General features: G+C 36.0%; 7 protein-coding genes across 10 annotated transcripts; all 7 read right to left on the minus strand.

Moving 5' to 3' along the window:
• Positions 1-520: 520 nt before the first annotated feature.
• Positions 521-1,228, minus strand: LOC123306323. The gene has a single exon (XM_044888286.1). The coding sequence runs from the start codon at positions 1,226-1,228 to the stop codon at positions 521-523; it is 708 nt and encodes a 235-aa protein (XP_044744221.1).
• Positions 1,229-3,494: 2,266 nt separating this feature from the next.
• On the minus strand, positions 3,495-4,744 carry LOC123308113. Its single transcript, XM_044890661.1, has 2 exons — positions 4,427-4,744; positions 3,495-4,297 (listed from the first exon to the last, which is right to left on the minus strand). Exons 1-2 carry the CDS (start codon positions 4,497-4,499, stop codon positions 4,029-4,031), a joined length of 342 nt encoding a protein of 113 aa, XP_044746596.1. The 5' UTR covers positions 4,500-4,744; the 3' UTR covers positions 3,495-4,028.
• An 11,116-nt stretch (positions 4,745-15,860) lies between these two features.
• LOC123306325 lies at positions 15,861-17,199 on the minus strand. The gene is made up of 3 exons (XM_044888288.1): positions 17,111-17,199; positions 16,828-16,926; positions 15,861-16,650 (listed from the first exon to the last, which is right to left on the minus strand). Exons 1-3 carry the CDS (start codon positions 17,197-17,199, stop codon positions 15,987-15,989), a joined length of 852 nt encoding a protein of 283 aa, XP_044744223.1. The 3' UTR covers positions 15,861-15,986.
• Positions 17,200-25,800: 8,601 nt separating this feature from the next.
• On the minus strand, positions 25,801-27,630 carry LOC123306327. The gene is made up of 4 exons (XM_044888289.1): positions 26,804-27,630; positions 26,297-26,769; positions 25,907-26,257; positions 25,801-25,853 (listed from the first exon to the last, which is right to left on the minus strand). Exons 2-4 carry the CDS (start codon positions 26,757-26,759, stop codon positions 25,801-25,803), a joined length of 867 nt encoding a protein of 288 aa, XP_044744224.1. The 5' UTR covers positions 26,760-26,769; positions 26,804-27,630.
• Positions 27,631-31,095: 3,465 nt separating this feature from the next.
• On the minus strand, positions 31,096-32,860 carry LOC123308110. Its single transcript, XM_044890658.1, has 2 exons — positions 31,565-32,860; positions 31,096-31,491 (listed from the first exon to the last, which is right to left on the minus strand). Exon 1 carries the CDS (start codon positions 32,179-32,181, stop codon positions 31,588-31,590), a length of 594 nt encoding a protein of 197 aa, XP_044746593.1. The 5' UTR covers positions 32,182-32,860; the 3' UTR covers positions 31,096-31,491; positions 31,565-31,587.
• A 9,302-nt stretch (positions 32,861-42,162) lies between these two features.
• On the minus strand, positions 42,163-46,547 carry LOC123308104. 4 transcript variants are annotated; one of them, XM_044890649.1, is made up of 4 exons: positions 46,402-46,547; positions 45,514-46,367; positions 45,392-45,460; positions 42,163-42,355 (listed from the first exon to the last, which is right to left on the minus strand). In XM_044890649.1, exons 2-3 carry the CDS (start codon positions 46,355-46,357, stop codon positions 45,408-45,410), a joined length of 897 nt encoding a protein of 298 aa, XP_044746584.1. In that variant the 5' UTR covers positions 46,358-46,367; positions 46,402-46,547; the 3' UTR covers positions 42,163-42,355; positions 45,392-45,407. The 4 variants fall into 4 exon arrangements, with proteins under 4 accessions (XP_044746584.1, XP_044746585.1, XP_044746583.1 ...); XM_044890648.1 differs by lacking the exon at positions 42,163-42,355 and adding an exon at positions 44,846-45,297; XM_044890650.1 differs by lacking the exon at positions 46,402-46,547 and having other exon boundaries at positions 42,168-42,355; positions 45,514-45,769.
• A 2,088-nt stretch (positions 46,548-48,635) lies between these two features.
• LOC123306337 lies at positions 48,636-50,198 on the minus strand. The gene is made up of 2 exons (XM_044888305.1): positions 50,045-50,198; positions 48,636-49,951 (listed from the first exon to the last, which is right to left on the minus strand). The coding sequence occupies exons 1-2, from the start codon at positions 50,175-50,177 to the stop codon at positions 48,636-48,638; spliced, it is 1,449 nt and encodes a 482-aa protein (XP_044744240.1). The 5' UTR covers positions 50,178-50,198.
• Positions 50,199-72,089: the final 21,891 nt, after the last annotated feature.

Genomic DNA, 72,089 nt, shown 5'->3' on the forward strand with positions numbered 1-72,089 from the left:
CATATTGAGTTGGATTAATTTCGAGATGGCTGATTGGAATAGAGAGTATTCCTCGAAGAAGACTGAGGATGAGAAATATTCGTGGTCGAGACAAGACTCAGGCCACGCTGACTCAAAATACGAGTGAGTCTTTGAGAAGTTCTTGTGAAGGTCTTGCAGTTGTTCTTGAGTGTGAGACAGGTCTTGCACAGTCCATGTTGAGACGTTGGACAGCTTAGAGAAGATGTCCTTCATGAGTTGCAGTCTACTCATTTGAGTAGCGACTTTTAATTTGATGTTGGTGGGAAGACCAGCGGAGTAGGTGGGACCTGGAGTTGAGTGTCATCCTCTTTTGGAGTTGGAGAAGATCTCCCCGACTTTTGAGACATGATCCTTTTGAGATGTTAATCGATTGATTATTATAATATAAAATAATAAAGGTTGGCCCATTTAAAAATTGGAATTTAATTTTGCTATAAAAAAAAACTGCTCAATATTTTTCCATGGTTGAACATTTATTTAAAAGGTTGGTTCATGACATTTATTTATGAAAAATAATTTCGGCCAAATGACCACCACGGCTGACTTGGCAGTAGCCTATTCGTTCCACCCAATTTTTTAATACATTTTCGATTGTTTGGGGCTCTATTTCACCAATAGCAGCTTGAATTTCGGTCTTGAGGTCTTGAATTGTTTCTGGATTGTTGGCGTAACACTTATCTTTCACCGCTCCCCAAAGATAATAATCCAATGGCGTCAGATCGCAGCTTCTTGGTGGCCAATTCACATCAGCATTTCTGCTGATTATTCGATTTCCGAAAATGCGGCGTAAAACATCGATTGTGGCGTGTGCTGTATGGCTCGTTGCACCGTCCTGTTGAAACCAAACATCGTCCAAGTCGTCAGCTTCAATTTCTTGAAAGAACCAATCGTTCAACATTGCTGCTTCATTTTCAAAGAAAAATGGACCGATGATGCCGCCAGACCAAAGTCCGCACCAAACAGTCACTCGTTGTGGGTGCATTGGCTTCTCTATGACGACGTGCGGGTTTTCTGTGCCCCAGATGCGACAATTTTGCTTATTAACATAACCACCGAGGTGGAAATGAGCTTCGTCCGAAAAGATGATTTTTCGATAAAATTCGTTATCCTCCGCCAAACAATTTTCCGCCCAATTTGCGAACCGTAGACGACTCGGATGGTCAATTGGCTTTAGCTGTTGCACCAATTGAACTTTATACGGCTTCATGGCAAGATCTTTACGCAAAATTCGCATCAAAGAAGTGCGTGAAATGTCCAATTGTTGAGAACGATGGCGAACTGATGTTGATGGTTGTTCACGCACACTTTCAGCCACAGCAGCAATATTTTCGGTTGAACGGACCGAACGTGTACGTACACGTGTTGGTTTATCCACCAACATTCCGGTTTCACGAACACGCTTCACAAATTGATCCACAAATTGGGTTTTTGGAACATTTTTTTTGTCGATTTTTTTTCTTAAATTTCTCACAGTTTGAGTAGAAGACTCACCACTTTGGAAATAAGTTTTTAATATTTCCCAACTTTCTTCAATAGCGTCCCATTTCAACTTCAAATTTTCAACTAAATATTAGTCACGTCAAAAAGAATAGTTGACGTTTATAAAGTCAAATAATCGGTAGTTCAAATTCCAAACACTAGATGGACCACCCTTTATCATCAGATTTGAGCTGACTGAGAAAGTTGAGAGTGCACTAAAAAATCACGTTAAGAATTCAGACCAAGTTCCAATTCACTTGAGCGAACGAAGAATCTAGAAGAGAATTAATTGAATTGAGCAGATTCAACAGGTTCCACCGGTTTTTTTGAAAAGCTGATTGACAGCGAACATTAACTCTCCTCAAGCTAGTGCATATTATGATATTATACTGATCTCTTGTATTTTCCATGCAAATAACTGGATTTGGTATGCCTTCAATTTGTATAAACTTCAATTATGTTCGTCACATATTTTCCAAAGAGATTCGACATTGTGATAAAAACGTAATAACAGAAACTTTTACGTAGAACGGACAACATAGCGTTGATTTAAAACCAAATTGTTGTTGACTAATGAATACCTGTGACCATGGGGTTTTCTTCGGTGTAGTCTTAATTGGGAGATCATAGAATCAGCCATGTTCGTGTTGAAATTTTGTCTGCAGAATCAAATGAAGTCGTTCTACGCCAGTTACGTCTAATCTCGGTGAAATTGGCCCTTAGATTCCATGCTCCGTTCAGCGCTACACTATACTGACGAGGGACAATGAGCCCGGAAACCATCTACAATTGTGTTTAGTTGTTTCGAATTCTCTGGGATTTCCCTACGCCCGTTCATGACTAGCTCGCATTATTGGAACGTCAATTTTTCCGAATTGTGGTTTCCAGTTTAAGTTCATCAATGCGTTGAAATTTTTGAACTTATGACGTTCAATGAATGAGCTCAGAAACCGGGTATAAGTTCACTTCGACGGTATTTAACTGAGTGAAATCTGTTGTTCAGCTGTGATCATTTTTCATCCCCTCATCATGTCATCTCAGCGGCTTATCTGCATCAGTAGTTCAAATTGTATGACGAGAAGTGTTTACCGGTGGGGATTTGAAGGAAGCTCGGGAGCGATTCAGGAAACAATAATCAACAAATGAAATCTTGTTATAAAGTCCGCCTGGATAGTTTTGCCCGAATTATCAATAATGATAATAGTCAAGAATGAGTTCGGATAGTTCTGCCAATAATATTCGAATAGTTTTCAATAGTCTCTAATGTATCGATAGTTGTTTATATTCCATTTTGACGTTTAGAAACGACTTTATTAAACTCATAGCAACAAAGGTAAGTTTACTTTTGTCATCTCAATGAATTGAAAAATACTTTATTCACAAGTGAAATAAAATAGCATGAATATGAGCGGATCTTATTGTTGTTGTTATGAATTGAATGCCCTAGCGATATTCAATCGCCCTCTATGACATTTTACAAATTACAATTTTGAAAAATGTTATAATTTGAATACTAATCGAAATGGAATAAAATTTTGTATACAACACGTGAGTTATAATTATTTATTCAACACTTGAATACTGCCTTTAATTTAAATTTAAAGGCTGCAGCTAGCAGGCTGATATTTCAGATATCATATTATGTGTTATAACTTCTGATGAACATAAGTTTCATTGGAAAATATATGTATGAGCAAATGAGCCAAATATATCAATGAAATGAAAAACAAAAACATGTGCAATAAAATGAGAAATTCATTTTTTGATTTTTTCAACAGATGTATACTTGATTTTACCATCGGCCAACTTAAGGAACAATTATGATGTAGTGGTAATCATGGTGGTCATGTAGTTCAGGTTTCAGGTTTGTGAAACCTTGAAAAAATGGTTTCTTCTATGCAGCATTCAGACCAACGTAGGGTGTATATGAAATGCTTCGAATGCGACTGTGAACTTAAAAAGTTGATCACTTTCCTATTGATCTTTTGCAGTCGTCCTTGGATGATATCTCTAGCCAGTTTCATGTGATACACTACGATGAAATAAATATAAACCTTTCACATATGAAAGAGAGAAACAGTCTTCGAGATAAACATAAAAATCGACTGACTGAAAATTTTGATCACAGTACTTCGTCCCATAAGATCTGGAAAGTGCCGAAAAAGACCTTCGTATGTCATGAATTTGAAGCCTTCATTCATCTCAACGTTGTAATGCAAGCTAAAACCGTTTTTTTTTTAAATCAAACCACCTGACAAGACCTGCGCTAGAACAATTTTGAATCTGAAATATCGGTACTCATCAGAATTTATAGTCATTTCGAGCATATAATTTTTATATATTGGAGACTATTGAATCAGACCGTTATTGGCAGACACTCTATGAAAAGGACCAATGTCTCATCATAAACTTACCTTATTTTCTGTTTCAACTTCGAGGCTGAGGTATACAGGTTGACTGTCTCATTTTCAAATTCTCATAAACCTTCAAATTCAAACTGAATATTCACAATTCAAAATCTATTGCACTTAAGCTTTAAAAATTCGAAAATCATACTGTTCCATAATTTGAACGAAATCAGCTCCAGTAGATTCGATCAACTTGAATTCGTCGATAGCTCGTCCACTCGTCCAAAAATCTTGGTGGGGTGATCCTCTGGACACACCTCCTTTCAATGGCTTGCTTGCCGGGGCCATCCTGCAGCTGGAATTCAAACTGTCAAACATCTTGTCCATAAAAAGGATCAGCTCTGCAGTGTCCACACTTTTTGGGGTTAATCTGTTCTCATCTTCAATGTCTGTAAAATATTAAAGTCATGAACACATATATTTCTACAGTTACCACAATGTAATCAAATTGCTATTCTTACAGTTGGTGACCTTAGGAAGTCAATGGTGAAATAATAAAAAAAAATAAGATATCTCACTCCATAACGCAATCCGCTTCATTAGAGACCCAACTTGATAACTGAAAACCTGTGTGCAGCAGGATACCTTCATTTTTCTTATTCTACCTCTGATGCAATGTTGGTCAGTTAATTTAGGGCAGATACGATATATCTCTGATGAGTCGAGAAAATAAAATTGCTCTACATGAGCCAACTTGGCCACTCTATTTTTTCCTTCATGGAAAAAAATGGAGATCTTTAGTTAATAAATTGTTCCTAATTCCTTCGATTAGATGTGGAACATCAAACAAAGGAATTATTTCAATATTATTAACTAAAAATCCAAAGTTTTCATCAGTTTTATTTTCTCTTAGGCAGAGCTGCTTCCTCTCCTTCAATAGTGCATTAATAGCTGCTACATTAGCACTCCCTTGATCGCAAACCGTACGAAATACTTCCAAACCAATGTCCTGGGAAGCCTGGATAATATCCTTTATCAATTTCTTCAAAACTACAGACTTCTCAGGACCACTGTAACAGATGGGCTGTTTCCAGTTCTTCTGTAATCCTTTCAGTAGGAAAACCAAAACATGATCTGCAATATCTGGCCTCCTCTCATAACCAGTGTTTGGAACCCCTTTGATGAGGTCTACTCCAGAATTATATTGTAATCCTGGAGTTATGGACATCTCATCAAACATCAGGACGCAGGTTCTGTCCTCTTCTACATCGATCAGGTTTTTGTTACCTCCACCTTTTTGGTATCCCATTATATTCCAGTAACCAGGCTCACCGTAACGGTCAGTGAAACCATCTTTGAAGGATGGTAGGTTCCATTTTTTATAATACTTAACAGTTCGTGTAGGGTCTAGTGTAAAAACGTCCATCTCGACATTCTTGCCTATTAATACGACGTAATCAACGCGGGAATCTATCTTACATATTTTCTCCAATCTATTGACCATCTCTTGGCCCGTAGCAAATAACGATTCAAGATCGGCTCCATACGCACCTAGGTCATTAATGCCATCTACATTACGACCATGTAGCATGACTATATACAGCATCCTAACCACGCGCTTATACGCTTGATAAGGACGCACGGTCACGGTTATTCCATGTCGCGTCATTTCGGTGGAGGCTCATAAGTGCATATTGGATATACAACGTCAGTGATAGGAGTGGAAACCATTCCAAAGAACTGGTCCCAGCCCTTTCCGCTATGAACGTCTCGTTTGATCACGTCTTCATCCGATAATCGGAACATGCAACGGAAGGATCGACCATCCTCGCTATAGTCAGCAGCGTTACGATGATGCTTATGATCCCAGTTTCCTTCTATGCTTCTTAGGGAGGTGGAGAACCCCCGATAAACGGGTAGCGTCCCTACGGAAGCAAGTCCGTTATCTACAAATGGAAAATCAACAATCAATTCGCAATTTCCTATGCACGTCGTAAGGTCAAAATGACCCTCGTGATTTTCATCAGCTGCCGCTTCATTCTGGATAAAGATGTCGCAGTTCGACGGCCGTACTAAGCCAGAACCGTTGCCACAACTAGTGCTACGGATAACAATATGACTTTAGCCTTGCGGCTTTCACACTCCTCTCCAGAGGAAAATTCACTTATCCCAGATATCTCAGAAATCAAAAGGATTAGGCTCTGTTGGAGCCCTTTCCAGGTTTTAGGGCTCGTGGTGGTGGTCGGGTCCGGGTCGCTCCTCGGCTCCCTGCTGTAGGTTGGATTCCTGCTCCATCCGCACTTCCTGTCGGAGCAGACGGTGTTCCTCTGCATTCCCCATGTACTTGCGTACAGTTCTCGCCGTTCCGAGCAGTACCGCCTTCTGCATGACTTTATAAATATTTTCGTCCAACTGAAGTTTTCTCAAGTTCTCTAGTAGTTTCTTCGGTATCAGGCCTGTAGATGAAATGACAATAGGGATGGTCTTTATATCTTTCAGCTTCCACTGTCTTCTGGTTTGTTCCTCGAGATCTCTGTATTTTGAAATTTCTTCAGTGTGTCTACCTAGAAGATTGTTATTATTTATATCTAATGTATATCTAATGCAGGGTCCGAAGTAGCGAATGCGGTATTCCGTTGCGCACAATGAAACTTAGCTTCGAGCTGGAGATTAGCTGCTAACTGCACTGTTTCGATGTCTTGTAATATATTAGTGGTGGGTACTTTACAGGCGTTAACGAGCGTCTCATCAGTCTTGGCGGCAACTTCAGGAAGTTTATGTGTTGAAATTTCGACTTCCTGAACGGGCTTGACAACTTGCAATGACGATTATTATTATTATTATTGGCATGTGCAGAATTAGAACTACTACAAAAAATAAATCCGTTTAAGATCATAGGAAATATGTGAATCTGTGCAACAAATATAATACATTTGAAGCATGTTGATAAAAAAAAAATTGATTGGAGCCTTAAAAATGTTACCTTCTTCAACACAACTGCTCTCCAAGGCAAATAGGCATTTATTACTGGGTTTATTACCCAGAAGAGCATCAATCTCATAAAAAAATTTGAACCCTCTTGGGGGCTCTTCTGGACCTATTTTTCTGGTCTTTTGCCATTTTGTAACTTCTAAACAGGGATTTCCATTTATTTTGTATCATGTTTGAATCTACTGAAAATCCCTGCCTTAGCAAGTCATTACTGATGTTCTCAAATACAGATTTCTTTTTTTTTTGGATGGCTCAGGTTCTTATAATGAGCCTCCATCGATTTTATCAAAGATATTACCATGGTTTACTGCCATGGTACATGCGATTCCTGAAAAATGGAACATTAAATCGTATTTCGTCTAAAATTTTCTATTTGCTTTGTTCTCAGGCTCTGGCAATGTTGGCTCATATACTTCAGTTGACCCTTCACCTTGCAAGAAGTTTTGGACCAATTCCATTAGGAATTGGTGATCTTATATATAAGAGTAAAATCGTGAATATCTATAATAAAAATCACTTGGGAATGATTTACTTACCAGTCTCAGCACTTCTGATTGATTCCTCATCCAAATGCAGCTCATATTCTACATGACTTACGAATATATTGCTGGCCATATTTCAGCAAAAAAATTAAATAATAATAAAATTATAAAATATAATAAATATTGAACAAAAAATTTGTTATAATAAATAACCTATTAGATTCTCAACCTCAAGTGATACGCAACCAACCTGATTTTCCTTGTATCTCAGCTTATATGCGGGGCTGCAATATTCCCCAAACACACAACAGGCAGCACTAAGTATAGCCTTGATAGAATTTCCAAACCATAATTGTCTTAGTGACCATTTCAACTGTTGTGACGCTCTTCTGCATCACATTCATTAATTTTATTTTATTGGTGCTTCAGCAAGATCTCTAGTATAATATAATGTATTCAGGGCAGTAGAAGCTTTTTCAATAGGATACCTGGGTCATCATGTATCTTCTTTTCCTGTTTGGGCCTCGGAGATTCAAGTGCTAGTTCAGATTCCTATTGGAAATACAGTTTCATCTACGAAACACTCTTTCACTTCATTGAGAAATCTGCGAGGGCAGGTTCGTTCTCCAGAAACTGACACGACTCAAAACAATTCCTCACATCAACAGGATCCAGAATGAATTTCATATTATTGGAATACCATAACCAACCATATTATTTGTATTAGGTTTTTATGTTAGTAGGTCCTGTAAGCAATGACAGATATATCAGAGTTGAAATATTCTGTGTTCTATAAATCAATTAGGTCTATGATATACATAGAGACAAGACGTTGATAAAGAATACAAATAACTCTCGTAGTAAAATTAAGATTTTTATAAATCTGGAGGTTTCCTTTCCTTTTCGTATAAATATCTATAAAGGGGGTACATAGAGTGATTGGATAAGTATTTCCAAAAAAACAAATATTTAAGAGGGGGAGGATTATAAACTAAAACATTTTTGTACATTTGAGAATCAATTGATTCAACACAATGAGAGTTACATTTACTATAGTAAGAACAAATCAATATGGATTTTTTTCAACAGCAATGCTCTTCTGCCAACATGAATTGAAAAATAATCATTCAGTTTACTGAACGTGTTCAAATAAAGACAATGCGACATATTTTTCGTTTTATCTGTGTATGTCCATTAATTGTACATACCTATATATGAAACAGATTTGACTAAACTCCATTTATCTTCATTATTGACCTCGTTTGTCTTTATCCACAATATGAATTTGCCACGGAACCAATCCATCATTAGATGATGATGAGGACCCAGTATCCATACTTCGATTCTGTCGAAGGTGCAATATGAATTGCCCCACAAGCATCCAATCCTTGATTGGAAACTGTTCAAATTCTTCATATTTGTGGATTCTTTTTGATGAATTTCTCAGACAAATTCGGGTTGTAGTATGAGAAAGTTCTCTCGATGGCCGACACAGCATAGTTCATCCTTAACCTTTTCCCCCTCTCACTTTCTGGAATCTAGGATGATGATATTCGATAATGACCCCTAGGTAAAGTACAATGTGAATTAGGTAGGATGTATCTTTTATCGTCTCTCACAATGCAATTTTCTCCTGTTCAATTGAAAAAACATCATGACATTTAGAGATAATATTTCTTTGTCTTATCAATTGTGTTGGAATCAATCAAGCATTTCAAGTAGTCATCGAAAGACAGGCTTTTAATTACATTCCGCTTTATGCCCTTCACTTTTTTTATTTCCTCTTTATCAACACAAAATTATTACATTTTGGATCGTGAACCTACGAAATCGGTCATTATCTTACCATTATTTTCATCCTTCATCAAGCCCAATACATTTTTATTGACTTGAGGAATTTCATATGGATTTCTTTTAGGATAGTCAGTATCCAAGCGTCCGTAACAATCACTTTTTATGTACTCATAGGGATTTTAATTTGATACTTCATAAGTTTAACTATCAGTATCTACATAATTCAATATACTTTCTTTGAAAGTAGGTTGGAAATAATCGTAATGAAACTCATACAAGCAAACCTTTGAAATGTCTAATACAGACATTCCTACATATATTGGTTTATCGATTGTGATCAAACGCTTTTGCAATTCAATTGCGACTAGATTTTCTCCGAAGATGATTTGAGCGGCTGCTACAGTTCGAAAATGCATTTGAAATGGCGGTTCAAATACAGTACTACCGCATGAGTTGGGTCGAAAAATTGGTGGTTCATATTGTGGACCACCATCGCCATTAAGAGTTAAACAAACTCTCCTCTGCGCCATACTCTGAAAATATTCGAATCAGTAACAGACCTAAACATTATTTAATATTAAATTATATAATTATAGAATATATACATTGTACTCGACAACCCTCTTTGTTATTCCTTATTTCTCTCTTCTGACGAAGACCTCATCCTTTTACAAGGAGTACTGTGAATTGCCTCATCATTAAAAGTATCTCCCATCAACACCATTAATTCTTCAATTTCTGCTTGTTGTTCGATGGAGGGTACGTTTGAAGGAGTTTTGTCTTATTGAACAATAGTAATTCACTATCCCTTACTATACAATAAAGACTTTAAATTGAGGATAACAATCGCATAGCATCTTACCTGCCAAAAAAGGGATTACCAAACCATTCACAAAAACAGAGACGACCAATGGAATTTAAAGATTGATACTATATATAGATAGATAAATTGTCATTAGTCATTTATTCATGACTACAATTATTTTGTTTGCATTCATCAATGTATATATAAGTATTGGATATATTTATTTAAACATATTACATTCATATAATTTCTTTATCAAAAGAATAAACGCAGAAATTCTAAGAAATCTAAATTATCCGCAACTTAGGTAAGATGAGAAACCAAATAATTCAATACGATCATTTTTCAAAAAAACTTATATATGTACTTTCAATTAATGAACACTGCAAGCAAAACAGTTCCAGGCAGATGCAGTAACCTTCTCAGGTATACGATCCTCATGACTCACATTACTAACGAGCCTAAACAATTAATGATTAGTAAAATTTGTTGTATTAATTTTATTAGTATTACCTAATGTCCGTCTATTCATCGGACACTTCCGAAAAACTTTCCGTAGAAGCGGTACTGATATTAGGAGAACTAGGCACATCTTGCACGGCACATTGAAACACATTTCCACAAATATCAATATTTTCCTGAACATTTTCCATAATAAAAAAGGAACGCACTGTCGAGCGAGTTGAGCGGTCGAGGTGTTTGGTGATCACGTAGACCAGCAGAAAGTCGCATGAATCCAGTGATTGGCCGAGGGCGGTCAAACCTTGTAGAGCTTCTACAAGGTTGGTGAGGAGTGTCTTGTAGTAAAGACGAGGATTTTTTTGAGGAGAACATTGAGGCGTTGAGAAGATCTTGTCGCAAAGAGCTGCCAAGAGAAGACGTTTGTTCTCATATTGAGAGAGGAGGCTGTCCCAAGCTATGGGAAACGAGGCGCCAGTGAGGGCTAAGCCAGAGATGAGCTTAAGAGGCGTGGACTGAAGAGATGAACGTAGATAGTGGAGGCGTTCGACATCAGATATTGAGGAGTTCTGGATTACGAGGGACTGGAAGAGGTCCCTGAATCCTGGCCAACTGGAGTAGTCGCCTGAGTAGGTACTTACTTTTTTGTCGCGTTTTTATATCTGCGATATATTGTCCATAATGATAGTATATTTATTTTTTCCTACATACATGTTTATCGCTCAATCAGAGTTCTTGGCATATTTTTCGAGAATCACTAGATTCACATCTATATGATTGCAACGTTTCATAACAAATGTTGTTTTCAACAATTGATTCAATGAAGTGTACTCTTTAGTTCAATTCCTTACTTTAAAAAAAATCATGTATAATTAGATTTTACACTATGATTGAAGGGCGGGGGTGATTAGTAGGGTTTACAGGGAGTACTGTCGAGTTCAGAGATAGCTCTCTTCTCACTGTTTGTTGGATCCTCTCTTCTCTTTTGATATCCTTTTTTAGCTTCCTACCTCCGTGGACGTAAGGAATCCTTCCTATTATATCTTGAATAGCAGGATATACGATTTTTGGATATAGCCACATTGACCAGACCCCTAACAGAAATGACATAACTAATATTCCTGTAATCACTCCTGACAAATATACAAAGGGATTCTTCCCATTGCATGTACTTATTTGTGAGTCATGGTAGCATGCTAGGCACCCATGACATCCAGAAAATGGACTGGGGATGGACCCAGTGCAGTCTTCACATTTGTATCGGATCAGTCCGTACCAGTAGCCAGGGACTACTCCGTATGTTCCATTTATCGAGGCAGATGTTCCTGCAAGAGATATAAAACACTCTGTAGGTGGAGTGATTATTATCTTTCCTTCTCCTATTCCTAGAGTTGGACATTCGTGAAACATTTTCTGAGAAGAAATACATCTGTGAGATTCAAATCAATCAACTCGTCAAAGGAACAATTAGGTTTTTTAAATAAAAATAAGAGGACATAAATTAAAGCACACGACACAAAAACGATTTCATCTTAAATTGACTCGTCACCTTTCACACTCAATAGAGTCATCGGAATTACACTGTCTAATATTGTGTATTTTTGCCTTAGTAAACCTATGACTCGTTCTACATGAATTCGAACGTTAGCTATAGCTCTGGTACGTTCCAAATCTATTGGATGGAATTGAGATCTGCCTCTCTTGAATGCTGGCAACTTTACAGTATCCCCAAACAACTCAACGAATTCTTTTATTAAAAAACAGTCAGCCATTACAGTATCACCTGGCAATAAATTTTCCAGAAACTGAGATTGTTCCGTGATGATTTTGTCAGATGCTTATCCTCTCCATCCTTCACTGCTGAAGCAAATACTGCCCTGTGGTGTAATTCCTATCAAGTACTTGACTGCTTGATTATGCTTGTAAAGTGACCATGTTTGAGCAGCTGCCAAAATATCATTTGGTCTCTCTGTTTTGATTTCAAAACAGCCAATAATGACTGTTGTGTTTTCCTGAAACGCCTTTATAAAGTAGGAAGGCATTGTTCTCATTAACGTTTCCCTCTCATGCCAACATACAAAATTCTTCAATGTTGAACATAGAATCGCCAAAACTGTTTTAAAATAATTAGCCGCTGTTGTAGGACTAATACCAAATCTATATGCTATATCCTTGAAAAACAAGTTCAAATCTCAGTTTCATAAGGCGCGGTTCTCACTGGAGCGATACGATAAGCGATGCAACATGAGCAATCTTTTATCGCCCGATGCAACTTTTATCTTCGCAACACACCAGTGCACACTGAAGCGATACGATATCCAAATTAAGCGCTTAATTGTCAATCAATTACGAAATTCTATGCTACTTTTTCCGATTTGATTCTCAATCACCTTTCTGTCGCTGAAGCGACACGGCAGCTGTGTCGCCCAAACCGACGCGATTTCGATATTTATCGATGTAGTATCGCGATCGCTTCAGTGTGCACTGAATTAGTTGCTTCCATTACGTTTGCACGGTTATAAGAGAGCCGTGTCGAATCAGGGTCGGGTTGCTTATAGAATCACCTGTCGCATCGTTTATCGTATCGCTCCAGTGAGAACCGCGCCTAAGTGTCAATAACACTTGATTTGTGGGCGATAGCACTGTGTTCAAATTAGTTTTCACGAAAAATACAACTAAATTTAAAACTTTGTCTAACTCCATATTTGGAAGGTCAGTATAATAAAGTGTTTGATATCATTGCCATGTAATACTTCCGCACATCTTTTTCAATTATTGCTGCCTCAAATCATTCAGTTCTACCTTAATTGAGGTAAACTCTCGATTTGTTATGTCAGTTTGGACTGCTTGTGAGATTTGGATTTTTTCTGGAACCGATACATACTCAATACTGTCCTCCGAAGGCAATTCAAGAGGTGCATCAGATGGTCCTGCTTCTCCCACGTCTTGCCTGATCTGTAAGGAAGTGAAAAATGATATATTAAATGTGAACATTTGTTCTAGTAAAGCATGTAGAATAGAGAAAGACATAACCCTTTCTTTTTGACACCATCTTCTTCTGTTATTCTTTCATATCCGTAACCAAGATGTAGGGATGGAATACAATCTGGATTCAGAGTATCCTTCAAAGCTACTGGTTCGCCTGTGAGATATTTATATATTACTCAAAACAAATATCCATTTTAAATATATTCACTAAATACCTGTTATGAAATACTTATTTTTATCTTCAGTAAGATCTTCTCTCTTAATTGCTGCTAGCCACTTGTCTTCTCAAAGTGGCCAATTCTCTCAATTGCTGTTGATTCTTATAACTAGACAAAATTGAAGGAATGCGAAAAAAACGAACATTGTCGCGTTCTCCACGGCTCCCACAATTTATCATGCAGCAAAAAGAGGACATCTTGAGCTTCACAGACAATTGAAACAACGAAAAGATGATAGATAAACACTCGAACTTTAACAAAGATAACAGAGAATAGGTTGAATCTAAGAGGAACACGATATAACCGTGGTTTCACAATTTCTCCTTTCACAACTGTTTAAAGCCCGTTTGCAACAGCCGAGAATTCTCTAGAAAATTTACTCGAGATTTCATGCGCCGTGAATTATGTACCGTTACATACGCACTTTCGGTAGAATTCTCTGTTCAGTTGCGTACTAAATAGGCTCCGCCCTTTTCTTGCGAGAATTTTGTAGAGAATTCTCCAGAGAATTCTCGGCTGTTGCAAACGGGCTTAAGAGATTAAACTTCTTTTCCAATCTTTGGCAGTATGAACTATATGTTCTCCATCCTCCATTTTTAAAGGGATTTGACAGACATTCTAACTGAACTTTGAACTTTCAATCTCCCATTTCAGCATCCTATATAATTTTATTTTAATTAAATGGTGTAAAATAAACATTTTGTGATCTCTGCATTGATCAAACCAGCTGAAACTATTTTCCATATAACTTATTTTAAGATTTCATGCATTCATTCTAATCATAATGATTCAAAACTACTGTTAAATCTATTAATCATACAAGTGATTAAATCACTGAACTGATCATTTGTTCTTGTCAGATAGTTTATTCTGTCATTTGAAATGCCATAATTTTTGTAAAAAAGCAACAGTTTTTTTCTCTGAGACCTTATCATCTCTTTTGAGAAACTCGTCCCGACACAGAATCTCTATGGTTTCAAAGTGTTTTCTGTGAGTCAGTTACTTGACAGTTAAAGTAGACAGTTTATTTGTGTTCTGTGCTGTGCAGTGATATCAATCTTTGGGTACATTTTGTTCATCTTTTTGAGTTCTGAGAATTCATATAACAAACATAACCGGTATGTCTTTATCAGCACAGCAGAAATCTTTCCTCGAAGAATGTGAAATTAAGTTTTCAGGAGGATACTTTTGGCACTTGCTGTTCCAGTCAGATCCCTTGTAAGTGAATAACGCATAGCCTCTTGAAATTGTAATTCTGAATCTTCTCTGCTTCATCCAATAGACCATACTGTTTTGGTCAACGAATCTTTCTCCTTTACGTTCTTAAAACCACAAGTAAAGCAATAGAAAAAATGATATTTGGAAACCCCGATAGTGACTCTATATTCTGTTAGATAAACATTTTTATTAACGTAATAAGAGAAATAAATGTTGAAAAATACAGGAGGACTTTGTCAAGAGAAGGATAAGGATACATTTCGTTCATTAAGTCTTTAATTTAGGAGTAATGATAAGTCCACTGGGCGATCATAACATCCAAGGTGTCCAAAATCAAGTTTTTTGGTTAAATTGATCCACAGTTAGTGGATGTAAGGCAATTGATTCTAATTCTCTAATTCAGTTATTCCACGTCCAATCAAAATAGTAAAATCCTCACTTGGATATGTCAACTTTGATTTATCATCTGAGCACGATATAAATGTGTTATGGTAATCCAAAGTAGAAACTAACTTAGAATCACATAGAACACCTTTAATTTTTCTCGGAATTGCCTTGATGAAGTAGCCTTTACAATGGCTGAAACTGGCTGTACCGGTGACGTTGATTGAGACAATAATATCCGAGTCGATGACAATGGATGAGACGATGAAGAAGGCTGAGACGGATTTTGCGTTGAAGACATCAAGTTTAAAAATGCTGAAAAATATTATTCAATATAATTTATGTAATATATCCAGGGATCTTCTGAGAAGGGAGGACCAGGTCTGTTTTCCACAATGTTTCCGACAAATCTTGCTCGGTTTTCGAGAGAAAAATGCTCCACTAATGGATCAACCTTTATGGCCGCAAGTTCATTTGGGGAAAAACATACAGAACTGTTGCATCCCCTACTTTCTGGCACCAATTTGAGCAGTAGAGGAAAATGACTTATCACAAAATGCCTATATTTTTGGAGCATCTCATATTCTCATAAGCCAAGAGTTGATCTTTTATTTAATTTCAACTCAACATAGTGAGTATGAATAGTGACTACTATTTTCAATAAAATATTTACCATTCTGTCGTGTGTGCCTATTACCCTGGTATTCATTCGCTCTTCTTTCGAAGCGTCTGCTCCTTGCATATATTGGCACTGCAGGCAGCAGACCCTTCGAGTTTGAAGGCTTGCTCCCTTTTGTCGTTACCTGCTTTGTGGGTTTCTTAGGAATTTGAAGGTCTCTGAAACCTTTTCTAGGGCCTTGGTTTCTTTAATCTTCTCACCAAGATTATTTCCATACAGATACCCATCCACTGCAGTTGAATTGAGTTCATCCTTTAATTTATCATTGATTCCTGGGTTAATCAGCCCTCTGCGTAACGATGACTCCTCAAAATTAACCGCCGTTAATATTCTGCCTGCATCGCTTAGGCGTTCAATGAGCCTGATATTCGGGGATTCTTCTTCAACGGCTTCATTTAGAGCCTGAGCGATTGCCGTTATGGCAGCTCCAATCTGATTTTGAGACTTCTGCACCCTTTGGTCCCTTTTCCTTGCCAGCTCATTGATTACCACATTCACCTCAGGATTCAGTTTTGGAACTTCAATCCAAGGGCAATTTTCAACCGGCGGGTATTTTTTGACCATCTCCATTACCTTGTTCTGCGGTAAACCAGATCGGAGGATATCTCCCCAATGGTCCACAATTGTTGGGTGGATCTTAGGAGAGGTTTTCTTCTGTGGTATTTGTTCATACCCAAGAATTCCCAAAATACTGGCATTCGATGTATTAGGATTTTTCTCGCCATCCTCTTCAGGTATCGCTATGCATTCAAATTCATTCTCCGTTTCTCGTAGAGGCCAGCATCTGCAATGCAAAGAGTAAAGGACTAATGTCAAACCTTTTCAGGTTGGACAATTTGAAAGAGAAATTTTTAGTAGGTAAATTAGGGCAGAGAGATAGGTATCATTGAGGAAAATCGAATGCCGGAATATTTTTTATTCATTCCATAGTTAGCTGCTGCGCTGGTGGAGTAGTTGAAACAGGTGGGGGAGGTAGTCCTCGACCTCCCCTTCTTCCTCTTCCTCTTTCCCCCCCCCTTCTACCTCTTCCTCCCCTCCAACGTCTTCTATTATGAGTCTGCTGAAACAAAAAAAATCAGATAGAGAGAGATATAGGTATTATTAAGGAAAATCGAATTCCGGAATATTTTTTATTGTTCCGTTTTATTCATTTGTCTTCTGGGCCTGCGTCTGCTGGGCCGGCGTCTCAGGCGTCTGCTGGGCCTGTGGAGTAGTTGGGGGAGGTGGGGAAGGTACTCCTCTACTTCCCCTTCTTCCTCGTCCCCTCCCCCTTCTTCCCAGGATTGGTATATGATGTCCTATTCAAGAATTTATCTATGGATCTACCTGTCATTTTAACAGTATCTACAAACCTTCACCCTTGAACTTCTTAAGTTTAAGCCTCAATAGTCCGGGCAATGAAATCTGCCCGGACTACTGAAGTACTACTTACTGTATAATATAAAATCGTCTTCGCTGCCAAAAAATAAAGTGCCTCGTGCCTCTGAAGAAATGCTTTTGAATAAGGCAGAGAATAATTTTGGGTATGATATAAAAAGCACCAGATGAAATTTACTGAATTATCGAAATAATTATTCGCCATCTTCAAAAAAAAAAAAGATGGAATATGCCTGAACAAAGAGTACAGGACTAATGTCTAACCATTTCAGGTTAGACAAATTGAAATTTAAATTTTTAGTAGGTAAATTAGGGCAGAGAGAAAGGTATTATTAAGGAAAATCGAATACCGTTAATTGCTTTTATTGCTTAACTCTTAGACAGTCTAAGGCTTAACTCATTTCTTCTGTATGCGGTGGCGCCTCCGTCTGCTGTTCAGGCGCCTCCGACTGCTGTTCAGGCCGGCGCTGGCGTCTGCTGTGGAGTAGTTGGGGGAGATGTGGGAGGTACTCCTCTACTTCCTCTTCCCCTCCCTCTTCCTCTCCCCCTTCTACCCCTGCCTCCCCTCCAACGCCTTCTGTTACTCTGCTGAAACAAAAAATTCATATATTATGTTCAATTTTCTTACTATCTAGTTTAAAGTATGAATTTATTCGATAATACAAACATTTCCAGATTTTTTTGGTTTTAAAATTATAGTAAAAATAATATATAGAATATTCTCATTTTATATTGTTGTACGTTCGAGTAGATATTTAGAAATAATTCAACTCTTTTCTGAACTTCTTTATACCCTACTTGTACTTTCATACATCAACTGCATCACCCGCTGAAATTTTAGCACCTGCAATAAAAATTGGAGTACATAATTTGGAGAAATTGTGTGAAGTAGATTCAATCAATTAACTTGAAAATGTTCACAATGCTTAAATCATAAACAGAGATTTTATTTTCGAATTATATACCGTATACCGTTTGGTAATATCGCTAATGATATTATCTGGGAAGATCTTGGTGAAGTGGAATTCGTTGAATTCGGAGTTTTCCTGCACCCCCAGTGGCCATACAATTTCTTTTTTGTGTTGGCACCAGCTTCTCTACTGCCTTTTTTTATTTTGCGCCGGTGGCTGCTGCGCCGGCGGCTGCTGCGCTGGTGGAGTAGTTGAAACAGGTGGGGGAGGTAGTCCTCGACCTCCCCTTCTTCCACTTCCCCTACCCTCCCTTTCTACCTCTTCCTCCCCTCCAACGCCTTCTGTTACTCTGCTGAAACAAAAAATTTATATATTTTGTTCAATTTTCTTACTGTCTAGTTAAAAGTATGAATTTATTCGATAATACAAATTAGAAACATTTCCAGATTTTTTTAGTTTTAAAATTATAGTCGTAGTAAAAATAATACATATATAGAATATTCTCATTTTATATTGTTGTACGTTCGAGTAGATATTTAGAAATAAATCAACTCTTTTCTGAACTTCTTTATACCCTACTTGTACTTACAAACATCAGCTGCTGCATCACCCGAAGGAATTCAATCACCTGCAATAAAAATTGGAGTACATAATTTGGAGAAATTGTGTGAAGTAGATTCAATCAATTAACTTGAAAATGTTCACAATGCTTAAATCATGAACAAATATTTTATTTTCAAATTATATACCGTATACCGTTTGGTAATATCGCCAATGATATTATCTGGGAAGATCTTGATGAAGTGGAATTCGTTGAATTCGGAATTTTCCTGCACCCCCAGTGGCCATACAACTTCTTTTTTGTGTTGGCACCAGCTTCTCTACTGCCTTTTTTTTATTTTCATAACACTTTTTCACAGGTTCTCTGCAATGAAATATCTTCATTGCAGACATGCTATTGAACTGCCGAGTAATTTTTCCCAAGCACCATCTTTTTCTTTCCAGGATTGCGCATCTGTCTTTTTATTTTCTATTATATGTTTTTCGCCACTCACTAGTTGTAACAGCAACTGTTTCTCTGCGAGCGGATAGTTTACACCTCGAAACCGTTTATTTTCAGACTCCATTTCTAATATATTCTCAAGAGGTTTTATATATTTGTAAGCTGCGAGAACCGTAGATGACTAATAACATACGTATCGTTTGAATTTGCCGGTATGAGCAGACTGACAGCAGAGAATTTAATATAAAAACCCATTTTTCTTGTTCTTATATGGAAAATTTGACCTATTCTATGGTGAATTGCAACGTCGCACTTCAAATCTTATACCGTGCTATGGTTTAGTCACGCGCCAGTTAATTTTCGACGGTGCAAGTTCTCCTTAATATAAGTGGAGCTTGGCTAAGCTCCACTTAGAAATGTTTACGGTGCAGTTGGCTCCCTAAATTGTTTATTTGATAACTAACCTCTCGAAAACTCATATTACTGAAGTACCTATCTAATCAGAATAGAAAGTGGGTTGTCTCCAAACTCCAGTTTGATTGGCTCAACAGTTTATTCACACAACGACCTTGCTGCTTCATTTATTGCAAGTATTGTTAGAACTGTAAATTTCGGGTCAAAAATTGAGGAGGGAGTTGTCACTTCTTGGATCATTCTCTTTATTATAAAAATCCTCCCCAGTAATCGCCTTATCTGCCCTATCATATCATAATGCCTTGGATTCCTATATTTTTCAGTCATTTTGTTAGCATAAATGATCATGACTTCATCATACCGTATGAGTCTTGTGATGTAATCTTCCTTCCTTACTTATTATTCAATCTCGTTGGATAATTAATTGATCACATGCAATGGATGATGCTTACTGAAATTCTCAATTTGAATGAAGCAAATGATATACGATTTATTGATGATACTTCTGTTACAACCACAACTATGAATGGATTCAAAATGATCAGGGAATAAGGAAAATCATTTATATCTTATTAGCGACGATGTTGCTGAGATTCTAGAATTTAATAAAAGTTTTCTCAGAAATAGATTGGAAATGCTTATGAAACTTGATTTCAAATCTTATTATAAGAATTTTCGTATAACTATAACCAATATTAAAAATGGAAGTTCGAAATCCATTGAAGAACTAATAGGAATTTTTTGTCAGATCAATCCTTCTATTGAAAATTTGATATTATGTGAATGTATGATTTTAAATGAAAACAATATTCTTTGTGACATGGAGAAATATTTGTGGAGGATAATAAAAAATACTTTTTGTACATTTCTTAGTATTTATTTCATATGCATATATCTCCACATATTTACAATGTTGAATGGTTCATTGATATTTCATAAATAAAATATTTCAGAGTCCGAATCTGAAGATTTGTATAAATCTGGAGGTTCCCTTTCTAACTTTTCGTATAAATATCTATAAAAGGGGCAGATAGAGTGATCGGATAAGTGATTCAAAAAAGACATATATTTAAAAGGGGGAGGATTATAAACTAAAACATTTTTGTACATTTCAGAATCAATTGATTCAACACAATGAGAGTTACATTAACTATAGTAAGAACAAATCAATATGGATTTTTTTTCAACAGCAATGCTCTTCTGCCAACATGAATTGAAAAATAATCATTCAGTTTACTGAACGTGTCCAAATAAAGACAATGCGACATATTTTTCCTTGTCCTATCTGTGTATTCCATAACGTAAACTTTGATAGAAAGTCCATTATAATTGTACATGTATACGAATCAGATCTGAATAAATTCTATTTATAATGAAAATCTGCGTGATTTTCATCATCATTGCCCTCATTTTTCTTTGTCCACAATATTTTCTACATTTTTTTTTTGAGTTCATTACATTTTGTGATTTTTTAATATGATACATTTCTAGAAACGATCTTTTGTATAAGCTCTTTTCAAGCTCCAAGATAACTGCCGATTCATAGTCCATTTCATGATGTGTACATTGCGTAGAACAGACCAGATTTGTATAAATCCGGAGGTTTCCTTTCCAACTTTTCGTATAAATATCTATAAAGTGTTGTTTATTATATTTAATGATACACTTGCAGAGTTTATAACCGTTTATTCGAAAGGAAAAAAGAAAAAGTAAACTGTGAACACAACGACGCGTTAAACTTAAACTGAACTGACAGCTGACAGAATGAGAAGCACAGATACATAAATCTGAAGTATAATAGCATGCTGCGCATGTCACACATAGAATAGATGAGCTTTCGGTGTACATTTACAACATAAAGGGGGTACATAGAGTGATCGGATAAGTATTTCAAAAAAGACGAATATTTAAGAGGGGAAGGATTTTAAACTAAAACATTTTTGTACATTACAGAATCAATTGACCCAACACAATGAGAGGGGGTACATAGAAGGGGGTACATAGAGTGATCGGATAAGTATTTCGAAAAAGAAAAATATTTAAGAGGGGGGAGGATTATAAACTAAAACATTTTTGTACATTTCAGAATCAATTGACTCAACACAATGAGAGTGACATCTACTATAGTAAGAACAAATCAATATGAATTTTTTTCAAGACCAATGCTCTTCTGCCAACATGAATTAATGAATAATCGTTCAGTTTACTGAACGTGTCCAAATAAAGACAATGCGACATATTTTTCGTTTTATCTGTGTATGTCCATTAATTGTACATATATATGAAACAGATTTGATTAAATTCCATTTATCATCATTATTGACCTCGTTTGTCTTTATCTACAATATGGATTTGCCACGGAACCAATCCATCATTAGATGATGATTTCAAAAAAGACAAGGAGAGGAGGATTATAAACTGAAACATTTTTGTACATTTCAGAATCAATTGATTCAACACAATGAGAGTTACATTAACTATAGTAAGAACAAATCAATATGGATTTTTTTTCAACAGCAATGCTCTTCTGCCAACATGAATTGAAAAATAATCATTCAGTTTACTGAACGTGTCCAAATAAAGACAATGCGACATATTTTTCCTTGTCTTATCTGTGTATTCCATAACGTAAACTTTGATAGAAAGTCCATTCATTGTGCATATATTATATGAATCAAATTTGATTAAATTCCATTTATAATGAAAATCTGCTTGATTTTCATCATCATCATTGCCCTCGTTTGTCTTTATCCACAATATGGATTTGCTACTGAACCAATCCATCACTAGATGATGATGAGGATGCAGTATCCATACTTCGATTATATCAAAGGTGCAATGAATTGTCCCACGAGCATCCAATCCTTTATTGGAAACTGTTCAAATTCTTCATATTTGTGGATTCTTTTTGATGAATTTCTCAGACAAATTCGTATGAGAAAGTTCTCTCGATGGCCGACACAGCATAATTCATCCTTAACCTTTTGCCCCTCTCACTCTCTGGAATCTAGGATGGTGATATTCGATAATGACCCCAAGGTAAAGTACAATGTGAATTAGGTAGGGTCTATCTTTTATCCACCTACAAAATGCAATTTTCTCCTGTTCAATTGAAAAAACATCATGACATTTAGAGATAATATTTCTTTGTCTTATCAATTTTGTGTTGGAATCAATCAAGCATTTCAAGTAGTCATCGAAAGAAAGGCTTTTTTAATTCCGCTTTATGCCCTTCTTCACTTTTTTTATTTCCTCTTTATCAACACGAAATTAGTACATTTTGGATCTTGTACCTATGAAATCGGTCATAATCTTATCATTATTTTCATCCTTCATCAAGCCCAATACTTTTTTATTGACTTGAGGAATTTCATATGGATTTCCTTTAGGATAGTCAGATGTATCAAAGCGTCCGTAACAATCACTTTTTATGTACTCATAGGGATTTTGATTTGATACTTCACAAGTTTAACTATCAGTATCTACATAATTCAATATACTTTCTTTGAAAGTAGGTTGGAAATAATCGTAATGAAACTCATACAAGCAAATCTTTGAAATTTCTAATACAGACATTCCTACATATATTGGTTTATCGATTGTGATCAAACGCTTTTGCAATTCAATTGCGACTAGATTTTATCCGAAGATCATTCTATCCTTGTAGAAAGGGCTAGATATCAAATTAATGGCGCCATATCTGCCATACCATTTGTTAACCAACTTAACTTCTCTACGCTTCCGGACGTTTTCAACCGTTTTCACAAACAGCATTATTCATTAATTTGAACAGATTTTTTTCAAAATCTTTCTTTGATGCCTGCCTCAAATGTGTATTTTTGTCAATATCCATTTTAAGCCAGGCAGATTGTTTGCATTGAAGAACTCTATGGACTTTTTCAAAACAAGTCCATGAGTCAAGGCTTGTTTCAACGTTCTATGATGCACGATATAATTGTGTTTATGATAAAGAGTAGTTAGTTACTTCGGCAACTCTGATCCAGGTGGGATACGTGATTCCGCACAGAATGGCGTCTTTATGTGTGTCGTGTATTTCGGCGGGGTAATAGTTGTGTTTGTCCACTTGGCAAAAACTGACTCATAGCCCACATCAAAGTAGAGTAAATACTTTTCAGGTTCATTGACATTGAATTTTGACCCCTTATATTTGTTATTAGCCGTAGAGTATCTGTTTGAACACTGACTTATTCCACCCCTTATACCTTTTTCTATGAATAGTAATATGTCAATATCTTTAATGATTTCTAAATTGATATTTGTTATTTTAAGCATGCATTGAAAGGTATAACCCGGAAGGGTGTAAAAATGAATAGGATCTAATTCATACTCTTTTATCAGCTATCGCGGAATTGTTCGATCACATCAGCTAAAAGCTTGATATCAGTTTTGAGATATAACATCATATAATCTTTTAATGATTGACAATTGAATGTGGACCATATTAGTTGAGCGTGTAAATATTGTTCATTACTTATCTCTTCATAATTCAATTTGCTGTAGAATTTCACAATGGATGATAGGTGTATCATGCAATTTATCAACACTACTGATGTAGTCATAGGGGAACACATCTTTTTTGGTCAAATGTTTGAATGCATCATCATTTAAATCAAAAAATTGTTTCTTCAATTCGATAAACTGATTCAATGAAAGATAATAAGCTAGATTCTCTAGTGAACTGTTGAGAAAACGTAAACTATCAATGAACCCGAATTGTAATTGACTATTTTTATCATATTTCGTAAAACTTATATATTTTTCCTTATTCAATGGTGAAAGAAAAACGTGACCCAGTTTTGCGATCTTCCTTATAAGAAAATGTGCGTCATATCCACCCAGATTATGGAAAATTACTGGTATGATAAAAGACTTTTTAAAATTGAGATTACAACTATTGTGAGCTCACTCGCGGCACACTCCAGTAATGTGATCATGGTCAATGACTATTTTATCATCCGCTTTATAAGTCGACTATATGAACCAGTTGAGTTTATGGTTAATTGTTTCACGTAACCTATCTGCAATCTCACACAATTTATTCGAGAACCATTCCATGAATCCACCCCAGTATAGTTCTCAAAATATGACGGTAAAATGTCTTTCTCATAAGAACTTTTCAAATAAAAACCTGCGCTGATAGGTTTGTGTTCTTGATACTTTAAACAACTCAAATTTATATAATTGATTGGTTTCAATAATGACTCAAAGTCACAATGCATCACAAAAGGACTTCTCTGTTTGTATCTGTAATTTGTGAAAAAAACTTGAGACTTCTCTGGAAACTGTATGTGACATGGTTCATGGTTCGAGCACAATTCGATATGTTTGCCTAGTTTTTCTTCAGTAGTGAAATAATTAAGACATTGATCGCATATGAACTTATTTTTTTTAGACTTACTGAGTTGTTTCGACACTAACCTCGACAAGTTCTTGATATACACATAATGATATTCTATTTTGTCATCAATAGGAGCATTTTTCCCATCATCAATATGGTTATATATATTCTGAATTAGAAGTAAATTGGCATGTCTTCGTGGAATTTTGGATTTGCAGATACGAGATAGAACTACAATGAAATCATCATTTTTAACGATTTGTAGTGCGAAAACTTTCACTGAAACATTATTTAACATTTCAAACCTCTGTATATCTACAAGTTTGATTGGAAAAATCTATACCATCACAATTAAAAATAGTGCTTGGGTGGGGATATGACGACACTATCCGAGTGGGAATGCTGGATGTAAGCATGCAGTAATAATACTCCACAAAAAACAGCATTCATCGTTATTGTTTTTGATATTAATGCATGCCTTTTTGAGAGAAACTTTTTTAGGTAGCTTGATGTATGAACTTCCTCCATTACCCATTTCCACCTTATTTATATTGACTTCTAATGAAACAATTGATTGAAGAGCAAAACTATTTTCTTTCTCTTGAAATTCTTCAAGTTTTTGTTTAATTCTGTTTAAAGCATTTCTTTCAATTCAATCGTTTAAATCTGTTCCCCCATCAAAGAAAATATCAGCATCCCATATGATCGCCTCTGTAGACTGCTCGTCCCTCCACCAATTCCTAGCGACTTGATCCACATACTGTAAAAAAAGATAGACTATTAGATAATTTCTTAAAAAACTAACAATATGTAAAAAATAGGAAATATATAAAGATTTAATTTTTTCAACTTATATATTCTGCAATTCCCTCATTGTAACCTGGAATGCCACTTCTTGCGACTAACATCAGTAGGTGGGACAACTAAAATTTATTCAGTTAGTTACAGCATATAGATATAATTAATTTTAAATTACCTCTAGATCGCAATACTCTGCCAGATGACATTGACTGAGAGTACAGCACTTGCTGCGAATAGGAGATTGGCCGAGATGATGATACAGGCGGTAAGGATGTGGCAGACCGAGCAGACAGCGACTGAGGAGATGATACAGGAGCCTGCAACGATAATGTTGACCCATAGTGTAGAACAGAGTGAGAATGTCCAGTTGAAGTTGAGGCTGGCAAGGTCAATGAGGGATGAGAAGAAGTCAACGGCTGAGTGGAGGAGACTGGCTGTACCGGTGACGTAGATTGAGAAAATAATATCTGAGACGATGTACACGGCTGGGAAGGATTTTGTGTGGAGGACATCAAGTTCATAAATGCTGAAATAAGTAAAAAAACATGAAAAATACTATACTCACAGGGATCATCTGAGAAGGGAGGGCCAGGTCTGTCTTCCATAATGCATCCGACAAATCTTTCTCGGTCTTGAATAGAAAAATAATCCACCAATATATCAGCCTTAATGGCTGCAACTTCACTTGGACTGAAGCGTACAGAGCTGTTGAAAGCCCTACTTTCATCCCCCAATTTGAATAGAAGAGGAAAATGGCTCATAAGAAAATGTCTATATTTCTGGAGCATCTTCCTGCTTATATTTTCAGACGGCGACAGGAAGGATTTGAATATGGTCTTGATGCTCAAGACACAATTGAAAATCTCCTCAATAGCTGCCTCCGTACGCTGCTCCTGTATCATCTCAGATATCACCGTAAGACTGATATTAGTGAAAGACTTAATACGGTGTGACGATCGAAATAGCTTCACCATGTGGATGGTTAGTGTGTAATAATTTACACATTTGGGACATATCCACCTATTCATGTTTGATTTCCTGAAAAGAGATAGATAGTTAATAGAAGTCTTACCATTAATTTTTCATAGCAGATATCACCGTAGGACTGATATTAGTGAAAGACTTAATACGGTGTGACGATCGAAATAGCTTCACCATGTGGATGGTTAGTGTGTAATAATTTACACATTTGGGACATATCCACCTATTCATGTTTGATTTCCTGAAAAGAGATAGATAGTTAATAGAAGTCTTACCATTAATTTTTCATAGCAGATATCACCGTAAGACTGATATTAGTGAAAGACTTAATACGGTGTGACGATCGAAATAGCTTCACCATGTGGATGGTTAGTGTGTAATAATTTACACATTTGGGACATATCCACCTATTCATGTTTGATTTCCTGAAAAGAGATAGATAGTTAATAGAAGTCTTACCATTAATTTTTCATAGCAGATATCACCGTAAGACTGATATTAGTGAAAGACTTAATACAGTGTCACGATCGAAATAGCTTCACCATGTGGATGGTTAGTGTGTAATAATTTACACATTTGGGACATATCCACCTATTCATGTTTGATTTCCTGAAAAGAGATAGATAGTTAATAGAAGTCTTACCATTAATTTTTCATAGCAGATATCACCGTAAGACTGATATTAGTGAAAGACTTAATACGGTGTGACGATCGAAATAGCTTCACCATGTGGATGGTTAGTGTGTAATAATTTACACATTTGGGACATATTCACCTATTCTTGTTTGATTTCCTGAAAAGAGATAGATAGTTAATAGAAGTCTTACCATTAATTTTTCATAGCAGATATCACCGTAAGACTGATATTAGTGAAAGACTTAATACGGTGTGACGATCGAAATAGCTTCACCATGTGGATGGTTAGTGTCTAATAATTTACACATTTGGGACATATTCACCTATTCATGTTTGATTTCCTGAAAAGAGATAGATAGTTAATAGAAGTCTTACCATTAATTTTTCATAGCAGATATCACCGTAAGACTGATATTAGTGAAAGACTTAATACGGTGTGACGATCGAAATAGCTTCACCATGTGGATGGTTAGTGTGTAATAATTTACACATTTGGGACATATCCACCTATTCATGTTTGATTTCCTGAAAAGAGATAGATAGTTAATAGAAGTCTTACCATTAATTTTTCATAGCAGATATCACCGTAAGACTGATATTAGTGAAAGACTTAATACGGTGTGACGATCGAAATAGCTTCACCATGTGGATGGTTAGTGTGTAATAATTTACACATTTGGGACATATCCACCTATTCATGTTTGATTTCCTGAAAAGAGATAGATAGTTAATAGAAGTCTTACCATTAATTTTTCATAGCAGATATCACCGTAAGACTGATATTAGTGAAAGACTTAATACGGTGTGACGATCGAAATAGCTTCACCATGTGGATGGTTAGTGTGTAATAATTTACACATTTGGGACATATCCACCTATTCATGTTTGATTTCCTGAAAAGAGATAGATAGTTAATAGAAGTCTTACCATTAATTTTTCATAGCAGATATCACCGTAGGACTGATATTAGTGAAAGACTTAATACAGTGTCACGATCGAAATAGCTTCACCATGTGGATGGTTAGTGTGTAATAATATACACATTTGGGACATATCCACCTATTCATGTTTGATTTCCTGAAAAGAGATAGATAGTTAATAGAAGTCTTACCATTAATTTTTCATAGCAGATATCACCGTAAGACTGATATGAGTGAAAGACTTAATACGGTGTGACGATCGAAATAGCTTCACCATGTGGATGGTTAGTGTGTAATAATTTACACATTTGGGACATATTCACCTATTCTTGTTTGATTTCCTGAAAAGAGATAGATAGTTAATAGAAGTCTTACCATTAATTTTTCATAGCAGATATCACCGTAAGACTGATATTAGTGAAAGACTTAATACGGTGTGACGATCGAAATAGCTTCACCATGTGGATGGTTAGTGTGTAATAATTTACACATTTGGGACATATCCACCTATTCATGTTTGATTTCCTGAAAAGAGATAGATAGTTAATAGAAGTCTTACCATTAATTTTTCATAGCAGATATCACCGTAAGACTGATATTAGTGAAAGACTTAATACGGTGTGACGATCGAAATAGCTTCACCATGTGGATGGTTAGTGTGTAATAATTTACACATTTGGGACATATTCACCTATTCATGTTTGATTTCCTGAAAAGAGATAGATAGTTAATAGAAGTCTTACCATTAATTTTTCATAGCAGATATCACCGTAAGACTGATATTAGTGAAAGACTTAATACGGTGTGACGATCGAAATAGCTTCACCATGTGGATGGTTAGTGTGTAATAATTTACACATTTGGGACATATCCACCTATTCATGTTTGATTTCCTGAAAAGAGATAGATAGTTAATAGAAGTCTTACCATTAATTTTTCATAGCAGATATCACCGTAAGACTGATATTAGTGAAAGACTTAATACGGTGTGACGATCGAAATAGCTTCACCATGTGGATGGTTAGTGTGTAATAATTTACACATTTGGGACATATCCACCTATTCATGTTTGATTTCCTGAAAAGAGATAGATAGTTAATAGAAGTCTTACCATTAATTTTTCATAGCAGATATCACCGTAAGACTGATATTAGTGAAAGACTTAATACGGTGTGACGATCGAAATAGCTTCACCATGTGGATGGTTAGTGTGTAATAATTTACACATTTGGGACATATCCACCTATTCATGTTTGATTTCCTGAAAAGAGATAGATAGTTAATAGAAGTCTTACCATTAATTTTTCATAGCAGATATCACCGTAGGACTGATATTAGTGAAAGACTTAATACAGTGTCACGATCGAAATAGCTTCACCATGTGGATGGTTAGTGTGTAATAATATACACATTTGGGACATATCCACCTATTCATGTTTGATTTCCTGAAAAGAGATAGATAGTTAATAGAAGTCTTACCATTAATTTTTCATAGCAGATATCACCGTAAGACTGATATTAGTGAAAGACTTAATACGGTGTGACGATCGAAATAGCTTCACCATGTGGATGGTTAGTGTGTAATAATTTACACATTTGGGACATATTCACCTATTCATGTTTGATTTCCTGAAAAGAGATAGATAGTTAATAGAAGTCTTACCATTAATTTTTCATAGCAAAGGGGTAATTTTTTAAATTCTAATTCAATTCTATATAGATATTCTAAATAATGAAATGTAAAAATTTATTGGACTTACAGTGAATAAGCAAAAGGGCTCCTTGGGTCGGCACGTGGTCAATATTCAGCAAGCTGAAAAAGAACGAATATATAAATCGGATATAAAAAGCGGAAATTATAGATTAATTATATTAATTACAGAAAAATATAAAAGGATTGAATCGATGAATTCTGATAAAAAAGTTTTAAAAGCAATTGCAACTTACAAGCTAGAAAAATTCAAAAGATGTGATTACGCTGGCTGAACGAATTGAAATGGAAGAGGTACGAAAAATTTAGCGGTTTCAAGATGTCATCGAATTTTTTATACACCATTTAAAAGACCTATGAAAAAATGGATTACCAACCTACTGATCACAGTAGATAAAATGTTACAGTATCATTTTTTTAATTTGAAATCAATTTAAATGAATTAATATAGGATCAATTGTTACGAAGACGAAATATTTTCAAAAATTAACGACTATTATTCATTAAATCAATTCAATTAATATTGGAAAAGTGTTAGATATGGAAGATCCCTCCATAAAAGGTTAACAATTACGCAATTTACGTACAGATGGAGCACATGAAAAAAGCGGATTTTTTAAATTGAATTTACGGAATGGTACGGACTCGGATAATTTAAAAATTATTTACCTGATATGCATAGCCTATCAAAGAGTTAAATCACAGGAATGAAGGGCTTTTTCCTGGACTTCCGAAAAAATTCGGTCTTCTCAACGGCTAGAAATGAAATAACATTTAATATGATGAAAATATGAATTAAATGAGATATATGTACTTACAACGATTACGAAGAATTCTGTACTGAGAAGATTGTTCGAGTAGGGTGGAGGTAAACGGAGGGTCGAAATTGGTATAATTCAGAGTATCAGATTGTTGAGCTGAAAAAAAAATAATAATATACATTTTAAGTTATAATAAAAAAAACTTACTTTCAGACGAGGAGGACTGCTCATCGGACTTATTTTTTCGTTTTAGATATTTGCAAAACATGGTAGGCGAATATGACCGCTCACTTCTAAATTTACCTTTCAGGAGAGTTCGTATATCGCCCTCGAAAGAATAAATGCGGAAATGTTGAAATAATTTTTCGAACTCGACAGAGCCAATTTCCATGTCGTTCATATTGACTAGATACGAATCAAAGGATTCGTACTGACTGGCCATTTCAAAGAGGAAATCTATATGTGTGAGAACGAAATATTTATATTTCTGAATTTTAGAACTTTTGAAACTCTCCTGAAAGGATCCTAAGGAAGTGAGTACACATTTCACATTCGACTGGCAATTAAAAATTTTATAAACATCCTCTCTATCAGTAAGTCCGGAAATGATCAGCTGGTTAATTAACAATAAGACAATTCTTATAAAAGTCTTCCCCCTATGACGGGTATTAAAATATTTATACATGTGGAATCCTATATCCTCGTCCGTACAACAATTGAAACAAACTCTCCTACGCGCCGCCATCCTCAGCTGGAAATATTAGAATAAGTAAAACACCCAAAAATTATTTAATATTAAATTATAAATTATGAAAAGTATATACCATGCCCTAGACAACCCTCTCTGTTAATTCCCGCCGCTATCTTCTGACGACGAAGACCTCCTCCTCTTACTAGGGGTACTAGGAATTGCCTCCTCATAAATGGAGTCCCCCATCAGAATCATAAATTCTTCGATCTCCGCCTGTTGCTCCTGGGAAGATGATTTTAAGGAAGATTCCTCCTTTAACTCCGGAATTTTTTCCGTTGGAGGCTTTGGTGTGGGGGTCTTGGGAGCGGATACGGGAGGTTTTTCTCGAACGGTGAAATGACCATTCATTGGGGGCACGAATTGCCCCCTTTGTTTGAGAAGATTGAGATATTGGCCAGAATATAAGTCGTATGCCGTATGATGGGCATAAGTGGCCTTCGAACCCTTAATGGAATAATAAATAGACAACAAAGATTTTCTCCTCACTTGGGTGCAATTGGTATTCACCCCCCGTATCGCACCCCACACATCCAATGGTTGGAGGTGATTCTGCAAGCAGAACACGGATAGTGCCACCCTATCCTTATACACCATCTTCCCACTGGAGAACAACTTAATGATTTCGCGGGGTAACCGCCCATCACTGTTTATATCGTGCAGGAATTCGTCGAACGCTCTTACACTACCCATATTCCTGAATGAAATTATAATAATGAAAAACTGATGGTTAAAATAATTTCTAATATTAAATCGACATAATGTTAGATATATAATTTTATTTTACAAGTTTTAAAATTATACTTACGAAAATTATTTGCACACAAAGTTACGAACACTTGGAACTGAGTAAAACGAGAAATATTTCGAAATGAAGAACTTTAAGAATTTCATTTTTTTATATACGGACGACCCCGGAAAGGAAAGAATAATTTCGGAGGGGATGGGTACAAAAATTCTAAAGCTTACGACGCCGGGTACAATTACATGCAATAGCCGCAATCGCTCCATTTCCGAAATATTCTATTTTAAAAATAAACGGTATTCCCAAACGGTAGCAAAGGCTTAAAAAAATATAAATTTTATGAACCAAAATTCGGGATTACTCAATATGCGGACATATTCCTTACGGCAATACCATGCCGCCACCATAATTGAACAATGGTCATTCACTATCCCTTACAGTACGACAAAATATTTATATTAAGGGTAACAATCGCATAGCACCTTACCCGCCATAAAAGGCATTACCGAACCATCCGCAAAACAGGGACGGACTAAGAAAATTTTAAGATTGATACACGAGATAGATGGAGAGAAACGTTTAATAATATTATTATAATTTAAACATATCATGATAATATGACAATTTTATATTCGCACAATGAATATATCTTCAATTAAATAAAAATCATAATAAAATTATGAAAATAATAAAACATTTTATTGAATGGACAGTTTTTATATTATTTAATACATTTCACTTCAACCTTTCCTTTTCAACTATTCTCCTGACGCCTAATGTTAGGTCTCAGCCTAGTAGATTGTACGTTAACATTGGTGGAAAATGAAGTATCCTGAGAGTTTCGTACTGCCGAAGTAAATTCATCAGGAACTAGATTTGCGCCATTATTTACATTATTCACTATAGACGAATCGGGGACAGGAGGTGACTGTCGAGGCTCTTCGGAAATATTCACGGAATAACACCGACTATAATTTATGAAGTACGGCTCTGTCGCATGAACGACCTTCAGGCGATTGAGAAGAGCCTGATCTACGGAATAATGCTGGGGCGGATAGTTCGAGACGAAAATTATGGGTTTTTCCCAAGCAAAATCTTCCTGATTCCCATATTTTACTTCGGCAGAAAACGAAGATCCTTCTAATTGCCTTTTCAAGTTTCCGTGGCTAATATTCGAAAAATCAGCTTCCTCGAATAAAATAAGTTCGTGAAATGACACGTCCAACGTGGAAAAAGCCCATTTCGATCTCTCAGGATAATATATTCTTTGACTTTTTTCACTTCCCACCAATATTTTTTCAACAAAATACGATTTGCCAACGTTACTGTCACCCCACAGATATAGCTGAGGATCCTTATGACGAAAGGTCCTCAGCTTTTCGTTGAACCAATTAGTAACCTCTATTGTCCAAGGACAATTATATGTTAAAGTTAAAGGCTGGAGAGAGGGCACAACGGCAGACTCCATTTTTCGCGAGAATGCGGCTAAATATGACTGTAAAAAATTAGCGCTCCTTTGATTTTTTACGACAAAGGGATCGAGCGGATTATAAGGATTTTTATAACTATTATACGCCCACATGTATATTTGGCATTGAAAAGAAAAGGTTGAAGTGGACATATTACTATAGGGTTTCGTATCCAGCTTAGTAATATATTTTATGACTTTGCTCTTATTTTTTACAGATTGAATGTCCAAACCAGCAGCCCAATTTCCATCATCCATACTTAAAACGACCTGCCTCATGATTTCGAAATCAACTTTAACATTGAATTGCGTATAAGAATGGATGTGAAATTTGGCGAGTCGATTATCCAAAGAAGAATTGGACGACTGATTTAAAAATAACAGCTCACCATTAGCGCTGTAATTGGAGATGTATTCTTCGTCCGAATCACCTCCATCTAAATCGGTAGTTTCGTAAGGCTCCATACCAACACAAAACGTGACAATTTCCAGCTGCTGATCTTGTTGTTCGCCCTGTATTGTGATCCTCAATTGCTCCTCCAATTTCCTCCTGAAAGTTTTAAGGGGGTTCTCTGTCGTGGGAAAATTCTCCGGCAATGAGGCGGTGATGAAATACTGCATACCTATAAAAAATGAAAAAAAAAAAAAATTCGAAAATATATATTAAATATGTAGAATAATATTAATTAAAATTTTATTCGAGTAGGTTAACTTACATTTCTGAGTTGTACGCCTCCCACTTGAGCCAGATGATGATACTTGATCCTCCTGATTGGCCGCTACGCGTCGCGATCCTCTTGTAGCTGGTCTCGACATTCTTATAGCTTTTTTAAAAATTAAATTACACATGTTAAATAGGTATTCAAATAAGTTAATTTTCAGAATTACTAAGTTTCAATTTATATACGATATTATTAAAAATTGAATGATTTAATTTCTGGAATATTTTATCGATTTTACAGAATTTATTAATGCTTTTGAAATTATGGACGTTCTTCTTCGGCATGCCTTACATGTTTATTAAGATCAAGAACTCTGCCCCTTTTCATATGGCAAGCATAATAATAACAAAACTTGTTAGTATTGGACTTTATATAAGCGTAACTCTGTACAAATTCAGCACGTCGATTTTCAGTACAATTTCTATTAACCTTACTAATCATATTCCAGAAACTAACAGGTTCATAGCTATTTTGTATACAAAATGAAGCCATAAAACATCTATCGCGATTATTCAAAGGTGAAGAACATATTTTTTCCTTAATTAATTGTGGCAATAATTTTTCAACATCATACTTATTCAACCATTGCTGAAAATTTTTCGGAATCTCTTCTAAAACATTATTTAAATTAGCGTCCTCGATCATTGGCAAAACTAATGGCGTTTCACCTTCATTAAGAACATAGGGTTCGGTATGCCGTTCATGCTTATTCAAATCAAGGACAGTTCCAGAATAGGTATCATAGGCATAGTAATTGCACCATCTGGAGACGTTTCTGATTATATAACTATGAGTTTTTAAAAATTCCGAGCATTTTACAGCGTTACAGTTAGGATTTATAACAGCTATCCTTTCCGAAAATTCGTGAGGATCGCACATATTTTGTATACAAAATGAAGCCATAAAAATTCTATCCCTGTTATCCAATAAAGAATTTCGAAATTTTTCATCATTCAATTTTGGCATAATATTTGAAGGATCAATGTCACTTAACCAATCTGAATAATCCATAATAAAGAAAATTAACTTACTTCAATATTCACTATTTTAAAACAATTGTAAAATTACAAAATTGTCCTTAGATTCCATGCTCCGTTCAGCGCTACACTATACTGACGAGGGACAATGAGCCCGGAAACGATCTACAATTGTGTTTAGAATTCTCTGGGATTTCCTACGCCCGTTCATGACTAGCTCGCATTATTGGAGCGTCAATTCTTCCGAATTGTTGTTTCCAGTTTGAGTTCATCAATGCGTTGAAGTTTTCCAACTTATGATGTTCAATGATGAGCTCAGAAACCGGGTATGAGTTCCCTTCCACGGTATTTAACAGTGTGAAATCTGTTGTTCAGCTGTGATAATTTTTCATCCCCTCATTATGTCATCTCAGCGGCTTATCTGCATCAGTAGTTCAAATTGTATGACGAGAAGTGTTTAGCGGTGGGAATTTGAAGGGAGCTCGGGAGCGATTCAGGAAACAATAATCAACAAATGAAATCTTGTTATAAAGTCCGCCTGGATAGTTTTGCCCGAATTATTAATAATGATAATAGTCAAGAATGAGTTCGGATAGTTCTGCCAATAATATTCGAATAGTTTTCAATAGTCTCTAATGTATCGATAGTTGTTTATATTCCATTTTGATGTTTAGAAACGACTTTATTAAACTCATAGCAACAAAGATAAGTTGACTTTTATCATCTCGAAGAATTGAAAAATATTTTATTCACAAGTGAAATAAAATGACATGAATATGGGCGGATCTTATTGTTGTTGCTATGAATTGAATGCCCTAGCGATATTCAATTGCTCTTTATGACATTTTACAAATTACATTCCTGAAAAGTGTTATAATTTGAATACTAATCGAAGTGGAATAAAATTCTTTATACAACACGTGAGTTATAAATATTTATTCAACATTCATTTAACTCGCTTGTTGTATAAATAACTCCTCTATATCTTCGAAATGATTTCTTGAATACTGCTTACTTAATTTAAATTAAAAGGCTGCAGCTAGCAGGCTGATATTTCAGATATCATAATAATAAAAACAAGCTATAAATACATAACTTCTGATGAACATAAGTTTCATTGGAAAATATATGTATGAGCAAATGAGCCAAATATATCAATGCAATGAAAAACAAAAACGAAAAAATTTCACATATGCAATATAATGATAAATTCATTTTTTGATTTTTTCAACAGATTTATAAAAGACAGAAAATAACAGATTAAGGAACAATTATGATAGAGAAACACATGTAGTGGTTATAATGGTGGTTATGTAAATCAGTTGGATAATTTCATAATTTATGTTTCAGGTTTGTGAAACCTTGAAAAAATGGTTTCTTCTATGCAGCATTCAGACCAACGTAGGGTGTATATGAAATGCTTCGAATGCTACCGTGAACTGAAAAGTTGATCACTTTCCTATCGATCTTTTGCAGTCGTGCTTGGATGATTCTCTAGGCAGTTTCATGTGATACACTACGATGAAATAAATATAAACCTTTTACCTATGAAAGGGAGAAACAGTCTTCGAGAAGAACATAAAAATAGACTGATCACAGTACTTCATCCCATAAGATCTGGAAAGTGCCGAAAAAGACCTTCGTATGTCATGAATTTGAAGCCTTCATTCATCTCAACGTTGTAATGCAAGCTAAAACCGTTTTTTTTTTAAATCAAACCACCTGACAAAACCTGCGCTAGAACAATTTTGAATTTGAAATATCGGTACTCATCAGAATTTATAGTCATTTCGAGCATATAATTTTTATATATTGGAGACTATTGAATCAGATCGTTATTGGCAGACACTCTATGAAAAGGACCAATGTCTCATCACAAATTAACCTTATTTTCTTCTTCAACTTCGAGGCTGAGGTATACAGGTTGACTGTCTCATTTTCAAATTCTCATAAACCTTCAAGTTCGAACTGAATATTCACAGCTCAAAATCTATTGCAGCTAAGCTTTAAAAATTCGAAAATCATACTGTTCCATAATTTGCACGAAATCAGCTCCAGTAGATTCGATCAACTTGAATTTGTCAATAGCTGATGTAGATCCATTTGTAAATGATATAACAATATTTCGTCACCTGACGTGATATTTTTGCTGTAGTTTTGAATTTTGCTCAGTAATATGATAACTGAAACCAATCCTGTAGTCAAAGTATAACTAAATAAATCCCCATACCATTTAGGTCGAGCGCCAATGACCTTGAAATGAATTTCAATAGATTCTATCCTGAGTTGCCCTTGCAATGATTATTAGACAGATTTTGCGTTGAAGACATCAAGTTTAAAAATGCTGAAAAATATTATTCAATATAATTTACGTAATATATCCAGGGATCTTCTGAGAAGGGAGGACCAGGTCTGTTTTCCACAATGTTTCCGACAAATCTTGCTCGGTTTTCGAGAGAAAAATGCTCCACTAATGGATCAACCTTTATGGCCGCAACTTCATTTTGGGAAAAACATACAGAACTGTTGCATCCCCTACTTTCAGGCACCAATTTGAGCAGTAGAGGAAAATGACTTATTACAAAATGCCTATATTTTTGGAGCATCTCATATTCTCATAAGCCAAGAGTTGATCTTTTATTTAATTTTAACTCAACATACTTCGAAGTGGACGGCTGTGCATTTTGTGCATTATAATAGGTTTGTTCGTAGAGTGGTTCACAATGGTTTTGAACTGTACAGAGCAAGCGCAATTTCATTTTAGGGGGACGAAAATCCATTTGCGCTTGCTCTGTACAGTTCACAACCGTTTTGAACCCCTCTACGAACAAGCCTAATATGCAATTGCGGCATCCTGATCTTTAAAAAAATCAAACATCAAGTATGAATAGTGAAATATTTTCAATAAAATATTTACCATTCTGTCGTGTGTGCCTATTACCCTGGTATTCATTCGCTCTTCTTTCGAAGCGTCTGCTCCTTGCATATATTGGCACTGCAGGCAGCAGACCCTTCGAGCTTAAAGGCTTGCTCCCTTTTGTCGTTACCTGCTTTGTGGGTTTCTTAAGAATTTGAAGGTCTTTGAAACCTTTTCTAGGGCCTTGGTTTCTTTAATCTTCTCACCAAGATTATTTCCATAGAGATACCCATCCACTGCAGTAGAACTGAGTTCCTTCTTTAATTTATCATTGATTCCTGGGTGAATCAGCCCTCTGCGTAACGATGACTCCTCAAAAATGAAGCGCCGTTAATATTCTGCCTGCATCGCTTAGGCGTTCAGTGAGCCTGGTATTCGGGGACTCTTCTTCAACGGCTTCATTTAGAGCCTGAGCGATTGCCGTTATGACAGCTCCAATCTGATTTTGAGACTTCTGCACCCTCTGGTCCCGTTTCCTTACCAGCTCATTGATTGCCACATTCACCTCAGGATTCAGTTTTGGAGCTTCAATCCAAGGGCAATTTTCAACCGGCGGGTATTTTTTGACCATCTCCATTACCTTGTTCTCCGGTAAACCAGATCGGGGGATATCTCTTTCCTCTTTCCCTACCCCCCCTTCAACCTCTTCCTCCCCTCCAACGTCTTCTATTATGAGTCTGTTGAAACAAAAAAAATCAGATAGAGAGAGATATAAGGAAAATCGAATGCCGGGATATTTTTTATTGTTCCGTTTTATTCATTCGTCTTCTGGGCCTGCGTCTGCTAGGCCGGCGTCTCAGGCGTCCTCTGGGCCTGTGGAGTAGTTGGGAGAGGTGGGGAAGGTACTCCTCTACTTCCCCTTCTTCCTCGTCCCCTCCCCCTTCTTCCCAGGATTGGTATATGATGTCCTATTCAAGAATTTATCTACGGACCTACCTGTCATTTTAACAGTATCTTCAAACCTTCACCCTTGAACTTCTTAAGTTTAAGCCTCAATAGTCCGGGCAATGAAATCTGCCCGGACTACTGAAGTACTACTTACTGTATAATATAAAATCGTCTTCGCTGCCAAAAAATAAAGGAGGCGTGCCTCGTGCCTCTGAAGAAGTGCTTTTGAATAAGGCAGAGAATAATTTTGGGTATGATATAAAAAGCACCAGACGAAATTTACCGAATTATCGAAATAATTATTCGCCATCTTCAAAAAAAAAAGATGGAATATGCCTGAACAAAGAGTACAGGACTAATGTCTAACCATTTCAGGTTAGACAAATTGAAATTTAAATTTTTAGTAGGTAAATTAGGGCAGAGAGAAAGGTATTATTAAGGAAAATCGAATACCGTTAATTGCTTTTATTGCTTAACTCTTAGACAGTCTAAGGCTTAACTCATTTCTTCTGTATGCGGTGGCGCCTCCGTCTGCTGTTCAGGCGCCTCCGACTGATGCTGTTCCTGTTCAGGAGCTGCAGGCGCCGGCGCTGGCGTCTGTTGTAGAGTAGTTGGGGGAGATGTGGGAGGTACTCCTCTACTTCCTCTTCCCCTCCCTCTTCCCCTTCCTCTCCCCCTTCTACCCCTGCCTCCCCTCCAACGCCTTCTGTTACTCTGCTGAAACAAAAAATTCATATATTATGTTCAATTTTCTTACTATCTAGTTTAAAGTATGAATTTATTCGATAATACAAATTAGAAACATTTCCAGATTTTTTTAGTTTTAAAATTATAGTCGTAGTAAAAATAATACATATATAGAATATTCTCATTTTATATTGTTGTACGTTCGAGTAGATATTTAGAAATAAATCAACTCTTTTCTGAACTTCTTTATACCCTACTTGTACTTACATACATTAACTTCATAACTCGCAAAAATTCTAGCACCTGCAATAAAAATTGGAGTACATAATTTGGAGAAATTGTGTGTAGTAGATTCAATCAATTAACTTGAAAATGTTCACAATGCTTAAATCATGAACAAAGATTTTATTTTCAAATTATATACCGTATACCGTTTGGTAATATCGCCAATGATATTATCTGGGAAGATCTTGATGAACTTAAAATTGTTGAATTTGGAATTCTCCTGCACCCCCCTGTAGCCATACAACTTCTTTTTTTGTGTTGGCACCAGCTTCTCTACTGCCTTTTTTTTATTTTCATAACACTTTTTCACAGATTCTTCGCAATGAAATATCTTCATTGCCGACATGCTATTGAACTTCCGAGTAATTTTTCCCAAGCATCATCTTTTTCTCTTCAGGATTGCGCATCTGTCTTTTTATTTTCTATTTTATGTTTTTCGCCACTCATTAGTTGTAACAGCAACTGTTTCTCCGCGAGCGAATAGTTTACTCCTCGAAATCGTTTATTTTCAGACTCCATTTCGAATATATTCTCAAGAGGTTTTATATATTTGTAAGCTGCGAGCTGCGGTGCAGTTGGTCCCCTAAATGGTTTATTTGATAACTAACCTCTCGAAAACTCATATTACTGATGTACCTTTCTAATCAGAATAGAAAGGGGGTTGTCTCCAATTTTCAGTTTGATTGGCTCAACAGTTTATTCACACAAATTGCAAGTATTCTTAGATCTGTGAATTTCGGGTCAAAAATTGAGGAGGGAGTTGTCACTTCTTGGCTCATTTTCTTTATTACAAAAATCCTCCCCAGTAATCGCCTTATCTGCTCTATCATATCATAATGCCTTGGATTCCTATATTTTTCAGTCATTTTGTTAGCATAAATGATCATGACTTCATCATACCGTATGAGTCTTGTGATGTAATCTTCCTTCCTTACTCATTATTCAATCTCGTTGGATAATTAATTGATCACATGCAATGGATGATGCTTACTGAAATTCTCAATTTGAATGAAGCAAATGATATACGATTTATTGATGATACTTCTGTTACAACCACAACTGTGAATGGATTCAAAATGATCAGGGAATAAGGAAAATCAATTATATCGTATTAGCGACGATGTTGCTGAGATTCTAGAATTTAATAAAAGTTTTCTCAGAAATAGATTGGAAATGCTTATGAAACTTGATTTCAAATCTTATTGTAAGAATTTTCGTATAACTATAACCAATATTAAAAATGGAAGTTCGAAATCCATTGAAGAACTAATAGGAATTTTTTGTCAGATCAATCCTTCTATTGAAAATTTGATATTATGTGAATGTATGATTTTAAATGAAAACAATATTCTTTGTGACATGGAGAAATATTTGTGGAGGATAATAAAAAATACTTTTTGTACATTTCTTAGTATTTATTTCATATGCATATATTTCCACATATTTACAATGTTGAATGGTTCATTGATATTTCATAAATAAAATATTTCAGAGTCCGAATCTGAAGATTTGTATAAATCTGGAGGTTCCCTTTCTAACTTTTCGTATAAATATCTATAAAAGGGGCAGATAGGGTGATCGGATAAGTGATTCAAAAAAGACATATATTTAAAAGGGGGAGGATTATAAACTAAAACATTTTTGTACATTTCAGAATCAATTGATTCAACACAATGAGAGTTACATTAACTATAGTAAGAACAAATCAATATGTTTTCATCATCAGTTTACTGAACGTGTCCAAATAAAGACAATGCGACATATTTTTCCTTGTCTTATCTGTGTATTCCATAACGTAAACTTTGATAGAAAGTCCATTCATTGTGCATATATTATATGAATCAAATTTGATTAAATTCCATTTATAATGAAAATCTGCTTGATTTTCATCATCATCATTGCCCTCGTTTGTCTTTATCCACAATATGGATTTGCTACTGACCAATCCATCACTAGATGATGATGAGGATGCAGTATCCATACTTCGATTATATCAAAGGTGCAATGAATTGTCCCACGAGCATCCAATCCTTTATTGGAAACTGTTCAAATTCTTCATATTTGTGGATTCTTTTTGATGAATTTCTCAGACAAATTCGGGTTGTATGAGAAAGTTCTCTCGATGGCCGACACAGCATAATTCATCCTTAACCTTTTGCCCCTCTCACTCTCTGGAATCTAGGATGATGATATTCGATAATGACCCCGAGGTAAAGTACAATGTGAATTAGGTAGGGTCTATCTTTTATCCACCTACAAAATGCAATTTTCTCCTGTTCAATTGAAAAAACATCATGACATTTAGAGATAATATTTCTTTGTCTTATCAATTTTGTGTTGGAATCAATCAAGTATTTCAAGTAGTCATCGAAAGAAAGGCTTTTAATCACAATCCGCTTTATGCCTTTCACTTTTTTTATTTCCTCTTTATCAACACGAAATGAGTACATTTTGGATCTTAATCCTACGAAATCGGTCATAATCTTACCATTATTCTCATCCTTCTTTGAAATTAGGTTGGAAATAATCGTAATGAAATTCGTACAAGCAAACCTTTGAAATGTCTAATACAGACATTCCTACATATATTGGTTTATCGATTGTGATTAAACGCTTTTGCAATTCAATAGCGACTAGATTTCATCCGAAGATCATTCTATCCTTGTAGAAAGGGCTAGATATCAAATTAATGGCGCCATATCTGCCATACCATTTGTTAACCAACTTAACTTCTCTACGCTTCCGGACGTTTTCAACCGTTTTCACAAACAGCATTTTTCATTAATTTGAACAGATTTTTTTCAAAATCTTTCTTTGATGCCTGCCTCAAATGTGTATTTTTGTCAATATCCATTTTAAGCCAGGCAGTTTGTTTGCATTGAAGAACTCTATGGACTTTTTCAAAACAAGTCCATGAGTCAAGGCTTGTTTCAACGTTCTATGATGCACGATATAATTGTGTTTATGATAAAGAGTAGTTAGTTACTTCGGCAACTCTGATCCAGGTGGGATACGTGATTCCGCACAGAATGGCGTCTTTATGTGTGTCGTGTATTTCGGCGGGGTAATAGTTGTGTTTGTCCACTTGGCAAAAACTGACTCATAGCCCACATCAAAGTAGAGTAAATACTTTTCAGGTTCATTGACATTGAATTTTGACCCCTTATATTTGTTATTAGCCGTAGAGTATCTGTTTGAACACTGACTTATTCCACCCCTTATACCTTTTTCTATGAATAGTAATATGTCAATATCTTTAATGATTTCTAAATTGATATTTGTTATTTTAAGCATGCATTGAAAGGTATAACCCGGAAGGGTGTAAAAATGAATAGGATCTAATTCATACTCTTTTATCAGCTATCGCGGAATTGTTCGATCACATCAGCTAAAAGCTTGATATCAGTTTTGAGATATAACATCATATAATCTTTTAATGATTGACAATTGAATGTGGACCATATTAGTTGAGCGTGTAAATATTGTTCATTACTTATCTCTTCATAATTCAATTTGCTGTAGAATTTCACAATGGATGATAGGTGTATCATGCAATTTATCAACACTACTGATGTAGTCATAGGGGAACACATCTTTTTTGGTCAAATGTTTGAATGCATCATCATTTAAATCAAAAAATTGTTTCTTCAATTCGATAAACTGATTCAATGAAAGATAATAAGCTAAATTCTCTAGTGAACTGTTGAGAAAACGTAAACTATCAATGAACCCGAATTGTAATTGACTATTTTCATCATATTTCGTAAAACTTATATATTTTTCCTTATTCAATGGTGAAAGAAAAACGTGACCCAGTTTTGCGATCTCCCTTATAAGAAAATGTGCGTCATATCCACCCAGATTATGGAAAATTACTGGTATGATAAAAGACTTTTTAAAATTGATATTACAACTATTGTGAGCTCACTCGCGGCACACTCCAGTAAAGTGATCATGGTCAATGACTATTTTATCATCCGCTATATAAGTCGACTATATGAACCAGTTGAGTTTATGGTTAATTGTTTCACGTAACCTATCTGCAATCTCACACAATTTATTCGAGAACCATTCCATGAATCCACCCCAGTATAGTTCTCAAAATATGACGGTAAAATGTCTTTCTCATAAGAACTTTTCAAATAAAAACCTGCGCTGATAGGTTTGTGTTCTTGATACTTTGAACAACTCAAATTTATATAATTGATTGGTTTCAATAATGACTCAAAGTCACAATGCATCACAAAAGGACTTCTCTGTTTGTATCTGCAATTTGTGAAAAAAACTTGAGACTTCTCTGGAAACTGTATGTGACATGGTTCATGGTTCGAGCACAATTCGATATGTTTCCCTAGTTTTTCTTCAGTAGTGAAATAATTAAGACATTGATCGCATATGAACTTATTTTTTTTAGACTTACTGAGTTGTTTCGACACTAACCTCGACAAGTTCTTGATATACACATAATGATATTCTATTTTGTCATCAATAGGAGCATTTTTCCCATCATCAATATGGTTATATATATTCTGAATTAGAAGTAAATTGACATGTCTTCGTGGAATTTTGGATTTGCAGATACGAGATAGAACTACAAGGAAATCATCATTTTTAAACATTTGTAGTGCGAAAACTTTCACTGAAACATTATTTAACATTTCAAACCTCTGTATATCTGCAAGTTTGATTGGAAAAATCTATACCATCACAATTAAAAATAGTGCTTGGGTGGGGATATGACGACACTATCCGAGTGGAAATGCTGGATGTAAGCATGCAGTAATAATACTCCACAAAAAACAGCATTCATCGTTATTGTTTTTGATATTAATGCATGCCTTTTTGAGAGAAACTTTTTTAGGTAGCTTGATGTATGAACTTCCTCCATTACCCATTTCCACCTTATTTATATTGACTTCTAATGAAACAATTGATTGAAGAGCAAAACCATTTTCTTTCTCTTGAAATTCTTCAAGTTTTTGTTTAATTCTGTTTAAAGCATTTCTTTCAATTCAATCGTTTAAATCTGTTCCCCCATCAAAGAAAATATCAGTATCCCATATGATCGCTTCTGTAGACTGCTCGTCCCTCCACCAATTCCTAGCGACTTGATCCACATACTGTAAAAAAAGATAGACTATTAGATAATTTCTTAAAAAACTAACAATATGTAAAAAATAGGAAATATATAAAGATTTAATTTTTTCAACTTACATATTCTGCAATTCCCTCATTGTAACCTGGAATGCCACTTCTTGCGACTAACATCAGTAGGTGGGACAACTAAAATTTATTCAGTTAGTTACAGCATATAGATATAATTAATTTTAAATTACCTCTAGATCGCAATACTCTGCCAGATGACATTGACTGAGAGTACAGCACTTGCTGCGAATAGGAGATTGGCCGAGATGATGATACAGGCGGTAAGGATGTGGCAGACCGAGGAGACAGCGACTGAGGAGATGATACAGGAGCCTGCAACGATAATGTTGACCCATAGTGTAGAACAGAGTGAGAATGTCCAGTTGAAGTTGAGGCTGGCAAGGTCAATGAGGGATGAGAAGAAGTCAGCGGCTGAGTGGAGGAGACTGGCTGTACCGGTGACGTAGATTGAGAAAATAATATCTGAGACGATGTACACGGCTGGGAAGGATTTTGTGTGGAGGACATAAATGCTGAAATAAGTAAAATAACATGAAAAATACTATACTCACAGAGATCATCTGAGAAGGAAGGTCCAGGTCTGTCTTCCATAATGCATCCGACAAATCTTTCTCGGTCTTGAATAGAAAAATAATCCACCAATATATCAGCCTTAATGGCTGCAACTTCACTTGGACTGAAGCGTACAGAGCTGTTGAAAGCCCTACTTTCATCCCCCAATTTGAATAGAAGAGGAAAATGGCTCATAAGAAAATGTCTATATTTCTGGAGCATCTTCCTGCTTATATTTTCAGACGGCGACAGGAAGGATTTGAATATGGTCTTGATGCTCAAGACACAATTGAAAATCTCCTCAATAGCTGCCTCCGTACGCTGCTCCTGTATCATCTCAGATATCACCGTAAGACTGATATTAGTGAAAGACTTAATACGGTGTGACGATCGAAATAGCTTCACCATGTGGATGGTTAGTGTGTAATAATTTACACATTTGGGACATATCCACCTATTCATGTTTGATTTCCTGAAAAGAGATAGATAGTAAATAGAAGTCTTACCATTAATTTTTCATAGCAGATATCACCGTAAGACTGATATTAGTGAAAGACTTAATACGGTGTGACGATCGAAATAGCTTCACCATGTGGATGGTAAGTGTGTAATAATTTACACATTTGGGACATATCCACCTATTCATGTTTGATTTCCTGAAAAGAGATACATTAGATACAATATACATTTTAAGTTATAATAAAAAAAACTTACTTTCAGACGAGGAGGACTGCTCATCGGACTTATTTTTTCGTTTTAGATATTTGCAAAACATGGTAGGCGAATATGACCGCTCACTTCTAAATTTACCTTTCAGGAGAGTTCGTATATCGCCCTCGAAAGAAAATGCGGAAATGTTGAAATAATTTTTCGAACTCGACAGATCCAATTTCCATGTCGTTCATATTGACTAGATACGAATCAAAGGATTCGTACTGACTGGCCATTTCAAAGAGGAAATCTATATGTGTGAGAACGAAATATTTATATTTCTGAATTTTAGAACTTTTGAAACTCTCCTGAAAGGATCCTAAGGAAGTGAGTACACATTTCACATTCGACTGGCAATTAAAAATTTTATAAACATCTTCTCTATCAGTAAGTCCGGAAATGATCAGCTGGTTAATTAACAATAAGACAATTCTTATAAAAGTCTTCCCCCTATGACGGGTATTAAAATATTTATACATGTGGAATCCTATATCCTCGTCCGTACAACAATTGAAACAAACTCTCCTACGCGCCGCCATCCTCAGCTGGAAATATTAGAATAAGTAAAACACCCAAAAATTATTTAATATTAAATTATAAATTATGAAAAGTATATACCATGCCCTAGACAACCCTCTCTGTTAATTCCCGCCGCTATCTTCTGACGACGAAGACCTCCTCCTCTTACTAGGGGTACTAGGAATTGCCTCCTCATAAATGGAGTCCCCCATCAGAATCATAAATTCTTCGATCTCCGCCTGTTGCTCCTGGGAAGATGATTTTAAGGAAGATTCCTCCTTTACCTCCGGAATTTTTTCCGTTGGAGGCTTTGGTGTGGGGGTCTTGGGAGCGGATACGGGAGGTTTTTCTCGAACGGTGAAATGACCATTCATTGGGGGCACGAATTGCCCCCTTTGTTTGAAAAGATTGAGATATTGGCCAGAATATAAGTCGTATGCCGTATAATGGGCATAAGTGGCCTTCGAACCCTTAATGGAATAATAAATAGACAACAAAGATTTTCTCCTCACTTCGGTGCAATTGGTATTCACCCCCCGTATCGCACCCCACACATCCAATGGTTGGAGGTGATTCTGCAAGCAGAACACGGATAGTGCCACCCTATCCTTATACACCATCTTCCCATTGTAGAACAACTTAATGATTTCGCGGGGTAACCGCCCATCACTGTTTATATCGTGCAGGAATTCGTCGAACGCTCTTACACTACCCATATTCCTGAATGAAATTATAATAATGAAAAACTGATGGTTAAAATAATTTCTAATATTAAATCGACATAATGTTAGATATATAATTTCATTTTACAAGTTTTAAAATTATACTTACGAAAATTATTTGCACACAAAGTTACGAACACTTAGAACTGAGTAAAACGAGAAATATTTCGAAATGAAGAACTTTAAGAATTTCATTTTTTTATATACGGACGACCCCGGAAAGGAAAGAATAATTTCGGAGGGGATGGGTACAAAAATTCTAAAGCTTACGACGCCGGGTACAATTACATGTAACAGCCGCAATCGCTCCATTTCCGAAATATTCTATTTTAAAAATAAACGGTATTCCCAAACGGTAGCAAAGGCTTAAAAAAATATAAATTTTATGAACCAAAATTCGGGATTATTCAATATGCGGACATATTCCTTACGGCAATACCATGCCGCCACCATAATTGAACAATGGTCATTCACTATCCCTTACAGTACGACAAAATATTTATATTAAGGGTAACAATCGCATAGCACCTTACCCGCCATAAAAGGCATTACCGAACCATCCGCAAGAACAGGGACGGACTAAGAAAATTTTAAGATTGATACACGAGATAGATGGACAGAAACGTTTAATAATATTATTATAATTTTAACATATCATGATAATATGACAATTTTATATTCGCACAATGAATATATCTTCAATTAAATAAAAAATCATAATAAAATTATGAAAATAATAAAACATTTTATTGAATGGACAGTTTTTATATTATTTAATATATTTCACTTCAACCTTTCCTCAGCCTAGTAAATTGTACGTTAACATTGGTGGAAAATGAAGTATCCTGAGAGTTTCGTACTGCCGAAGTAAATTCATCAGGAACTAGATTTGCGCCATTATTTACATTATTCACTATAGACGAATCGGGGACAGGAGGTGACTGTCGAGGCTCCTCGGAAATATTCACGGAATAACACCGACTATAATTTATGAAGTACGGCTCTGTCGCATGAACGACCTTCAGGCGATTGAGAAGAGCCTGATCTACGGAATAATGCTGGGGCGGATAGTTCGAGACGAAAATTATGGGTTTTTCCCAAGCAAAATCTTTCTGATTTCCATATTTTACTTCGGCAGAAAACGAAGATCCTTCTAATAGCCTTTTCAAGTTTCCGTGGCTAATATTCGAAAAATCAGCTTCCTCGAATAAAATAAGTTCGTGAAATGACACGTCCAACGTGGAAAAAGCCCATTTCGATCTCTCAGGATAATATATTCTTCGACTTTTTTCACTTCCCACCAATATTTTTTCAACAAAATACGATTTGCCAACGTTACTGTCACCCCACAGATATAGCTGAGGATCCTTATGACGAAAGGTCCTCAGCTTTTCGTTGAACCAATTAGTAACCTCTATTGTCCAAGGACAATTATATGTTAAAGTTGAAGGCTGGAGAGAGGGCTCAACGGCAGACTCCATTTTTCGCGAGAATGCTGCTAAATATGACTGTAAAAAATTAGCGCTCCTTTGATTTTTTACGACAAAGGGATCGAGCGGATTATAAGGATTTTTATAATTATTATACGCCCACATGTATATTTGGTATTGAAAAGAAAAGGTTGAAGTGGACATATTACTATAGGGTTTCGTATCCAGCTTAGTAATATATTTTATGACTTTGCTCTTATTTTTTACAGATTGAATGTCCAAACCAGCAGCCCAATTTCCATCATCCATACTTAAAACGACCTGCCTCATGATTTCGAAATCAACTTTAACATTGAATTGCGTATAAGAATGGATGTGAAATTTGGCGAGTCGATTCTCCAAAGAAGAATTGGACGACTGATTTAAAAAAAACAGCTCACCATTAGCGCTGTAATTGGAGATGTATTCTTCGTCCGAATCACCTCCATCTAAATCGGTAGTTTCGTAAGGCTCCATACCAACACAAAACGTGACAATTTCCAGCTGCTGATCTTGTTGTTCGCCCTGTATTGAGATACTCAATTGCTCCTCCAATTTCCTCCTGAAAGTTTTACGGGGGTTCTCTGTCGCGGGAAAATTCTCCGGCAATGAGGCGGTGATGAAATACTGCATACCTATAAAAAATGAAAAAAAAAAAAAATTTGAAAATATATATTAAATATGTAGAATAATATTAATTAAAATTTTATTCGAGTAGGTTAACTTACATTTCTGAGTTGTACGCCTCCCACTTGAGCCAGATGATGATACTTGATCCTCCTGATTGGCCGCTACGCGTCGCGATCCTCTTGTAGCTGGTCTCGACATTCTTATAGCTTTTTTAAAAATTAAATTACACATGTTAAATAGGTATTCAAATAAGTTAATTTTTAGAATTACTAAGTTTCAATTTATATACGATATTATTAAAAATTGAATGATTTAATTTCTGGAATATTTTATCGATTTTACAGAATTTGTTAATGCTTTTGAAATTATGGACGTTCTTCTTCGGCATGCCTTACATGTTTATTAAGATCAAGAACTCCGCCCCTTTTCATATGGAAAGCATAATAATAACAAAACTTGTTAGTATTGGACTTTATATAAGCGTAACTCTGTAAAAATTCAGCACGTCGATTTTCAGTACAATTTCTATTAACCGTACTAATCATATTCCAGAAACTAACAGGTTCATAGCTATTTTGTATACAAAATGAAGCCATAAAACATCTATCGCGATTATTCAAAGGTGAAGAACATATTTTTTCCTTAATTAATTGTGGCAATAATTTTTCAACATCATACTTATTCAACCATTGCTGAAAATTTTTCGGAATCTCTTCTAAAACATTATTTAAATTAGCGTCCTCGATCATTGGCAAAACTAATGGCGTTTCACCTTCATTAAGAACATAGGGTTCGGTATGCCGTTCATGCTTATTCAAATCAAGGACAGTTCCAGAATAGGTATCATAGGCATAGTAATTGCACCATCTGGAGACGTTTCTGATTATATAACTATGAGTTTTTAAAAATTCCGAGCGTTTTACAGCGTTACAGTTAGGATTTATAACAGCTATCCTTTCCCAAAATTCGTGAGGATCGCACATATTTTGTATACAAAATGAAGCCATAAAAATTTTATCCCTGTTATCCAATAAAGAATATCGAAATTTTTCATCATTCAATTTTGGCATAATATTTGAAGGATCAATGTCACTTAACCAATCTGAATAATCCATAATAAAGAAAATTAACTTACTTCAATATTCACTATTTTAAAACAATTGTAAAATTACAAAATTGTCCTTAGATTCCATGCTCCGTTCAGCGCTACACTATACTGACGAGGGACAATGAGCCCGGAAACGATCTACAATTGTGTTTAGTTGTTTCGAATTCTCTGGGATTTCCCTACGCCCGTTCATGACTAGCTCGCATTATTGGAGCGTCAATTCTTCCGAATTGTTGTTTCCAGTTTGAGTTCATCAATGCGTTGAAGTTTTCCAACTTATGATGTTCAATGATGAGCTCAGAAACCGGGTATGAGTTCCCTTCGACGGTATTTAACAGTGTGAAATCTGTTGTTCAGATGTGATAATTTTTCATCCCCTCATCATGTCATCTCAGCGGCTCATCTGCATCAGTAGTTCAAATTGTATGACGAGAAGTGTTTACCGGTGGGGATTTGAAGGAAGCTCGGGAGCGATTCAGGAAACAATAATCAACAAATGAAATCTTGTTATAAAGTCCGCCTGGATAGTTTTGCCCGAATTATCAATAATGATAATAGTCAAGAATGAGTTCGGATAGTTCTGCCAATAATATTCGAATAGTTTTCAATAGTCTCTAATGTATCGATAGTTGTTTATATTCCATTTTGGCGTTTAGAAACGACTTAATCAAACTCATAGCAACAAATATAAGTTGACTTTTATCATCTCGATGAATTGAAAAATATTTTATTCACAAGTGAAATAAAATAACCTGAATATGAGCGGATCTTATTGTTGTTGCTATGAATTGAATGCCCTAGCGATATTCAATCGCCCTTTATGACATTTCACAAATTACATTTCTGAAAAGCGTTATAATTTGAATACTAATCGAAATGGAATAAAATTTTGTATACAACACGTGAGTTATGAATATTTATTCAACATTCATTTAACTCGCTTGTTGTATAAATAACTCCTATATATCTCCGAAATGATTTCTTGAATACGGCCTTTAATTTAAATTAAAGGGCTGCAGCTAGCAGGCTGATATTTCAGATATCATAATATGTATTTTGGTGATGAAAGCTTCCATATTGCGTTAAGAGTATAAACAGGGATAATAAAATGAAGAAATAAAAAAAATAAGAAATTTTTTTTTTATTTTATTATCCCTGTTCATCATAATATGTATTTATAACTTCTGATGAACATAAGTTTCATTGGAAAATATATGTATGAGCAAATGAGCCAAATATATCAATGCAATGAAAATTTCACATATGGAATAAAATGACGAATTCATTTTTTGATTTTTTCAACAGATGTATACTTGATTTCACCATCGGCCAACTTAAGGAACAATTATGATAGAGAAACACATGTAGTGGTAATCATGATGGTCATGTAATTCAGTTCGACAATTTTATAATTGGTTTGTGAAACCTTGAAAAAATGGTTTCTTCTATGCAGCATTCAGACCAACGTAGGGTGTATATGAAATGCTTCGAATGCGACCGTGAACTGAAAAGTTGATCACTTTCCTATTGATCTTTTGCAGTCGTGCTTGGATGATATCTCTAGCCAGTTTCATGTGATACACTACGATGAAATAAATATAAACCTTTCACATATGAAAGAGAAAAACAGTCTTCGAGATAAACATAAAGATCGACTGACTGAAAATTTTGATCACAGTACTTCATCCCATAAGATCTGGAAAGTGCCGAAGAAGACCTTCGTATGTCATGAATTTGAAGCCTTCATTCATCTCAACGTTGTAATGCAAGCTAAAACCGTTTTTTTTTTTAAATCAAACCACCTGACAAGACCCGCGCTAGAACAATTTTGAATCTGAAATATCGGTACTCATCAGAAATTATAGTCATTTTAAGCAAATAATTTTTATATATTGGAGACTATTGAATCAGATCGTTATTGGCAGACACTCTATTGAAAGGACCAATGTCTCATCACAAATTAACCTTATTTTCTGTTTCAACTTCGAGGCTGAGGTATACAGGTTGACTGTCTCATTTTCAAATTCTCATAAACCTTCAAATTCAAACTGAATATTCACAGCTCAAAATCTATTGCAGCTAAGCTTTAAAAATTCGAAAATCATACTGTTCCAGAATTTGAACGAAATCAGCTCCAGTAGATTCGATCAACTTGAATTTGTCAATAGCTGATGTAGATCCATTTGTAAATGATATAACAATATTTCGTCACCTGACGTGATATTTTTGCTGTTGTTTTGAATTTTCCTCAGTAATATGATAACTGAAACCAATCGTGTAGTCAAAGTATAACTAAATAAATCCCCACACCATTTAGGTTGAGCGCCAATGACCTTGAAATGAATTTCAGGATAGATTCTATCCTGCGTTGCCCTTGCAGTAATTATTAGAAGGCTTAGACGGATTTTGCGTTGAAGACATCAAGTTTAAAAATGTTGAAAAATATTATTCAATATAATATACGTAATATACCCTATAAAAATAATATACTCACAGGGATCTTCTGAGAAGGGAGGACCAGGTCTGTTTTCTACAATGTTTTCGAGAGAAAAATGCTTTACCAATGAATCAACCTTTATGGCCGCAACTTCATTTGGGAAAAACATACAGAACTGTTGCATCCCCTACTTTCTGACACCAATTTGAGCAGTAGGGGAAAATGACTTATTACAAAATGCCTATATTTTTGAAGCATCGTACAATAAACATAACACACCAAATTCAGTATCCTTTATTTTCGAAAATGATATTTCTTCTGTCTCTTGTAGTGTAGAACTACCCCCAACTTCAGGCTCTGTGATTTCTGCTTCATTATCAACTCTTGAAGTTTCACACTCAATGAAGTCATCATTATACCTGAGACAAATATTGTGTAAAGCCCAGGCTGCCATCACACATTTCACAATAAGTTTTATTTCCAGGTTCTCAAAATGATCAAGCCTCGTTGTATCATTGTCTTATCAAATGACTTGTATAATTGTTAATTGTTTAATATCACAAAAAACAGCCTTTCAGTATACAGGGGTCAGCATAAGTCAGGCAACCAATTTGCATTAAGATAAATAAATTCAGCGTCAAAATATATTTATTAAAAAATAATACAAAAGGTATTCGAAAAAGGGTTACTGTAAGTGTTCAAATTGATGCCCATCCTGATCGATGCATTTACGGCAACGTTCCTCAACGGAGAGGCAGGTCCGGCGAAGCATTTCAAGCTGTCTGCGAAGAGTTTCAAATTCTTCTTCAATTGCGGTTCGGAGGTCAGGAAGGGTGCGTGGTCCTGTTGCGAAAACGTGGTTCTTGAGAAGGCCCCACAGAAAAAAATCACAGGGTGTTAGGTCACATGATCGTGCGGGCCACTCAATGAATCCTTGTTTGCCCATCCATTCTCCAAAATGAAGGTACTCCCGCACACATAACGCGTAGTGCGGCGGAGCTCCATCCTGCATGAAATAACGGATGTCCGCCAGTGTTGGATCGTTTTCCATTTGTCCACGTAAATCTTCGAGCATTTTCAGACAACTTTGTCCCGTCACGTGACCCTCAAACAAGTACGGACCCACGAGACCTCCAGCATGGATACCTGCCCACACACACACCCCAGGCAGGTTTAATTCTTTTTCCATGATACGATATATCTCTGATGAGTCGAGAAAATAAAATTGCTCTACATGAGCCCACTCTATTTTTTCGTTCATGGAAAAAATGGAGGTCTTTAGTTAATAAATTGTTCCTAATTCCTTTGATTAGATGTGGAACATCAAACAAAGGAATTATTTCAATATTATTAACTAAAAATCCAAAGTTTTCATCAGTTTTATTTTCTCTTAGGCAGAGCTGCTTCCTCTCCTTCAATAGTGCATTAATAGCAGCTACATTAGCACTCCCTTGATCGCAAACCGTACAAACTACTTTCAAACCAATGTCCTGGGAAGCCTGGATAATATCCTTTATCAATTTCTTCAAAACTACAGACTTCTCAGGACCACTACTGAAAGTGTAACAGATGGGCTGTTTCCAGTTCTTCTGTAATCCTTTCAGTAGGAAAACCAACACATGATCTGCAATATCTGGCCTCCTCTCATAACCAGTGTTTGGAACTCCTTTGATGAGGTCTACTCCAGAATTATATTGTAATCCTGGACTTATGGACATCTCATCAAACATCAGGACGCAGGTTCTATCCTCTTCTGCCATCTCCGAAACTGTTTTTTTCAAAGAGGCAGAGATATGGTGATTTACACCTGGTCCAAGAGGAATTTTACCCAACATCTTCACCAATGTTTTTTTAGAAGGCAAGGAAAACAGTTTGGATAAAGATAAAGTAGAGCTTGTGATGTTCATTTTCCAACACAGCATCCGGATGGTAATTGTAATAAGAAACCTTTTTCGAACTTAGAAGTTGGTGTTTTAGTGCCAATTCTTGGTGAAGAATCATCATCATGAACTCATCGCAAAACTCGCGGGTTTTTGACTTCGAACATAAGGTGCCTGGCAGATCAATATCAAATGATATTAACCCTCTATCATCTATATGAATCAAGTTTAAGTCTACATCGATCAGGTTTTTGTTACCTCCACCTTTTTGATATCCCATTATATTCCAGTAACCAGGCTCACCGTAACGGTCAGTGAAACCATCTTTGAAGGATGGTAAGTTCCATTTTTTATAATACTTAACAGTTCGTGTAGGGTCTAGTGTAAAAACGTCCATCTCGACATTCTTGCCTATTAATACGACGTAATCAACGCGGGAATCTATCTTACATATTTTCTCCAATCTATTGACCATCTCTTGGCCCGTAGCAAATAACGATTCAAGATCGGCTCCATACGCACCTAGGTCATTAATGCCATCTACATTACGACCATGTAGCATGACTATATACAGCATCCTAACCACGCGCTTATACGCTTGATAAGGACGCACGGTCACGGTCAATCCATGTCGCGTCATTTCGGTGGAGGCTATCTCATAAGTGCATATTGGATATACAACGTCAGTGATAGGAGTGGAAACCATTCCAAAGAACTGGTCCCAGCCCTTTCCGCTATGAACGTCTCGTTTGATCACGTCTTCATCCGATAATCGGAACATGTAACGGAAGGATCGACCATCCTCGCTATAGTCAGTAGCGTTACGATGATGCTTATGATCCCAGTTTCCTTCTATGCTTCTTAGGGAAGTGGAGAACCCCTGATAAGTCCCTAAGAAAGCAAGTCTGTTATCTACAAATGGAAAATCAACAATCAATTTGCAATTTCCTATGCACGTCGTAAGGTCAAAATGACCCTCGTGATTTTCATCAGCTGCCGCTTCATTCTGGATAAAGATGTCGCAGTTCGACGGCCGTACTAAGCCAGAACCGTTGCCACAACTAGTGCTACGGATAACAATATGACTTTAGCCTTGCGGCTTTCACACTCCTCTCCAGAGGAAAATTCACTTATCTCAGATATCAAAAGGATTAAGCTCTGTTGGAGCCCTTTCCAGGTTTTCGGGCTCGTGGTGGTGGTCGGGTCCGGGTCGCTCCTCGGCTCCCTGCTGTAGGTTGGATTCCTGATCCACCCGTACTTCCTGTCGACGCAGACGGTGTTCCTCTGCATTTCCCATGTACTTGCGTACAGTTCTCGCCGTTCCGAGCAGTACCGCCTTCTGCATGACTTTATAAATATTTTCGTCCAACTGAAGTTTTCTCAAGTTCTCTAGTAGTTTCTTCGGTATCAGGCCTGTAGATGAAATGACAATAGGGATGGTCTTTATATCTTTCAGCTTCCACTGTCTTCTGGTTTGTTCCTCGAGATCTCTGTATTTTGAAATTTCTTCAGTGTGTCTACCTAGAAGATTGTTATTATTTATATCTAATGTATATCTAATGCAGGGTCCGAAGTAGCGAATGCGGTATTCCGTTGCGCACAATGAAACTTAGCTTCGAGCTGGAGATTAGCTGCTAACTGCACTGTTTCGATGTCTTGTAATATATTAGTGGTGGGTACTTTACAGGCGTTAACGAGCGTCTCAACAGTCTTGGCGGCAACTTCAGGAAGTTTGTGTTGAAATTTCGACTTCCTGAACGGGCTTGACAACTTGCAATGATGATTATTATTATTATTATTGGCATGTGCAGAATTAAAACTACTACAAAAAATAAATCCGTTTAAGATCATAGGAAATATGTGAATCTGTGCAACAAATATAATACATTTGAAGCATGTTGATAAAAAAAAATTGATTGGAGCCTTAAAAATGTTACCTTCTTCAACACAACTGCTCTCCAAGGCAAATAGGCATTTATTACTGGGTTTATTACCCAGAAGAGCATCAATCTCATAAAAAAATTAGAACCCTCTTGGGGGCTCTTCTGGACCTATTTTTCTGGTCTTTTGCCATTTTGTAACTTCTAAACAGGGATTTCCATTTATTTTGTATCATGTTTGAATCTACTGAGAATCTCTGCCTTAGCAAGTCATTACTGATGTTCTCAAATACAGATTTCTTTTTTTTTTTGATGGCTCAGGTTCTTATAATGAGCCTCCATCGATTTTATCAAAGATATTACCATGGTTTACTGCCATGGTACATGCGATTCCTGAAAAATGGAACATTAAATCGTATTTCGTCTAAAATTTTCTATTTGCTTTGTTCTCTGGCTCTGGCAATGTTGGCTCATATACTTCAGTTGACCCTTCACCTTGCAAGGAGTTTTGGACCAATTCCATTAGGAATTGGTGATCCTATATATAAGAGTAAAATCATGAATATCTATAATAAAAATCACTTGGGAATGATTTACTTACCAGTCTCAGCACTTCTGATTGATTCCTCATCCAAATGCAGCTCATGAATCCTCTCATATTCTACATGACTTACGAATATATTGCTGGCCATATTTCAGCAAAAAAATTAAATAATAATAAAATTATAAAATATAATAAATATTGAACAAAAAATTTGTTATAATAAATAACCTATTAGATTCTCAACCTCAAGTGATACGCAACCAACCTGATTTTCCTTGTATCTCAGCTTATATGCGGGGCTGCAGTATTCCCCAAACACACAACAGGCAGCACTAAGTATAGCCTTGATAGAATTTCCAAACCATAATTGTCTTAGTGACCATTTCAACTGTTGTGACGCTCTTCTGCATCACATTCATTATTTTTATTTTATTGGTGCTTCAGCAAGATCTCTAGTATAATATAATGTATTCAGGGCAGTAGAAGCTTTTTCAATAGGATACCTGGGTCATCATGTATCTTCTTTTCCTGTTTGGGCCTCGGAGATTCAAGTGCTAGTTCAGATTCCTATTGGAAATACAGTTTCATCTACGAAACACTCTTTCACTTCATTGAGAAATCTGCGAGGGCAGGTTCGTTCTCCAGAAACTGACACGACTCAAAACAATTCCTCACATCAACAGGATCCAGAATGAATTTCATATTATTGGAATACCATAACCAACCATATTATTTGTATTAGGTTTTTATGTTAGTAGGTCCTGTAAGCAATGACAGATATATCAGAGTTGAAATATTCTGTGTTCTATAAATCAATTAGGTCTATGATATACATAGAGACAAGACGTTGATAAAAAATACAAATAACTCTCGTAGTAAAATTAAGATTTTTATAAAGCTGGAGGTTTCCTTTCCTTTTCGTATAAATATCTATAAAGGGGGTACATAGAGTGATTGGATAAGTATTTCCAAAAAAACAAATATTTAAGAGGGGGAGGATTATAAACTAAAACATATTTGTACATTTGAGAATCAATTGATTCAACACAATGAGAGTTACATTTACAGTAAGAACAAATCAATACTGGCAGTACCGGTGACGTTGACTGAGACAATAATAAATAATAAGACGATGTTTCCGACAAATCTTGAAGATTCGTCGAAACAAAATGAAGATTTGTATAAATCTGGAGGTTTCCATTCCAACTTTCCGTATAAATATCTATAAAGGGGGTACATAGAGTGATTGGATAAGTATTTCCAAAAAAACAAATATTTAAGAGGGGGAGGATTATAAACTAAAACATTTTTGTACATTTCAGAATCAATTGATTCAACACAATGAGAGTTACATTTACTATAGTAAGAACAAATCAATATGGATTTTTTTCAACAGCAATGCTCTTCTGCCAACATGAATTGAAAAATAATCATTCAGTTTACTGAACGTGTTCAAATAAAGACAATGCGACATATTTTTCGTTTTATCTGTGTATGTCCATTAATTGTACATAAGTATATATGAAACAGATTTGATTAAACTCCATTTATCTTCATTATTGACCTCGTTTGTCTTTATCCACAATATGAATTTGCCACGGAACCAATCCATCATTAGATGATGATGAGGACCCAGTATCCATACTTCGATTATGTCAAAGGTGCAATATGAATTGTCCCACAAGCATCCAATCCTTTATTGGAAACTGTTCAAATTCTTCATATTTGTGGATTTTTTTTGATGAATTTCTCAGACAAATTCGGGTTGTATGAGAAAGTTCTCACGATGGCCGACACAGCATAATTCATCCTTAACCTTTTCCCCCTCTCACTCTCTGGAATCTAGGATGATGATATTCGATAATGACCCCTAGGTAAAATACAATGTGAATTAGGTAGGATGTATCTTTTATCGTCTCTACACAATGCAATTTTCTCCTGTTCAATTGAAAAAACATCATGACATTTAGAGATAATATTTCTTTGTCTTATCAATTTTGTGTTGGAATTGGAAGCATTTCAAGTAGTCATCGAAAGAAAGGCTTTTAATCACATTCCGCTTTATGCCCTTCACTTTTTTTATTTCCTCTTTATCAACACGAAATTATTACATTTTGGATCTTGAACCTACGAAATCGGTCATAATCTTACCATTATTTTCATCCTTCATCAAGCCCAATACTTTTTTATTGACTTGAGGAATTTCATATGGATTTCCTTTAGGATAGTCAGATGTATCAAAGCATCCGTAACAATCACTTTTTATGTACTTATAGGGATTTCGATTTGATTCTTCATAAGTTTAACTATCAGTATCTACATAATTCAAGATACTTTCTTTGAAAGTAGGTTGGAAATAATCGTAATGAAACTCATACAAGCAAATCTTTGAAATGTCTAATACAGACATTCCTACATATATTGGTTTATCGATTGTGATCAAACGCTTTTGCAATTCAATTGCGACTAGATTTTCTCCGAAGATCATTTGAGCGGCTGCTACAGTTCGAAAATGCATTTGAAATGGCGGTTCAAATACAGTACTACCGCATGAGTTGGGTCGAAAAATTGGTGGTTCATATTGTGGACCACCATCGCCATTAAGAGTTGAACAAACTCTCCTCTGCGCCATACTCTGAAAATATTCGAATCAGTAACATACCTAAACATTATTTGATATTAAATTATATAATTATAGAATATAAACCATGTACTCGACAACCCTCTTTGTTATTCCTTATTTCTCTCTTCTGACGAAGACCTCTCCTTTTTACAAGGAGTACTGTGAATTGCCTCATTATTATAAGTATCTTCCATCAACACCATTAATTCTTCAATTTCTGCTTGTTGTTCGATGGAGGGTACGTTTAAAGGAGTTTTGTCTTATTGAACAATAGTAATTCACTATCCCTTACAATACAATAAAGACTTTAAATTGAGGATAACAATCGCATAGCATCTTACCTGCCATAAAAGGGATTACCAAACCATTCACAAAAACAGAGACGACCAATGGAATTTAAAGATTGATACTATATGATGGATAAATTGTCATTAGTCATTTATTCATGACTACAATTATTTTGTTTGCATATGTAAATATATATAAATATTGGATATATTTATTTTAACATATTGTATTCATATAATTGCTTTATCAAAAGAATAAACGCAGAAATTCTAAGAAATCTGAATTATCTTAAGTAAGATGAGAAACCAAATAATTCAATACGATCATTTTTCAAGAAACTTATATACCTTTAATTAATGAACACTGCAAGCAAAACAATTCCAGGCAGATGCAGTAACCTTCTCGGGTATACGATCCTCATGACTCACATTACTAACGAGCCTAAACAATTAATGATTAGTGAAATTTGTTGTATTAATTTTATTAGTATTACCTAATGTCCGTCTGTTCATCGGACACTTCCGAAAAACTTTCCGTAGAAGCGGTACTGATATTAGGAGAACTAGGCACATCTTGCACGGCACAATGAACCACATTTCCACAAATATCAATATTTTCCTGATCATTTTCCATAATAAAAAAGGAACGCACTGCCGAGCGAGTTGAGCGGTCGAGGTGTTTTGTAATCACGTAGACCAGCAGGAAGTCGCAAGAGTCTAGTGATTGTCCCAGAGCGGTCAAACCTTGCAGGGCCTCTACAAGGTTGGTGAGGAGTGTCTTTAATAAAGACGTGGATTTTTTTGAGGCGAACATTAAGGCGTCGAGAAGATCTTGTCACATAGAGCTGCCAAGAGAAGGTGTTTATTCTCATATTGAGAGAGAAGGCTTTCCCAAGCTATGGAAAACGAGGCGCCAGTGAGAGCTAAGCCAGAGATGAGCTTTAGAGGCGTGGACTGAAGAGAAGATCGGAGATTATGGAGGCGTTCGACATCTGAGATTGAGGAGTTTTGAATGACAAGGGACTGGCAGAGGTCCCTGAATCCTGGCCAACTAGAGTAGTCGCCTGAGTAGGTACTTACTTTTTTGTCGCGTTTTAATATCTGCGATATATAGCCCATAATGAGAGTATATTTGTTTTTTCCCACATACATGTTTATCGCTCAATCAGAGTTCTTGACATATTTTTCGAAAATCACTAGATTCACATCTATATGATTGCAACGTTTCATAACAAATGTTTTTTCAACAATTGATTCAATGAAGTGTACTCTTTAGTTCAATTCCTTACTTTAAAAAAAAATCATGTATAATTAGATTTTACACTATGATCGAAGGGCGGGGTGATTAGAAGGGTCCACAGGGAGTACTGTCGAGTTTAGAGATAGCTCTCTTCTCACTGTTTGTTGGATCCTCTCTTCTCTTTTGATATCCGGTATGTCTTTATCAGCACAGCAGAAATCTTTTCTCGAAGAATTTGAAATTAAGTTTTCAGGAAGATACTTTTGGCACTTGCTGTTCCAGTCAGATCCCTTGTAAGTGAATAACGCATAGCCTCTTGAAATTGTAATTCTGAATCTTCTCTGCTTCATCCAATAGACCATACTGTTTTGGTCAACGAATCTTTCTCCTTTACGTTCTTAAAACCACAAGTAAAGCAATAGAAAAAATGACATTTGGAAACCTCGATAGTGACTCCATATTCTGTTAGATAACATTTTTATTAACGTAATAAGAGAAATAAATGTTGAAAAATACAGGAGGACTTTTTCAAGAGAAGGATAAGGATACATTTCGTTCATTAAGTCTTTAATTTTGGAGTAATCATAAGTCCACTGGGTGATCATGACATCCAAGGTGTCCAAAATCAAGTTTTTTGGTTAAATTGATCCACAGTTAGTGGATGTAAGGCAATTGATTCTAATTCTCTAATTCAGTTATTCCACGTCCAATCAAAATAGTAAAATCCTCACTTGGATATATCAACTTTGATTTATCATCTGAGCACGATATAAATGTGTTATGGTAATACAAAGTAGAAACTAACTTTGAATCACATAGAACACATTTAATTTTTCTCCGAATTGCCTTGGTGAAGTAGCCTGTACAATGGCTGAAACTGGCTGTACCGGTGACTTTGATTGAGACAATAATATCTGAGTCGATGACAATGGATGAGACGATGAAGAAGGCTGAGACGGATTTTGCGTTGAAGACATCAAGTTTAAAAATGCTGAAAAATATTATTCAATATAATTTACGTAATATATCCAGGGATCTTCTGAGAAGGGAGGACCAGGTCTGTTTTCCCCAATGTTTCCGACAAATCTTGCTCGGTTTTCGAGAGAAAAATGCTCCACTAATGGATCAACCTTTATGGCCGCAACTTCATTTGGGGAAAAACATACAGAACTGTTGCATCTCCTACTTTCTGACACCAATTTGAGCAGTAGAGGAAAATGACTCATTACAAAATGCCTATATTTTTGAAGCATCTCATGTTCTCATAAGCCAAGAGTTGATCTTTTATTTAATTTTAACTCAATATACTTCGTTCGAAGTGGACGGCTGTGCATTTTGTGCATTATAATAGGTTTGTTTGTAGAGTGGTTCACAATGGTTTTGAACTGTACAGAGCAAGCGCAATTTCATTTTAGGGGGACGAAAATCCATTTGCGCTTGCTCTGTACAGTTCACAACCGATTTGAACCCCTCTACGAACAAGCCTAATATGCAATTGCGGCATCCTGATCTTTAAAAAAATCAAACATCAAGTATGAATAGTGACTTCTATTTTCAATAAAATATTTACCATTCTGTCGTGTGTGCCTATTACCCTGGTATTCATTCGCTCTTCTTTCGAAGCGTCTGCTCCTTGCATATATTGGCACTGCAGGCAGCAGACCCTTCGAGTTTAAAGGCTTGCTCCCTTTTGTAGTTACCTGCTTTGTGGGTTTCTTAAGAATTTGAAGGTCTTTGAAACCTTTTCTAGGGCCTTGGTTTCTTTAATCTTCTCACCAAGATTATTTCCATAGAGATACCCATCCACTGCAGTAGAACTGAGTTCCTCCTTTAATTTATCATTGATTCCTGGGTGAATCAGCCCCCTGCGTAACGATGACTCCTCAAAATGAAGCGCCGTTAATATTCTGCCTGCATCGCTTAGGCGTTCAGTGAGCCTGGTATTCTGGGATTCTTCTTCAACGGCTTCATTTAGAGCCTGAGCGATTGCCGTTATGGCAGCTCCAATCTGATTTTGAGACTTCTGCACCCTCTGGTCTTTTTCCTTGCCAGCTCATTGATTGCCACATTCACCTCAGGATTCAGTTTTGGAGCTTCAATCCAAGGGCAATTTTCAACCGGCGGGTATTTTTTGACCATCTCCATTACCTTGTTCTCCGGTAAACCAGATCGGAGGATATCTCCCCACTGGTCCACAATTGTTGGGTGGATCTTAGGAGAGGTTTTCTTCTGTGGTATTTGTTCATACCCAAGAATTCCCAAAATACTGGCATTCGATGTATTAGGATTATTCTCGCCATCCTCTTCAGGTATCGCTATGTATTCAATTTCATTTTCTGCTTGACCTCTTCAACAAGAACATATTTATGTTAATACACCATACAACATGGCTGTAGTTATGAACCAATAGTTAAAGTGGGCAAGAGTATATTCATGAGCTAATTCGATCCTTCGTGACTCGACATAACCCGTCACCGGTCCGGTAAATGGCTTCGTTCCATCTGCCTATTCCAGAACGTTAGGCGCCTTTTGCGAAAACGACGAAATTGAACTTTTTCGGAAATTATTTTAGACGACTTCCCGGGCTTCGATCCGGACGTTCTATACCGTTATGGAATCTGCGTTTCTCGTAGAGGCCAGCATCTGAAATGCAAAGAGTAAAGGACTAATGTCAAACCGTTTCAGGTTGGACAATTTGAAAGAGAAATTTTCAGTAGGTAAATTAGGGCAGAGAGATAGGTATCATTGAGGAAAATCGAATGCCGGAATATTTTTTATTCATTCCATAGTTAGCTGCTGCGCTGGTGGAGTAGTTGAAACAGGTGGGGGAGGTAGTCCTCGACCTCCCCTTCTTCCTCTTCCTCTTTCCCTACCCCCCCTTCTACCTCTTCCTCCCCTCCAACGTCTTCTATTATGAGTCTGCTGAAACAAAAAAAATTAGATAGAGAGAGATATAGGTATTATTAAGGAAAATCGAATTCCGGAATATTTTTTATTGTTCCGTTTTATTCATTTGTCTTCTGGGCCTGCGTCTGCTGGGCCGGCGTCTCAGGCGTCTGCTGGGCCTGTGGAGTAGTTGGGGGAGGTGGGGAAGGTACTCCTCTACTTCCCCCTCTTCCTCGTCCCCTCCCCCTTCTTCCCAGGATTGGTATATGATGTCCTATTCAAGAATTTATCTATGGACCTACCTGTCATTTTAACAGTATCTTCAAACCTTCACCCTTGAACTTCTTAAGTTTAAGCCTCAATAGTCCGGGCAATGAAATCTGCCCGGACTACTGAAGTACTACTTACTGTATAATATAAAATCATCTTCGCTGCCAAAAAATAAAGTGCCTCGTGACTCTGAAGAAATGCTTTTGAATAAGGCAGAGAATAATTTTGGGTATGATATAAAAAGCACCAGACGAAATTTACTGAATTATCGAAATAATTATTCGCCATCTTCAAAAAAAAAAAGATGGAATATGCCTGAACAAAGAGTACAGGACTAATGTCTAACCATTTCAGGTTAGACAAATTGAAATATAAATTTTTAGTAGGTAAATTAGGGCAGAGAGTAAGGTATTATTAAGGAAAATCGAATACCGTTAATTACTTTTATTGCTTAATTGCTCTCTAACTCAGTCTCATTTCTTCAGTATGAGGCGGCGCCTCCGTCTGATCTTCAGGCGCTTCGATCTGCTCTTCAGGCGCCTCCGACTGCTGTTCAGGAGCTGCAGGCGCCGGCGCTGGCGTCTGTTGTAGAGTAGTTGGGGGAGGTACTCCTCTACTTCCTCTTCCTCTTCCTCTCCCCCTTCTACCCCTGCCTCCCCTCCAACGCCTTCTGTTACTCTGCTGAAACAAAAAATTCATATATTATGTTCAATTTTCTTACTATCTAGTTTAAAGTATAAATTTATTCGATAATACAAATTAGAAACATTTCCAGATTTTTTTAGTTTTAAAATTATAGTCGTAGTAAAAATAATACATATATAGAATATTCTCATTTTATATTGTTGTACGTTCGAGTAGATATTGAGAAATAAATCAACTCTTTTCTGAACTTCTTTATACCCTACTTGTACTTACAAACATCAGCTGCTGCATAACACGAAGAAATTCAATCACCTGCAATAAAAATTGGAGTACATTAATTGGAGAAATTGTATCAATTAGATTCAATCAATGAACTTGAAAATGTTTACAACGCTTAAATCATAATGAAATAAGTCTGCTAGAATGGTGTGATCAGATTCTGGATAAATATTGTATTAGCGGTTTGGTTCTGCTAGTTCAACGGTAAAGCTAGCAGAACCCTCTTTTTCAAAAACACGTTTTAAGGAAAATCCGCAGTAGATTCGAATGAAAGCCTAAAATTATTATAAATGGTTGGCTGATAAATTAGCCTAAAATAAAAGCACAAAAAAAATTCAAAAGTGGTTCCGCAAGCTTAACGGGGGAAAACAGGCGAGAAAGTATCGCCGTGAATGAGGGCCTTGAATTTGAGAAATAAATTTTCTGATTGATAGAAGAATAGATGTTAAGATAATGCTTAATATTCATTACCACGTACCCTGTCAGGCATGATAAAGGAGGAACAGCTAATCTAAATCTAACGCAAACGTCGCAAACTCAGTGATGGGAATATTGGGAATGGGAACCTAGGCCTAGATTGTCTATGACCTAGGCGAGCGAACATTCGGTAGGAAGGGAGGTAAACTTTCGGTAGATTTCGGTAGATTTTTATGGTGCAGTAATTCAAGTAGGGGAGAGTTCCTTTGAATTGGACAGCCCATGAACCAGTGTAACATAATTATCAGATTGTAACATAATTTTTCGGAAAAATAGAGTTGACCAATAAAGTGTAACATAATCGATAATTGTAACATAATTTAGAGAGTTGAATGACAATTAATATTTGTCATATTTTCTGTTTATCAAAACTTCGTCAACAGATATCAGGCGCTTCGGCTATTGAAATTATTTTAGATTATTATATTATAGAGAATTCTCTCAATAGAGAGGGATTCCCCTGCAATCAGGGGAATCCCAGAATTGATTGAAATACTAAGCGTTAAGGTCGAACTTCCAAGTTTACTTCCTTCGGCGCTGTGCCAACACCTCCTAGAAGAGAAGGCCTCAGGGCTTCCGCGTGACGTAAGCATCAGGAGTGCATCTCACTCAACGGAGCTTGTGTGATCGGTGCAGATTTCTCGATTGTTTCACATTATAACTGAATGAAAACGTGACTTTATTATGGTTTTCGGTTTTATGAGGATGCCAGTCATCATCTGGGCCTTTCATTGCATCGCATTCTTGAATGAGAATTTAAATTATCTGACGGATCATTTATTTTCTAAGGTTTTCAATTTTCTCTTATTGGAAATTTTAACATGACGGTCATTAGTCTTTCCGCAGTAATTTTTCAAAAGCGTATTTGTAGTGCATTTTATAATTGACAATTATTTCAGCGGAATGAGTTTCACAATATTGGTTTTCAGGTAAAATTTCATATTGACTTATATATTTCGAAATGAATTGAATGACGCATGCTCGCTTATTATGAATTTTAAGAAATGTTTCCTCATATTCATGAATTATTTTATTGAAAATTATAAATGAATATAAAACTATTTGCACCACGATATCTTGGGGATAAAGCAATCGTCCTCTGCTTAAATTTGTTATGAGATGATAATTATCTTCAACAATAAGTTCATCATCGATAATCAATATTCCCTTACATCTGTCACATTGAAGTTTTCTGAGAACAATATAACAGCAATACCCGGCTAGATAAGTTATCACAGGCATGTCATCCCTAACATTATCTATATCGCTGTTTTCGACAATGACATTTGGGTTGAATTCAGTGAAATTTTGGTTCTCGTCAAGGAAATCAATATCATCATGAAATGTTTTTATATCAATATTTCCGAATGCCTGTGACTTTAAAGTGAGAAGTGATTGAACCCTAAACCTTTTTTCTACCTCATATAATTGTCGTATGGAAATATGGTATTGTCCTCCGGCGAGTTGGCGATATTTACCGAATCTGTTTTCCAATTCATCAGTTTGAAATTTTCCCAATAGAACGTATTTCATTTTCAGTTCAGTAAAGCAGTATTTCAATATTTCCGTCATTCCATATAATGTATGGCTAAGAGCAGTATGTGTCTGTGCTGTTAATTTTGTTCGAAAATTACCGTTTTTCCAAAGGTCCAACCAATTTATCATTTCATTTAAAAATATAAATTTAGGATCCGCCTGAAAATTATTACCGAAAACTGGCTCTTGATAGATGTCATTCAAACGTTTTCCTTTGAAAGGAGTTTTAACGTTGACAATCTTCCACCACTAAATGAAAATGTCAAGGAAATCGGCGGTATCTTTTGCGTGATCAATTTTAGACCCAATTGATAACAAGGCTTCTACAACGAAAGAATTGAAAATTTTTAAAGCCAATGAAACATTTTGTCTTTCTATATTCGAGGGAAAAAGTGATTTTAGGTTTAAAGAGTAGCCAAATTTCAATAATTTATTATTCTCTAACTGGTGGAGCTTCCTCAAACATTCGAACGAAGCAATTTTTTCAACGCCTGTTTTGAAATCCGGGTAAAACAATTTCATTTCCGGTTTAGAATTTTTTTCCTAATGCATTTTATCAAGTGTACCGAATCGAAAAGATAAAAAAGAGGTCTTGTTTTATCAGAAGGATGGCAATATACTATACTGAGCTGTTTGTTATCCGCGAAGTTACTCATAGCTCTACTGTTGACTGCATTATTATCACTGATAACACAAAAAACTCTATAACCGATTTCTTCTAGTTTAATTATAATAGACCTTATCAATTCGAAAATCATAATGTGATCTACTTTAGATGTTGGACAAATATGAACAACTTCTTTGAAACTCGATGTTATGCTAGTTATCATGAACACGAAGGCAGAATTAGCTAAATTAATATTATTGAATGCAGTTCCAACTATATTTCCGGCTTTATAATCCAAATACGGTTTGATGTGAATTTCATCCATCAATAAAAGAACGAAACGTTCATGGTCCTCCAATAATTTAAACACTTTTTTCGCGTAAGTTAGGGTAACTTTTTTTTCTTCAGGTGTTGGATCAGTTGACAGTGTACTGCAAACAGATTTTATAGTATTAACATGGGGTAATATGAGAACTCCAAAATTTCTCAAAAATTTATAAGCATGTGGACTTATAGTGACCAGTACAGAAGCTTAAATCATTGTACTTTTCGAATACCTATACCGTTCCTTGGAAATTGTATGCAATTTCAGTTGTTCCGAAACAAAATTCAAAGACTTCAAATACGAATCATCTTCCGAATCCACTGATGATCTATGAGATATAAAAGATTCAATTAAATTCGACGTATGCTTCAAAATACCATCTTTCTGATTCTCTGTCGAGTTCTCTGTACTCTCGGATGATATATCTTGATCTATTCGGCTTAGTAAAATATCTAATTCATTAATATCATTTGATTTAAAGGGAATTACTTTAGATTCATCATTATATAGAAAAACTTTAATCTCCTCCCCTAATAAAAACGTTTGTACTTTAAAATTTGAATCAACTAAAACAGAATATGTAATAACAGGCCCTGGTGAATATTTCAGTCTAAATAACAGAACTTTTTCTTCATCAACTATTTTATTCCATAAATTAGGCAGCTTGAAATTATTCAAAACATTGAGGAACGTTTTAAAATCTTCATACGAATGCAACTTCTTACTAATTTCCCATTCTTTTCTACTTTCCGCTATAGCTTTTTCGAAATTCTCTTGTTCAAAATGTTCTAATTTTTCGTCACGACTTACCCTTACCTTGATATCTTTCGATAAATACTTAAGGACAGTTTGGAAACAGAGTAGGAACAGTATCTCTTCTTAACCTAGGGATTTTCAGAGGTACTGTTACTGTATGGCCAGTTCTAGAATCCTTGGCTGAAGTGGATTTGATGAAATTATCGTCTCCAAAATGTTTCTCACAAACTCTGCTGAAAACGGATGGTTCAAAATTTTGCCTAGGAATGGCGGAAATCCACTTTTTAAGTAAACACGTATCCGTTGGGAACTTAAAAACGTGCACTTTCGGCCCGTTTCGATAATTTCCCCTACACCCCGGAACACAACACATATTGGGCATTTTTTTCTCACTGAGTACTGAAAAGTACTAACAAATATGTATCACAAAAGCACTAAAATACAATAAGAATTATTCACGCTATCACGCTGGTTTAGCAACAGGTTGAATGACTTCGCAAAACAAACATAAACAAGCAGGCACGCGCCGACGCACCAGACACGCTTTCAATAGAGTGCACTTCGAGTGGTGACGTCACAGCTTTTCTCAACAGAGCGCTCTGGCCTTCTCTTCTAGGAGGTGTTGGATCTGCGCGTGTTCGCACAGGTGGAGGGGTCATAGATCGACTAACACAGCTGCGTGGAGTGGACGCAACATAGAGATGGGCAAACGTGAAAAAAATATCGATATATATTGTATCGATATTTCTGGACAGTATCGATATATATCGTGAAAAAATATCGATATTTCGATATATCGATATATTAGAATATTCGGGAAGAAACACAAATTTGGAAGTGTTATCAATATTTTTATTATTTGAATATATCGGTTTAACGATAAATACCAAATTTGTGGTTACCCTTGAGCTTTATTAAAATATTCGGAATGAAGCACAGATTTGGAAGTGTTATCAATATTTTTATTATTTAAAATACAAAACTGATATCAATTACTATTTTAAGTGCAAATTGCACGTGCACTCCTTTTCTTTTCGTTCAGAACTACTGTCACAAAGCGTAACAATGATCTACCCCAGAGATATATCTCTGATCTACCCGTACCGTAGATATATTGAACTCTATGGGAACCCATAGAGTTCAATGCGTAGATACGAAGGATTGAACTTAAGCCAATACACCACTCATTGTCGTGGTCGTTATACTACACACAAAAATATCAGATCAACGATGTGCGACACATGGAAAAATATCGAAATTTGATACTTCGAAATAAATATCGATAGTCGATAGTATCGGGATTTGAAATATCGACGATATTTATCGATTATTTTTTTAAAAAATATCGATATTTCGATATATCGATATTTTTCGCCCATCCCTAACGCAACAGATACCGCTCGAAGATTGTCGAGGGCTATCGCAACAAGGTCGCTTTCCAGTTGAGCGCGGACTTCGGTTAATGGAATGGATGGATTCGCTGAAATCTGCGTATCAATAGCTGCAACTGCTCGGTTGCATGCTGCTAGGAGCGCACGTGAATAATCAGACAACGTTAATTGCCCGCCGTTGCGAAGGAAATAGTCGAATGAGAAGGTGGATAGACCTTCTTTATAACCCGCTTCAAACTCAGCCAATATGGTTGGATATGGCTGCACCAAGAGGTGTAAGTGTCTCACGATGGTGTGGTACTGGTGATGGCCAGCTACCAAGAAATTGTGGTGATTAGGCATGTTTGCGGAAACCTACGTTAGCTAACTTAGCCAATGTTGCGGAGATATTCCGCAGATATTTCTGCTCTATATGTCCGATCTTCCCCGTCTCCTCAGGTCCAAAACGTGTCCTTTTCGCCGATGATGCCAAAGTCTATAATAACCCCATATCCGACTCGGACACCCTACAGGACAATTTAGAGACTATTTGTAAGTGGTGCTCCGATTGGATGTTGCCGCTTAATGTAGAGAAGTGCACTTTGATGCATATTGCTAAAAATAATCCCAACCAGATTTATACCATCGACGGCCAGCCTTTACGTACTGTAACATGCCAGAAGGATCTTGGGATTACAGTCTCGAATGACCTAACTTGGACCAACCATATAGGTGACATCGTCTCCAGATCAAGACAACTTGCTTTTCTTCTCTTCAAGTGCTTCAAAGGTTGTGATGCCAAAACCTTCAGTCTCCTCTACCGATACTACGTCCGTCCAATCATAGAATATGCTGGCCCTGTATGGTGGCCTTCCTTCCAGGCAGACAGGAACAGATTGGAGCTACTACAAAGATGCATCACCAGACTTCCTTACGGTGCGGTGCGTCCATCTTATGAAGAAAGACTGCGATTGTTCAACATGCCAACATTCG

Source organism: Coccinella septempunctata, chromosome 2 (assembly GCF_907165205.1).
Source record: "Coccinella septempunctata chromosome 2, icCocSept1.1, whole genome shotgun sequence".
NCBI lineage: Eukaryota > Metazoa > Arthropoda > Insecta > Coleoptera > Coccinellidae > Coccinella > Coccinella septempunctata.

Bases quoted from the DNA above. Each gene is read 5' to 3' on its own strand.
- LOC123308104 (XM_044890649.1), bottom strand. From the start codon at position 46,357: ATGAATAGGTGGATATGTCCCAAATGTGTAAATTATTACACACTAACC. The intron at 45,461-45,513 runs GTAATTTAAAAT...AATAAATTTTAG, and splicing joins CAGAGTATTGCGATCTAGAG to TTGTCCCACCTACTGATGTT.
- LOC123308110 (XM_044890658.1), bottom strand. From the start codon at position 32,181: ATGGGTAGTGTAAGAGCGTTCGACGAATTCCTGCACGATATAAACAGT.
- LOC123308113 (XM_044890661.1), bottom strand. From the start codon at position 4,499: ATGAAGGTATCCTGCTGCACACAGGTTTTCAGTTATCAAGTTGGGTCT. The intron at 4,298-4,426 runs GTGAGATATCTT...AATATTTTACAG, and splicing joins GAAGCGGATTGCGTTATGGA to ACATTGAAGATGAGAACAGA.
- LOC123306337 (XM_044888305.1), bottom strand. From the start codon at position 50,177: ATGTGTAATTTAATTTTTAAAAAAGCTATAAGAATGTCGAGACCAGCT. The intron at 49,952-50,044 runs GTAAGTTAACCT...CATTTTTTATAG, and splicing joins GAGGCGTACAACTCAGAAAT to GTATGCAGTATTTCATCACC.
- LOC123306323 (XM_044888286.1), bottom strand. From the start codon at position 1,228: ATGAAGCCGTATAAAGTTCAATTGGTGCAACAGCTAAAGCCAATTGAC.
- LOC123306325 (XM_044888288.1), bottom strand. From the start codon at position 17,199: ATGACAGGTAGATCCATAGATAAATTCTTGAATAGGACATCATATACC. The intron at 16,927-17,110 runs GTAGAGGAGTAC...TTTTTGTTTCAG, and splicing joins GGGACGAGGAAGAAGGGGAA to CAGACTCATAATAGAAGACG. The intron at 16,651-16,827 runs GTTTCAACTACT...TTTGCATTGCAG, and splicing joins GAGGACTACCTCCCCCACCT to ATGCTGGCCTCTACGAGAAA.
- LOC123306327 (XM_044888289.1), bottom strand. From the start codon at position 26,759: ATGAATAGGTGGATATGTCCCAAATGTGTAAATTATTACACACTAACC. The intron at 26,258-26,296 runs GTGAGTATAGTA...TACTTATTTCAG, and splicing joins TCCCTTCTCAGATGATCCCT to CATTTATGAACTTGATGTCC. The intron at 25,854-25,906 runs GTAATTTAAAAT...AATAAATTTTAG, and splicing joins CAGAGTATTGCGATCTAGAG to TTGTCCCACCTACTGATGTT.